The 60,948-nt window shown below is 39.2% G+C and overlaps 2 protein-coding genes across 5 annotated transcripts; one reads left to right on the top strand and one right to left on the bottom strand.

The window, feature by feature from the left end:
- Positions 1–17,429: 17,429 nt before the first annotated feature.
- On the bottom strand, positions 17,430–43,277 carry Alg3 (Alg3, alpha-1,3- mannosyltransferase). 3 transcript variants are annotated; one of them, XM_067774641.1, is made up of 3 exons: positions 42,855–43,277; positions 18,418–18,756; positions 17,430–18,363 (listed from the first exon to the last, which is right to left on the bottom strand). In XM_067774641.1, exons 1-3 carry the CDS (start codon positions 43,141–43,143, stop codon positions 17,501–17,503), a joined length of 1,491 nt encoding a protein of 496 aa, XP_067630742.1. In that variant the 5' UTR covers positions 43,144–43,277; the 3' UTR covers positions 17,430–17,500. The 3 variants fall into 3 exon arrangements, with proteins under 3 accessions (XP_067630742.1, XP_067630741.1, XP_067630743.1); XM_067774640.1 differs by having other exon boundaries at positions 17,430–18,756; positions 42,855–43,276; XM_067774642.1 differs by lacking the exon at positions 42,855–43,277 and adding an exon at positions 38,310–38,426 and having other exon boundaries at positions 17,430–18,756.
- On the top strand, positions 38,522–40,247 carry LOC137244906 (protein tumorous imaginal discs, mitochondrial). Of its 2 annotated transcripts, none has more exons than XM_067774643.1 (2): positions 38,522–39,972; positions 40,043–40,247. In XM_067774643.1, exons 1-2 carry the CDS (start codon positions 38,597–38,599, stop codon positions 40,098–40,100), a joined length of 1,434 nt encoding a protein of 477 aa, XP_067630744.1. In that variant the 5' UTR covers positions 38,522–38,596; the 3' UTR covers positions 40,101–40,247. The 2 variants fall into 2 exon arrangements, with proteins under 2 accessions (XP_067630744.1, XP_067630745.1); XM_067774644.1 differs by having other exon boundaries at positions 38,524–39,972; positions 40,048–40,247.
- Positions 43,278–60,948: the final 17,671 nt, after the last annotated feature.

Raw genomic sequence — 60,948 nt, 5'->3', positions numbered from 1 at the left:
ATTTGGGCGATTTGTGATAAAATACTTCTTTTTGTTATTTTCTTCGGCATTCCCAAATTAATTTTAAACTGGAACTCATCTCCCATAGTGGTGATATTTTTGGTAATACTGTCGCAATTCGATAGCCATTTCCTCAAATGAAAACCAAATAACTGAAGATGCTTGCTGATTTCTTTCTGGATCATAATACATTGATTAACCGTGTCTCCACCAGTCATTAGATCATCCATATAAAAATCTTCCCTTATGATTTTTTGTAGCCGATTGTTTTCACTTGAGCATTTGTTGGCAATTTCAAATAATGCACGCACTGCTAAATATGGTGCTGAAGCGGTACCATATGTCACTGTTGTCAACTCGTATTCCTCTATATTATTTGAAGGATGTTCCCGCCACAAAATTCGATGATACACTTGATCTTTCTCCGAAATTTTTATTTGCCGGAACATTTTTTCAACATCTGCTGTGATTACCACTTTCCATAGTCTCCACTTGAGGATGATATCAAACACATCCCTTTGAAGTTTCGGTCCTGTTAACATGATATGGTTTAGGCATTTTCCTTTTGAAGTTTTGGCTGACGCATCGAAAACAACACGAAGTTTTGTAGTTAATTTATCCTCGCGAATAACAGCATGGTGTGGCAAATAATACTTCTCATTTACCTTCTAGTTTCTTTTATCATGTGCCCAAGGTTTTGGTATTCGTGAATGAACTCCTTGTAATCATTGCAAAGCTTTTCACTCTTTTTGAATTTAGCTTCCATGGATAGCAACCGAGCAACTGCCTGTTTACGAGAGTCACCCTGCTCCATGTCATCTTTAAATGGAATTTCCACAATGAATCGCCCATCTTCATCTTGTGTAGTGGTTTCCTCAAACTTTTTCAAACACATTTCGTCTTCCACTTTAGCTTCTTCATCCTGTTCTTCCTCTAGCTCCCAAAATCTCTCAAGGTTGGTTACTGCCGATGTGACTTTGCTTGGTTTCTTTTGCTTAATTATTCCAGACAAAATCCAGCCAAACCTCGTAGCTTGTGCAAGAACTCCATTGTGTTTTTTTATGCCTTTTTCTATTATTCTGCCAAATATATCACCACCAATCACCATGTCAATTCTATCAGCTTTGTTTAATAATGGGTCAGCAGGAGTGTAGTTTTCCCATTTTTTAAAGTTGAACCTGAAGGATTGATCAGGTTGCGCAGTTGTAAGGGTTGATAAAACTATGGCATCCACTTCTTCGACGTGCTGGCTCAGAAAACGTGGTGTAATTTGCACTTTAACTTTAAACTTCGATTCACCAACCACAACATCTCCTAGACCATGAAGCTTTGTCATCACTTTTTTCTTTGGTACACCTAATATCTGTGCTGCCTCTTCGGAAATTGATGTTATTTGTGACCCTTGATCAATAAGAGCCCTTAATAATATGTGCTCACCATTCGCAGCTTTTGCTCTCACTTGGGCTCTGGCCAGAATTACCGTTGTTAGACCTGCTTTTGTGGACATTGCTGCCTTCTTTTGAACGCTATCGAAATGAAGGAGCTCATGATGACTGCTGAAGTTGCATATTTTACACTTCATATTACTAGCACAAGTTTCTCCTAATTTGTGAAGCAGACATCTGTAGCAGATTTTATTGTCTTTGGCATATTTATGCCTTTCATCCGTTGATATGCTCTTGAAACTTCTGCATTCGGTTATGATATGATTTGGTATTTTGCAGTAAGTACACTCCTAAATGGTTTCCTCGCGTTGGTTGACGTGTGATTTGCTTTAAATATTTGCTGCTTTCGGATTTTGTAACCTTGCTCCTTTTCGGCTACAGCTTTCAATGTCTGGAAGTGTTGATCCAGAAAATCTCTAATATCAGATAATGTCTGCACCTCTCTTGTCTTTTTAACCGTTTGTTCATATAATTTGAGTCCATCTTTGTCCAATTTGCGAACTATGACTCGAGCAATAAATGGATCTGCGTTTTCAATTTGTATTCCTAGTGACTGTATTGCGTTAAGGCACTCATTTGTAGTATCGAGCAATTGCCTTACGCTTTCAGCATTGTCACTATTTATGGGCGGCTGATCCATTATCATATCCCACTGTGTTGTAAATAAAATACGTTTATTATCGTATCTTTGTTTAAGCAGACTCCACGCTGCTTCATAATTTTCGGTTGATATTTGCAGGTGTTGTATTAACCTTGCAGCTTCACTCTTTAAACAAAGGCGAAGGCGTAGCATTTTTTCTGAGCTTGATAATTGCTCATTTTTATGGACCATATCCTGGGACACATTGTAGAAATTGGCCCATTCTTTTATCTCGCCATAAAATATTGGAATTTTTAATTTTCTAATTCCAAATTAGGGCGATAATTTATTTTTGGCTCTTCTTTCACTAGACATCTTTCCAAATGCCCCAGATTTTCAAAATATTCTGCAACTACCTTGGCATAGGCATCTTCTATTTCAGCATTGTAGTATTTTGAAAAATCATTTGTGTACGCATTTTTGATGTCGATATATAAACTTTCTAAATATTTTATTTGATTATTACCGATCGTGCTCTCGAAGCGCATATCAGTCATTTTGTTTGTTATTGTTTGAATTTTCTTCATGAAAATTCAATTTTTGGGTCATTTTTACCCATGCTTGTAGTTTGTGCTGCTGTTGTTGATGTTTGTGGCATGCGGTTATCTACTAAAGAAGTATGCAATCTTCTTGGTTGAAATGACACTTCATCACTAAGGGATTGTTTGAACCCTTGAACTACTTCGTCAATTTGCATTCTTATGGCACTGTATTTATCTTGCGTGATATAATCCTCATTGCAAACGCCATCCGCCAAATTTTCTCGTTGTTGGCGTCCAATTCTTTTTGGAGCTTTTCTATTGCTTTTATCACCTCCTCGGCCTTCGACCTAGTTACTTTTTTTCCTGCAACATTATTGTACATCTGCAGTACTTTTTCACTTATGTCCATCTGGGATTCAAGGACTTTTCCTCTGTTTATTCCCATATTGCTTTTTTTTTTATTTATTTTTCACTATTCAAAAATAAACACTGAGCACTATTTAAAACACTTCACTTTTTATTTTGACTTGTTTTTCTCCAAAGGAATCGTTGGAGGAAATTGGTTTGGTAGCCCGGTTGACCTTGCTGTGCCTCGACTCACAGCTGATGTATTCCTTGGATTGATTACAAATCACTTTAATTTCGTATAATTTTTTATATTATACAGCTTATTTCCACATTCGTTGGAGCTCAATTTGGCGGCTCGTATGGACCAAATGTTGAGGGGTAAATAAAAGCAATGTTGTCGTTTGAGAATATTTTTTAATTCTGACTTGTAAAGTTATTTACAATAGAAAATCTTAAAAATATGTTCCTAAAACTAATTATATGTGTATGTGTGATTGTTTATATGTATGATGATAGAGATTCATTTATTATTTGATTAATGCTAGCCTCTTGATTTTTATAATCGTGATGTAGCATTTACAAGTAGGCAAACATTTTAAAACTAAGATAAGAAACGTATCTTGTGTTTGGTTATAAATGTCAGACAGTAAAATGATTTAGGTATATTTGTATATGTATGTAAACATATGTAATTTTTATGTGTTGTGAACGAAGTGATCGTTTGCTAAATATTGTAACGATTTTGCTGCAAATCCTCTTATTTGCAATCCTCTGCTAAGTTCGAATCACTAAATTGTTGAATAAATAACTCCAATATTGAATAATGGGAAAATGGCCTTTATTAAAGTACTTCACAATAACACTTATACTTTGCTACTCGCTGGCTTAATAACCAAACTGATTGATAACTCAAATGAAACTCTACTATTGGCCGCCAGATCGCCTGCTTAATCAAACTGATTGATAGCTCAACTCAAACTGAATTACTTCTTACTCGCCTGCCCCGCTTTTATAGTTTACGCTGCAAACTTCTAAGCTCTTCGATTTCCAGAAGTTACTAGTTAGTTCGGCTACAAAATCGCCAGCCACAACTACGTGCACAAATTATTCCTCTCTCTTGTGACAACTCAGATAAGATATATGCATGTGTTTGTGCATTTCCGCTCCGCTGCTCGTATACGTACATATGTGTAGACGCAATTATTTATTCGTTTATGTAGATACATAGTGATTGAATTATATATGTGAATGTTTGTAGTTTACAGTCTCTCGCGCATACATAGGCGTATAAGTAAATGCATATGTGTGTGACATCTTTCGGCTGCCTTATATATGTGTATACATGATTTGATTATTGACGTAAATATTGCTTATCGTGGCCTTGGCATCGCCTTAGTGATGGTATAACTTATTGATGTTAATATCCGTGACACTGCCCTCCACCTAAATCTGATCGTCCCGGTCAGACAAATCTCTCGATCTAAACGCTGCTAATCTCTCCAAATGAACCACTTTCATTTTGGTTCGTGGTTTGGTAGTGGTTTGTATGCGGTACATGGTATCACTGATCTTCTTCACAACTTTGTACGGGCCTTCCCAACTGCACCGAAATTGGGCTGGAACACCTTTCCGCCGGTGAGGGTTGTTTAACAGTACCAAATCTCCATTCCGGAAACCTTCCGAATTATTTTCCCTGTCGTACCTGTGTTCCATCTTACTACTCATTATTCTGGATCGTTCTCTCGCACTCTGTTGCTTGGCCAATGAAGAACTACTTTGTAGAGCTTGTTCTTGACGGATTGTCTTCACATACTCAGTATCGTTCCGACGTTTTCCAACAAAAGTGCGCGCTGGCTTGAAACCATCCTTGCATTCTTTCTGAAAAATTCTTTCAGTCATTTTAGTGCGTCCATTAGGCTTTGTTGATGCCGGTCTTTTCCTCGCAGGTACTTTTAATTTCGCTTTATTTGGCACATTCGATCCATCAACCTTTGCTCGATCTACTTTCCTTGACTTTCGTGGTCTCTGCCGAATCTCCTCCACCAGCACTCGCTTACTGCTGAACCCTTTTTCCAAACTGAAGTTAAGTGGCACATCTTGGTTCTCATAATGCATCACCCTTCTCTGCATATCGATCTTGATGTCATGGTCAACCAAGAAATCCACTCCCAACATAACTTCATCAACGATCTCCGCCACAACGAATTTGTGTAGAACCATGACCTTCCCAATTAGGACTTCACATATTACTTCTCCCTGGACTTGGTTATATTCGCCTGTGACCGTACGCAACCTCGCTCCAGGTTATGACTTTACTCTCTTGTAGACCAAATCAGATCGAATCAAGGAATGAGATGCGCCCGTATCTACAGTCAGTACACGCTCCTTGCCATCCACATTCCCTCTGACGGTAAGACTGCTTGATTTCCTTCCAATTTGCGGCACAGATATCACAGGACATTCAATAGCCGGGGCAAATTTTCGTTCTTTATCTCTTACTCGCTCTTGCTCATCTCCTCCAGCTTTGCGTTTACGGCCACCCACATTGTTGGAACTATTAGGACCAAGATCGCAATGACGTGCAATGTGACCGGACTTCCCGCATTTGAAGCATTTGGTAACTTTTTCACTCCGCTTTTGCGATCCTTTCAGCACCTCCAATATTGCGTCTACCCACTCTGGCCTTTCTACTTCCACACGGCGTGCTTTGAAAACTGGCTTACACAGAAGCGACGCTGTTTCCTGAATCAGAGCTTGTGACACCGTTTCTGCGAATGTTGGCTTTGGGTTTGCGTATGTAGCTCGCTTAGTATCTACGTCTCGTATGCCATTTATAAAACTCTGGATTTTTACCCTCTCGGTGTATTCCACGGGTGCGTCCGCATTTGCGAGATGAGCCAACCTTTCAACATCTGAAGCAAACTCCTGCAAAGTCTCGTTAGCTTTTTGGTAGCGGTTTTGCAATTCTATTTGAAATATCTGTTTTCTGTGTTCGCTTCCGTATCGCCGTTCTACAGCAGCCATCAATGCGTCATAACTGTTCCGCTCTCCTTCGGGAATCGTCTGTAGGATTTCCGCTGCTGGCCCCTTCAATGCCACGAACAGTGCAGCAACTTTATCTTCCGCATTCCAGTTGTTCACTGCTGCGGTCTTCTCAAACTGTAGCTTGAAGACCTGGAAAGGAACAGAACCGTCAAAAGATGATGTTTTTACCTTTGGATTACTAGTTGAAACTGCTGGGCGATTTAGTTGCAACTGCTCGATACGTCCTCTCAAAGCATCCACCTCGGCCTCGATTTTTTCTTCAAACTGTAAAATTTTTGTATCTTGCGCCTCCAACTTCGAGGAAATACGTCCTTCTTGCTCTTCCAGTTGAGCAGAGATCTGCGATGATATCTGTGCTGAAATTTGAGCCGACATTTCGGATATCCGTGCCTCTTGTGCTTCCATCTTCGATGTAATCTGTGTCGACATTTCTGACATACGCGTTTCTTGTGCTTCTATCTTCGGTGTTATTCGCGCCTCTTGGGATTCCATCTGTGATGACATATACGTTTTCTGTTCTTCTAGTTGTGATGACATGTTGGTGGATATTTGTGATGACATTTCTGTTATACGTGCCTCTTGCGCTTCCAGTTGGGATGCCAATTGCGACGACATTGATGCTACTGTCGATGTTTGTGCAGATATTGCAGCCAATATCCTGTTCAAGTCTGTGCTCGTAACTGTCTGCGATGTTTCGTTTTTCTCTTCAATTTTTGTTGTCTCGTCGACATCAAGATGAAAGACATACTCTTCCACGTTAATTCCTTCTGCTTCCATTGCCTCTCGTAGCCGTCCCTGAAGTTCGAGTTTAACGCCGCTTGTATTCAATCCACGGCTCTCCAACTCCTTCTTCAGTTGCTGGATCTTCAATTCACTGAACTTTGCCATATCCTTGTTGTCTTCTGGAATTTATTCAACAATTCCTCTTCTGACACCAATTGTAACGATTTTGCTGCAAATCCTCTTATTTGCAATCCTCTGCTAAGTTCAAATCACTAAACTGTTGAATAAATAACTCCAATATTGAATAATGGAAAAATGGCCTTTATTAAAGTACTTCACAATAACACTTATACTTTGCTACTCGCTGGCTTAATAACCAAACTGATTGATAACTCAAATGAAACTCTACTATTGGCCGCCAGATCGCGTGCTTAATCAAACTGATTGATAGCTCAACTCAAACTGAATTACTTCTTACTCGCCTGCCCCGCTTTTATAGTTTACGCTGCATACTTCTAGGCTCTTCGATTTCCAGAAGTTACTAGTTAGTTCGGCTACAAAATCGCCAGCCACAACTACGTGCACAAATTATTCCTCTCTCTTGTGACAACTCAGATAAGATATATGCATGTGTTTGTGCATTGCCGCTCCGCTGCTCGTATACGTACATATGTGTAGACGCAATTATTTATTCCTTTATGTAGATACATAATGATTGAATTATTTATGTGAATGTTTGTAGTTTACAGTCTCTCGCGCATACATAGGCGTATAAGTAAATGCATCTGTGTGTGACATCTTTCGGCTGCCTTATATATGTGTATACATGATTTGATTATTGACGTAAATATTGCTTATCGTGGCCTTGGCATCGCCTTAGTGATGGTATAACTTAGTGATGTTAATATCCGTGACAATATGTATGTACATGTGTTTGTTGGAAATATCAGTTTACGTGTCAATATTACTTCTCAAAAATATCTACGGATTATATTACTAATATTTGTTCACATGTGTATATGCATGTTCAATTTTTATTTGAACACGCATGAAAACTTTAAGTGTAATTTTTGTGTGGAAATGAGTTTTCAATCAGTAAATATTTTGAAAGTGCTTGAGCTTTTTTTATGATCTGGATAAAATAAATAAATGTAAGGCACGATAACCTCCGAAAAGGTTTTAGGACGAGCTTCTCTTCCAATTTCTGTTGTCATCCATTTAACTTTACCTACAAATTGGCGGTGCGGGACCTATTTGTTTTATACCGAGTCCGAACGGTACCTGCAAGGCAGATGAGTTTTCATTGAGAGCTTTTCATGGCAGAAATTCGGTGTGCTTGCCAAACACTGCCGAGGGGCGACCCCGCTTAAAAAAATGTTCTTCTAATTGAAAAAACTTGTTTCCAAACTTTTGATATTGCTTTGCCCGGGGCGTGAACGCAGGATCTGCGGTGCGGTAGGGGGAGTATGCTACCATCACACCACGGCAACCGCTCTTGTGATCAGGATACCGCCCTTGGAGAAAATGGCCTTAAGCCTAGCGTTACGGATCGCAAGTGCATTGGAGTATAGGCCCGGCACATGAGACTTTTGATGCTGCATTGTGAGTTGACAGAAGAGTAGGTTGCATGTGCTTGCATGTGGAGCGGTAAATAGCACACCACCAGCGCCATCTGACATTCAAAAGTAGGTAACTTTTAACTTTTGTTGCAATCAAAGTATAAGAATTTGACATTTGTTTTGATATGAGTACACCCAGACTTTGCAAGTTAAACCATTTCTCTCAATCGCTGTTACTTTGCCAACGTTTGTCGCAACTAAAACCTGCATTTTAAAAAATGAATATGAGACAAAACATGTCAGCAAATTTTTTTATTTCTTGTTTTATTTTACAGAAATTTTAAATAATGAATGATAGATGTCTTTTTTAATTCCAATAAATAAAAAACAAGGCGAATTCAGTAGCAGGTGTTGTTATCCCAACAGCTGATTGCTTCTTCTTGATTATTTTCCATACAACGCCTTTCGCCATTTCGGGATAATTTCAAGGCACTCCCGTCTTTAAAAAAAATATGCTCAGTAGATCCGTCTTAAATATTTGCTATCCGTGAGCCAAGTTTCATGGAAATTAGTTCTAGTGTGATTGAGTAACAAAGGAGACATCTAGTCATCTCCACATCGAAACATCCAGATATCCAAACATCGCAACTTTCACATTTACAATATTGATAGGATTAACTATACATATAGATTTTTGTCTATGTAATTTTGGAAAAGTAGTAAATTTTCGGGGTAGTTACGGGATCATTCCGAGATTTTTACCAGGCCTCATTTCAGACCTTTCCTCGGGTTGTTTCGGTCCGGATCATTTCGGGATAATTTACGGAATTATCATATCGAGATAAATTCGGGACTATTCGGGATCCTTTCCGGATTCTGTTCGAAATCGCTTCGTGGCTTTTTTAAGATTATCAGGACAGTTTCTGGTTTTTTTAAAAGACTCTTTTGGGACAGTTTAGGCATTGTGATAGGATATTTTCGGACCAGTTTCGAAAAAAAACAGTTTTGAGGTTAACTACAGCATTTTTGCGAGACTATCCCGGATCACTTTAGGACTTTTTTTGGATTAGGGACCGGCAAATGAAAATATGCTCATGAAATGCTAACAGTTCTTTCATTGCTTTGTACACAATGGTTACTTTGTTTATACTTTTGTTTTTATTAGCATGAAAAAAAGTACATATTTATGTATACCAATGATAGATAAGGAAATTTTATCAATTTATTCGTTGTTTTCCGTATGATCGAACTTTTCTGTAGAGCCCCGACATCAAGTTTTGTACAACGGCTTTGTCCACAACGACATGCCAGCATTCACATATAACTTGCTAAATAAGCACCTTTCTGCCAAACTGTTCTACCAAATTATAGTTGTCTTCTCCATACTTCGAGCAGTAGAACTGGATACCTGACAACGTTCCCAGGTCCAGTGGCCACCTCTTGCCTTGTCCTGCACTAAGCTAAGGTGGCTGATTGAAGCACAAACTTGTTATTCGGGCAGTGTCATAGGATAATCCTGTGAGTTTCGCCAACTTTTCATAGCTATTGGGATTATTCCTCCAAATTCACAAACAACTTTTACGTGGCTCTTGTTTCGTATTAAGTTTTCTCGTTAAAAGCTTCAGAAGCTTATATACATACGTACATATATATTGTTACGAATTTAGTGAAATTCCGTTTATTTGAAACCTTCTGCTAACGTTCGAATCGCTAAACTGTTGAATAAATAACTCCAATATTCAATAATGCAAAATGGTATTTATTATCTATACTACTTTGAAAGTACTTCACAATAACACTTATACTTCACAACCAATAGCGTGCTTAAATCAAAACTAATTACTGACTACTCAGCTTGCTCTGCTTTTATACTCTCTGTTGCCTTGTCCGCATATTTCTCCAAATGTCTAGACGTTTCTCCTTCTTGAATCTCCTACTTGGTTGCCAGCTATATGCGTGTGTATTTGTAGTTTATAGCCTCTCGCATAGCCATATGCGTGTGTATATGTGAGTACTACTTCGGCTGATGATTACATGTGTTTATGAGTATCTCCCCGTTGCCTTGTATGTATGTTTGTAGATGATGATTGATTTGTTTACGTACCAGGGCTGCCACAATTGGTACTTTCAAAACGATTTGGTCCGTTGTTTTTGATTTCGGTACTTTTTTTTTACTTATATTTTTATATACTGCTTTTGTAAAGGCTCCATTACTGATACTTAGCATAGACTTGACTTGACTTGGCGTAAACTTGGCAACTTAGCCACGATTATACTCCACTTAGCGCATACAATCTGGCATCATAATCAGGTTTGAAATTTACTTTTAAATAACTGTCAATTTGTATGACAAAATGTCAAAATGACATGGAAACAAACAAATGGCATTTCAAAATGTAAACGTCACTTAGAACTTACATAGAAAATCAAAATTCAACAGACTTCTAAGTCAAGTTAAGTGTTGCCAAGTTTTGAGTAATCAGTAACATGCACTGTTCATTTAACAGAACTGTAAGTGACAGTTCTCAAGTCAAGTCAAGTCTATGCTAAGTATCAGTAATGGAGCCTTTAGTCAATTAGAAGTACTGAGATGTAACACATTTAAATCGACAACACTCTCAATGTTATCGCAAAGCCCTTGATGTTCGAAAACATCGACTCTCAGTGCGAACTGCGCATTACAATTGTTTTTCACTACGCAATAAATAAGCATTTGTAGAAATCAGCCAGCATTTCATAGAGATATAGTGATGGATAAGTAGGAACGCTTAACTAATTTAAAGTGCAATAAGTTGATTAAATGTGTGGCTTGTTTGCAGGTTCGTTATTAAAAGACAAGGGGTTGAGGGGTCGACTGCTAATAAGCTACCAAAAATATCAAGAGAGGTGTCAAACGACGCGTCTTGACATCAGTATTAATAATCCGATGGCGGAAAATAAAAATTTTAACGCGTTCAAAAGATATTAACGAAAAACCGAAGGTAATAGTCTACTTGAGGGGTCGACTGCTAATACGCTACCAAAAATATCGAGTGTGGTGTCAAACGACGCGTATTGTCATCAGTATTAATAATCCGAAGGCGGAAAATAAAAATATTAACTCGTTCAAAAGATATTAACGAAAAACCGAAAAAAGACCCGCGGGTACCTCCGAAACCGGGGGTCGGATCCATAGTATTTTTGCGCAGAACACCATTCTGAGTTGGCGGCCTTCGGCCGCGCTTATAAAAAATAACCCTGGGCTACGCCATGCCAAGTCCGGGTGGTATAACCGTGGCTACCGCCACGGTGATGAACTATTTGTTTGGGGGTACAAACACAACAACAACCACATGGAAATCGCCAACTTCAACTGCAAATATCTCCGGACAGAGATACAATTTTTCTTTTCCGCCTTCGGATTATTGTTCTCGAGATTAATACGCGTCTTTTGACACTTCACTCGATATTTTTGGTAGGGTATTAGCAGTCGACCCCACAACTAGACTATTACCAAACCGAAAAAAGACCCACGGGTACCTCCGAAACCGGGGTCGGATCCATAGTATTTTTACGCAGAACACCTTTCTGCGTTGGCGGCCTTCGGCCGCGCTTATAAAAAATAACCCTGGGCTACGCCATGCCAAGTCCGGGTGTGTGGTATAACCGTGGCTACCGCCACGGTGATGCACAACAACAACCACATGGAAATCGCCAACTTCAACTGCAAATATCTCCGGAAAGAGACAAATTTTCCGCCTTCGGATTATTGTTCTCGAGATTAATACGCGTCTTTTGACACCTCACTAGATATTTTTGGTAGCGTATTAGCAGTCGACCCCTCAACTAGACTATTACCTAATGTGTTGTTATGTCTTATATGTCTATGTATGTTTTATGTCTTATGTCGACGGCGACGGCGACGGCGACCGCAGTACTTTACATTAATGGCAAAATAAAATTAAAACAAAACATCCCACCCCCGGTGGATCCGCAGGAGGATTCACTAATCGTCGAATAATCGGTTTTCCTTGTTAAGCTCCTTTTGCGCTCCTACGAAATTGGTGCCATTATCGCTTCGAATCTTAATTGGCCCTCTACGACGATTGACGAAATTCCGAAAGCAGATGATAAAGGCGTCAGTTGATAAATCTGTGGCAATTTCTAAGTGAACTGCCACCGTTTCTCTCGTCTTCTACCGATAGCAACAAAAAATGGACCACAATAGTCAACCCCGGTATATGAAAATGGCCTGACATATGGCGTAAGGCGATCTTGTGGTAACTGACCCATTAGTGGCACTACAGGATTAGCTGTGTTGGCGATGCAAACTGCGCACTTTCTTTTTACCGACTTTAACAAGGTACGTATGCGAGGTACCCAGAACTTTTGGCGTATTTCGTTTATTGTTAAGTTATCGTTTTGATGATGCAGCTTACGGTGATATTGTTGGACGATCAAACGCGTTATATAGTGATTGTAAGGTAGAATTATTGGACGTCGTGCAGTTATCGGCAAGCAGTATGCAGCGTCGATTCTTCCGTTGACTTTTATCAAATCATCGTCGTCTAAGAACGGAGTTAGTTGGTGTAAACATGATGATTTTGGTACGCATTTTTCCATTTTCAGAGCTTCGATTTCGGCAGCGAATGACTCTGCTTGAACTCTATGAAGGATAGTTGTTTCGGCGTTTCCAATTTCTATGGCATTCAGCTCACCTCTATGACGTATACCTGACTTAGTGTTGTGTACAAAACGCAAAATCCAGGCGAAAATTCTGATGACCTTTGAATATGACGACGTCAGTTGTGGTTCTTCTTGTGGCCACAGTTCTTTGTCCTTATACAAAAACGATGGTCCCTGCAACCACCTTGACAATAAAATATATTCAAATTTTGTACGAGCTCTCGTTGCTTCGTCTGCCACGTTCAGTGATGATGGTATCCACCGCCATTGGTTCACGGTTGTTATGCTCAAAATCTCTGATATACGACATGCGACGAATTGTTTAAAGTTTCTGTTAATCGAGCGAATCCAAGAAATTACAGTTTTTGAATCGCTCCAAAATGTTGTCCTGTGTATGTGGAAATCGTGGCATCGTTCCATCGACTCCTTCAGACGGCAGCCCAGTACAGCAGCTTGCAGTTCCAAACGCGGTATTGTCATACCCTTAAGCGGTGTACATCTAGACTTGGCACATATTAAAGTTACATCGATTTTACTCATCTTTTTAATTCGTAGATAGGCAACGGCAGCGTATGCAGATTCGCTTGCGTCAACAAAAACATGCAATTGTATATCGTCAGCAACCGATAAAATCGTGGAATAACAACGTGGCACCGAAAAATCTTTTACGGACTGAAAACTACTCCACCACAATTTCCATTGGTCTGCCAAGTCGTGTGGTACCGTTTCGTTCCATTGCACCTGTAAGCGCCATAATGACTGCATTAATATTTTCAAATATATAGTGACATTTGCTAAAAGACCAAATGGGTCATAAATTGACATGGATATACCCAATAACTCTCGCTTAGTTGGCATTCGTAAGCCGTTCAAAACATCACGGGCAATCTTGTGGAACTGAAAATCAAATTCGAGCACATCATTCGTAGTATTCCAATACATACCGAGGACCTTTTCCGTTGTTGTTTGGCGATCCATTGTGACAATTTGCGAATTGGTTACTACATTTTTACCGTTCAGTTCATTTTGTACATCTTTGTTGTTACATAAGAAATTTCTTAGCTTGAATCCGGCAGCGGCATTGATCTTGATGGCTTCGCCAGTTACTATCGGTGTTTCGTCGGCGCTGTTAAAACTTACTACCAAGTCGTCAACGTACGTACTGGCAATCACAGCATGACTACCCCTGGGCATTATGGGTTCATACTTACGGGCGTTAACATTTTTTATGTGCTCAGCGCAACACGGCGAACAAATTGCTCCGAATATCATCGAGGACATTAAGTACGTCTGGATCGGCTTATCTGGTTTACCGTCTCTCCACAAAAACCTTTGAGAATCTTGATCTGCCTCCCTGATTCTCACCTGTGAAAACATCTCTTCAATGTCTCCGGCTACTGCTACGATACCTTGACGAAATTTGTGGATAATGGCTATTAATGGCTGTGCTTGTTCAGGACCTTTAAGTAAAGAGGAATTTAAAGAACATGAGTTAGAAATGGCGGCTGCATCGAACACGATGCGTAGTTTTTCTGGCTTCGAAGGGTTGACAACCCCAAAGTGCGGAAGGTACCATGTCGTTGGTCGTACATAGGCAGCCTGTTCTGGCGTTAGCAATTTTGCGTATCCCCGGTCAATGTACTTGCCTATTTCCATTCTGTATTTTTTGGCATAAATAGGGTATTTCTGCATACGCGTCTCGACGTTTAGTAGACGTTGCTTCGCCATGGCATAGCTCGACGGAAGTACCATAGAATCCTGTCGCCAAAGCAACCCTACCTCATACCGCTGACCGAGATCCTTTGTAGTTTCCGTGAGTATTTTACGGGCGCGTTGATTCGCATCAGACTCTAAGACGACTTCTGCATTTCGTACTCCAAAACTTTCGATCGAAAAATACTCCTCCAGCAATTTGTTTAGACCTTTGCAAGATTCACCTCTACGTATATTTAGCACCCGAGGCATGGCGATACTTTCGTGACTGTGAGGCCCGTATACTACCCAGCCTAACTTTGTCGCTGCTGCTATTGGTTGCTCACCTCCAGCTTCGACGATTTTTCCTGGCAAGTACAAGTGGGCATTATCAAGACCGAGTAGCAAAATGGGTTTGACGTCATTATAACTCTGTACTGGCAAATTCTTTAAATGATCAAATTGTTCTTTGTTTAATGACTGCGTCGGCAAATTGAGACCCTTGATGGTATGAACATTTTTCAGTGGATATACGTGACAGTTGTCGACAGTTTCAATTTCACTTGATACTCGTTTAGAGTTTTCCGTTGTTTGACTATCACCGTACCACTGTAGGGTGAGAGGCGTAACATGCCCCCGAAGCCCTAACTGTGCGGCGACATCGTCTTCGAGGAGCGAAACCGACGACCCTTCGTCGATCATGGCATGCGTGGTGATCTTACCTAAGAGGCCTGCCAAAATAACGGGAACAACTTTAAAGAGGTTAGCTACCTGCTCTTCGCAACAATTTAAAAGGCGTTCTCGATCGGCCGGCAATGTGGACTGTGATGCAATTTCCTTATGTAACAATTGGTGATGCATACGCTTGCAATTGTTTAGCGCACATGGCTTACGGTGACGACAATTCAATAGACTGTGACCTTTCACCAAACATCCGAAGCATAACCGCTGCTGCTTGACAAGTGACCATCTGGCGTCTATCTCCATTGATTGAAATTTCCGGCAATCGGTTAATAAGTGAGTTTGGCTGCAACATAGACATTTTGGTTGTTCTTCACTTGTACGCAAAACTCGGCGAACTGAACCCCCACTTAGACCATGCTGACGATTAGCATTCGTACTATAGCGCGGCGGTGGCAATATTTCCTGGCTGTAACGCAGAGAGCTCTCGTTGACTCCATGCATAATTGCTATAACTTTCGCCAGTCTGAAAAGGTAACCACAGTTGGGAATGAAGAAATGTTAGAAGCATACTTACTCCACTCGAATTGCTTTGATGCTGGAAGTTTCGTTATCAGCTGGTCCAGTAAAGTGGGGTTCATGAGGTGGTGTTCACACTTGGCTGATTTCAAATACGCTGAGACGTTTCGCACACGGTTTGCAAATTCAAGTACTTGGTCGAGGTGATTGTCGTGTATTATGGGAAACTGTTGCACCTTCTGTAGTTGGGATCGTATGAGTAAATCTTGTCGGCCGAAATTGAACTCCAATTTTTTTATTATTTTTGGCACGTCGTCTGGGTAGATCAGCATTGATGTCACTGCGCGCTTTGCATTGCCTTGGAGCGTTTTCTGAAGGCGCATGAGATTCTGCCTATTATTGTATGAAAATTCAGCAGTGATGTCCACGAAATTCGCCAGAAATAACGGCCAATCCTCCGGGTTTCCATCGAACGTAGGTAGCGGGTACAGTTTGGTGGCATGTCCTTCCATTAGTAGCATTGCATTTGCTGCTGGCGATGGTTGTAGTTGTGCTGGTGGTGGCGCTGCTTGTGATGATGGAGCAGGCGCACCCAAGATTGGTGCTAAACTAGTAGGCGCGGTAGTATTGGCATCTGTTTCAATCCGTTCTCGCAGTTGCTGCAGCTCAACTTGGCTACGGCTTGTTTCGTTACTAAGCTCTCGCACACAGTCTCGAAGCGATGCAATACTTGCTACTAACGAAGCCAGTGTTTCGCCGGTACCATCCCAATGCTTGCTGGGCTGCGTTATGCTCTCCTATATTTACCGCTGTAGTATCTCCGTCCATTTCTTCGTCACTATCATTACTTTGGGTGGTGGTATTTTTACCTTTTTGACGAGTATTCATATTGATGCTGCTGAAACTTGTGGCTGGAAGGCGCTTGAAAATTGTCTCTCGAAGATTTGTTTTATATAATCGCTTGGGAATTTCACATTAAACGCATATGTGTACACACCAGAGGGATGCCTGACAAAAAAGGGCCACAGTAACGATATAACAAAAAACAAATAGTTGGCGATACCGTGTTAATAATGATGTGATGCTCTTAGACTTTGACGACGACAATTCTATGGTTGACGATGGCTGGAGCACAAGGACATTAGTGAAACTTTATGTCGACGGCGACGGCAGTACTTTACATTAATGGCAAAATAAAATTAGAACAAAACTGAGTTTAATTTATGACATTTAATTTATTTCATTTAAATTATACAAGTCAATAATTATTTCACTGCTTTGACATAGTGGCGTGTTCACTAATGTGTGTCCTTGCAGCCTCCAACGTTGCGACCGAAAGTACGAGAATAAAAATTTTCTCAGTCAAATTCTGCCTATTTAAATCGAAAGTTGATTAGGTGATTTTCAAAGTCCCGCTATGCGATGTTGGAAAAGAACAGCACAGCTTATACTATACATACAGGCAGTACAATAAAAGAAACATAAAAAAACAGGCAAACATAAAAAACATAAAAAGGCAGGCAAACCCAGTAGGCACATATATTGGCAAATGTACCCAGTCATACGTTTGTAAGTCATTTTGTAACGACATCTTACTTAAAAACGAGTTAAATAAAAACAATACTAGTAATTGTTTTTTCTTATACAATTTATGTTTATTGCTGAATGAGCACAAAATTTAGTCTTACAAGTACAAACATGTTATTTAAGCTTAAGTGATTGAACTGCTGCGCTTTGCGATGTTGTTTTGAAAATATTTCTGCCCACGCCGAATAAAAGTACTAAATGGCATAAATGTAATAATCCACTAGAAATACTTGTACTTGGATATGTATTCCAACAAAATTCAGTTAAACCAAGCAGTAAAAATCGCATTCCCAAGCTGTAATCTGTTGACCATGTAAGATAAGGTAACGAATGAAAGTACCAAACATAGAACTGATAGTGCAAGGAACGAGCGCAAATCAAACCAATAAAATTACATAAAAAGAATGGCAAAATCGCAAGTTGTGTACACTTTTCGAAATGTATTGATACAGGTTTATCATCTTCTGTAGGCGATACATCTTGAATTCTAGCTGTTTTATTCCCAGCAGTTTTTTGTAGACCCTTTTCAAATAATTTTAGAAAAGCCTGTTGTTCGGGTGTTAAGTCCTCTTCTTTATTATGTAATTTTTTCTGTACATTTGTCTTTGATTCTTTCCTCTTTTCATTTGGTTTGCGTTGCATACCAAGATTTTTTAAATTAATTTGTGGCTGTAGCTGGTCTTGTAATCCACGCAAACGTACGTAGTTCTGAAAAAATATATATGTAGGCTTCGCGAACAAACCCAGTAAAAGTAGGTGTGCCATGAGTAGGGAGACGTGAAACATTTTGTTTTCAAATAATGTGCGATGCAAGAATCTGTAATTAACGGTCCATTTGTGTTCGAAAATGCGTCCAAAGTTAAAGCTTCCTTTTAAGTATTCTAAAGGGTGTACAAGTAAAAATGGTGCACCCAACAGTAATTGAAAACAACCACAAATCGCTAACTGTATCGTAGTCTGCGCATAACCCAGATTCACTATATAAAACAGTAGTAAAGCTGGTGCAAATAATAATATATTCATTTTTATACCAACTGCTAGGCTAAAACATAAACTACCGATGGTCCAGTGACGATCCAAAAACAAATTGAGAGCGGCGTATAAGAATAGTATAGCAACAGGATCATTAAATAGTCGTAAAACATATATCGAGTGTATACGATAGGATGTAAATGCACTTATAACCAAAACATATGGTGGAACTTTCCGACTTTTACTATACAAACGCAGTACAAGCCACATTTGTAATAAATATATAAACGCAAAGATATATTGCGCTAAACGTATATTTTGTCCATGTGATGTGATATAGTAGAACGCCGAATAAATGTATACAAAAGCTGCTGGATATACTAATGGGCCGGTGTCACCTACGAACAAAATGATTTTAATTTTTATTTAATATCGCGATTAAAAATAATATATTTATAACCATAATAAATATGTAATTAATGAAACATCAGAATGACTACTTATATATTTAACTAATATGTAAATTGACTGGCAAGAGTCGATAAACTTCGACGAGTCGCCGGAGCTTGAACTTCCATTCTTTTGGTGTTAGTGGCTGCTACTTTTACTTACTGACAATTGTGCTGATGTTCTGTTGCAGTTTCCACTATTTTGGTGGCAGGATCAATAGCAAAGAGGATAGAAATAATAAGAGATGTTAGTCCGTACTTTTTGCGATATTCATTTGTAATGTACCACTTGCGGGGTAATTTTAAATTGCTTCTACACACTCCTGAGGTATTTTTGTTTGTTTTAAGGGATTGTATCCATTAAATAATTCATCTCCTTTCCAACAATCACAATATATATTAAAATAAACTTCTTAAAAATGTTTAGAAGGTAATTTTCTTATACCCGCCAAGTAGTTGCATTACAAATGAATATCGGAAAATTTACGAACTGACGTCTCGGTAATCGGGTTTGATTTAAACACGCTATTGGTTGTGAGGTACTACTCTCAAAGTACTCCAAATAAAGTCCAGTTTGCAAAACTGAATTAATTTAATGATTTAATGAACAGTTTAGCGATTCAAACGTTATCAGAAGGTGTAAAAATATTAGAAATCCCCAGAATTCGTTACACTATCCTCTTTGTCAATAGTCAACGCAAACAATTAACAATTTCGAGTTGTCATATCTGCAAAAACATGCCTGGAAGATTTTGGGTAGTATTACGAATCTGATGTGCTCCGGTACAGGATCTTTCCGGTACTAGCCAGACTCCAGTGGGAATAATTTTTTTTGGTCCCTGAAACCTTTGGGCGGTGAATTTAGGTCTCCTCTTACGATCACCATTTCATGAACTATCGTGCCGTCTATGTTGTTGTTTTTGTAGCGAAAAATACACTCCCTGTCAGCTATTATTTGACAGGTAGGTGTGGCAATGGAGGAAAGAAAGATTTTTCACTTGTATGAATTCACAATGATTCCTACATTGCCATGCGTACCTGTCAAATAATAGCTGACAGGGAGAGTGGTTGTCGCGAATGGACAGAGAATGGAAGATAGGTTTGTTTTTTTTTGCTCCTGGTTATTAAATTGAACTGCCATGAATTGCCAATTTGTGTCTCAAATCAGAGTTTCTTTTAAATGTGGCGGGCGAGCAACTAACATCAAATTGATTTGGTGGCGTGGCAAACCCTTCGATTGTGTTTACGCCTTGAAATGTTTCTCAGCAAAAAAAGTTATCTGCCTTATCAGATGCACATGGAGTGGATCTAAAACATGTAGGATGACCAATTAATGTTCCCATTAGCACGCCACATTCTGGAAGAAAAGTGGGCTCTATCTCCCCGGATATTTATCGCAAAAAAATATAATTTTTATTTTCGGTTTACCATACATATTTCTTGCTCTTTTCATGACGGAAGGTTTCAAGACCTGGCAGATTCCTGTAGGAACGAAAATGGCGACCTGGTAACTGACGTACAGAGTGTGAAGGAAGACGTACCTGATACTCCGATGATGAAAAACACGCTCCGGCATCCAACTATGGCGAAGTGAGAATAGCAATATTCCGGCTAAAAAAACACATGGTGCCAGGTAATGACGGGATACCCGCCGGGCTGCCCAAACTTGGAGACGAAGGGTTGGTATAAGATAAAGAAGCAAAAAAGTGGGTCTTGCGGTAAATGAGGACAAGACGAAGTACTTGCTGTCATCGTGGCCTTTGTTGCCACGTCACTGTTGACGGATATACATTCGAGACTGTGGAGCATTTCGTCTATTTGGGAAGCAGCATTATAAGCAAAAACAATGTCGGCCTAGAAATCAAACGGAGAATAACTCTTGCCAACAAGTGCTTCTTTAGACACCTGAAAAGTAAAATCCTCTCTCGACGAAGGAAAATCTCGCTCTACAAGTCACTCTTCATATCTGTCCTGATGTATGGCTCGGAATAATGGAAGGTGTAGAGAGAAGATGACATGGCTATTGGCGTATTCGAGAGAAATGTTCTCCGGAAGATTTGTAGTCCTGTCCGTGATGTCGACGGCGAGTATCGAAGGAGGTATAATGCTATAATAATATATGAGATTTTCGCAGATATGGCGATAGTGCAGCGAATAAAAACAGAAAACTTCGCTAGCTAGGTCATCTTATGCGGATGGACGAATACGCTCCAACCAAGAAAGAAAGTAACCGCAGTTTGTAAGCAAAGGAAAGAGAAGACCTTCACTGAGTTGGGAGAGACAGTTGGATTTGACTTCGCTGGTGCTTCCAAGTGGCGACTGTTATTGCAAAGCAGGATCAGCTGACCTCACTGACTCAACGTACTTCATTTTTATATAAAACTTCAAGAAGTGCTGTATTGCTGCGCAATAATACATACTAGTATCGCCCGTGGTCGAAATTCGACCAACTTGTATTTTTTTCAACTCACTCTATGCTTCCAGTGTTGGGGTAGTGCAATAATGCGTTAATAGTTGAGCAGTGAGTGGAAATATAGCAAACTGATCTATCTTACTTAAAGTTCTCATTAAAATTTTGAATTTGACCTAAGACGTTATAATCTTTGATTGTATTTCCTTAAATTTTCTACATTCTTTTCAAATGTAATTATAAGTTTTGGTGTAGAGCTCCTTAAAAAAATATAACAAATATGTAAAATGAAATGAAATTTACATAGAATTGTGGTGAAATTACTTGAAATTGAATTGAAAATTTGCTTTTTATACACCACCCGGGAGATACGCCGTTGGCGCGCTAGCGAAGTTAGTTTTGGGTGCTCGGTTCCCCAGTAGGCTTATATCACCAATATAAACTACATATACATATATCGCCCATTTACTTCAATAGCGTCATAATTCAAAAAACACGAATTTTTAGTTAAGAACGAAGAAATGTGCTAAAGGAATTTAACCTATTTCACACCACCTGTTAGGTATGCTATCGGCGCTTTACTATTACATATGTATTTATAATTAATTAAATAAAATTATAATTTGCCATTAATTGTTATAAATTAATTTAGTTAGTTTCAACAAAAGTTAACTCATTATTTGTGATTTTCTTGAAAACAACTAAAATAAAAAAAACAAATAATCTGTTAAATAAAGACTTATGTATTTACATGTAAGTAAAATTTGCCACAAAAAATGGGCCGTTCAAAAATTAATTCTATTTAAGGTTTTTTGGTACGCTACAAATTATTTTGGAACAGTTTTTTAGGATTTTGGTAGAGGCTATTATAGGTAAGTGGCAACATTGGGCACCATATTTGTATGTACGTGAAACATTTGTGCTTTCGAATTTAGCAGGGAATCATAAAGGTTTAGGTCTTTGAAATTCGCATTAGAACACTTTGATAATTGTTCCCAAAGATGGCGCGCTTGTGCACGAAAATTAATTTCGATATTTGTATGAATTGTTCGAATTTAAAAAAAACTTTTTCTATTAATTATAAACAAATAGAGTAATATTTGTTAACAAAAATAGGCCTATGCACTGCGGCTGATCAATACGAATCGATTCATATAACTTTTATATGATTTTACGTATGCTAAGTATGCGAAACAGCCTATCAATTGATTGAATGGAAATTTTGTTAGCGTATTAGTATATAGATAGTGAGTGAAATTCTGCCTATGCAATACGACCGCCATGATGCCGGTTGCCGTTTTCACCTAAAATCAAGGGACGTTTTTTTTTTCGTTTAATATACAACGTGAAATTTTCCGATTCAGTCAAGTTGCATTTAAATAATAATAAACTAAGTTGAAATAAACGAATATATAATAAAGTAAAATAAGAAATAAAATAAAGTAGCACAAAAGACAATATAAAAAATTTAATGTTATATTTTTGTAAATTTTTTGTTTTTTGTTCAGTATAAGACGTACTTTATTTAAAATGAGGATTAAATCTGCAAATGAAAAAGCATTTTCGGGCAAATTTGCCATTAATTGTTATAAATGAATTTAGTTAGTTTCAACAAAAGTTAACTCATTATTTGTGATTTCATGTTTTCTTGAAAACAACTAAAATAAAAAACAAATAATCTGTTAAATAAAGACTTATGTATTTACGTGTAAGTAAAATTTGCCACAAAAAATGGGCCGTTCAAAAATTAATTCTATGCACTGCGGCTGATCAATACGAATCGATTCATATAACTTTTATATGATTCTACGTATGCTAAGTATGCGAAACAGCCTATCAATTGATTGTATGGAAATTTTGTTAGCGTATTAATATATAGATAGTGGGTAAAATACTGCCTATGCAATACGGCCGCCATGATGCCGGTTGCCGTTTTCACCTAAAATCAAGGGACTTTTTTTTTCGTTTAATATACAACGTGAAATTTTCCGATTCAGTCAAGTTGCATTTAAATAATAATAAAGTAAAATAAGAAATAAAATAAATTAGTATAAAAGACAATATAAAAAATTTCATGTTATATTTTTGTAAATTTTTTGTTCAGTATAAGACGTACTTTATTTAAAATGAGGTTTAATCTGCAAATGCAAAAACATTTTCGGGCAAATTTGCCATTAATTGTTATAAATGAATTTAGTTAGTTTTAACAAAAGTTAACTCATTATTTGTGATTTCATGTTTTCTTGAAAAAAACTAAAATAAAAAAACAAATAATTTGTTAAATAAAGACTTATGTATTTACGTGTAAGTAAAATTTGCCACAAAAAAAGTTGCATTTAAATAATAATAAACTAAGTTGAAATAAACGAATATATAATAAAGTAAAATAAGAAATAAAATAAATTGGCATAAAAGACAATATAAAAAATTTAATGTTATATTTTTGTAAATTTTTTGTTTTTTGTTCAGTATAAGACGTACTTTATTTAAAATGAGGATTAAATCTGCAAATGAAAAAGCATTTTCGGGCAAATTTGCCATTAATTGTTGTAAATGAATTTAGTTAGTTTCAACAAAAGTTAACTCATTATTTGTGATTTCATGTTTTCTTGAAAACAACTAAAATAAAAAACAAATAATCTGTTAAATAAAGACTTATGTATTTACGTGTAGGTAAAATTTGCCACAAAAAATGGGCCGGTCAAAAATTTATTCTATTTAAGGTCTTTTGGTACGCTACAAATTATTTTGGAACAGTTTTTTAGGATTATGGTAGAGGCTAGCATTGGGCACCATATTTGTATGTACGTGAAACATTTGTGCTATCGAATTTAGCAGGGAATCATAAAGGTTTAGGTCTTTGAAATTCGCATTAGAAAACTTAGATAATTGTTCCCAAAGATGGCGCGCTTGTGCACGAAAATTAATTTCGATATTTGTATGAATTGTTCGAATTTACAAAAAACTTTTTCTATTAATTATAAACAAATAGAGTAATATTTGTTAACAAAAATAGGCCTATGCACTGCGGCTGATCAATACGAATCGATTCATATAACTTTTATATGATTTTACGTATGCTAAGTATGCGAAACAGCCTGTCAATTGATTGTATGGAAATTTTGTTAGCGTATTAATATATAGATACATATTCTGAACTAATTTTTCTTCGAGTTACGGCTCCCGAAACATCGAAAATTGCTTAGTCATAATAGGGGCGGTGCCAGGCCCATTTTTTAAAATTTGAAGTTTTTCCTATTTATTGTTATAAATCCACTTGGGAAATTAAATACCATTGATATAAAGCTCTTTTTGCAAAGATATAGTTATTATTCGTCCACGACCCTTTTAAAAATCTTTTATATAAAACTGGGAGTTCAAAGCAATCCTTTCAGTAAAGGCAACCTCTCTGCCGAATTTGTTACGATAGGTTTAACGATTTTTGATTAATAATATTTGTAAAATTGATTTTATCACAAGCGCGCGATGCCACGCCCATTTTAATTTTTTTTTCAAATTTTTATCAAAAGTCTCAACATCAGTCCATACGTCAAATTTCAACATTCTAGGTGTATTATTTACTAAATAATCAGGTTTTTTGTGTTTTTCAAAATGTTATATATATAAAAAGTGGGCGTGGTTATCATCCAATTTCGCTCATTTTCAATATCAATCTATTCTGGGTCCAGATAAGCTCGTGTACCAAATTTGGTGAAGATATCTCAATATTTACTCAAGTTATCGTGTTAACGGACAGACGGACGGACGGACATGGCTCAATCAAATTTTTTTTCGATACTGATGATTTTGATATATGGAAGTCTATATATATCTCGATTCCAACCAACCGTTATCCAAGCGAAGTTATAATACCTGGGTATAAAAAGAAAGTCGAAGACAAAAATTGTAAAGCGTCTGCCCAACAAGATGGGCCAATGTCATGAAGTGGTATCCACTTACACACTATCCACACTAACAGCCAGCAATATTCGAAGCCTTTGAAGAGAGAGCAGAAGGGAAAAACGACAAAACTTCAGCACAAGCTTCTCAGTTTAAAGCTGCTATTTCTAGCGTGCAATTCCAAACGTTGCTGTTGTTGTTGTAGCGATAATAGCCCCGAAGGCCTTGGGGAGTGTTATCGATGTTGATGGTCCTTTGCCGGATGTAGATCCGGTACGTTCCGGTAACAAGCACAATAAAAGTACTAGCCCTACCATCTCGGGAAACGATTTGTTATGACCACATGAAAATTTCTAGGCCATACCGTCTAGAGATATACGCCGCCGATTTTGATCGTTTTTCGCACGCCGCCGCCGAATGTCGAAAATATCGGCGCGGCGGTGGCGGCGTCCGGCGCGTTACTATATTTTCTACTCGTTTAAGACTGTTTAGGCCATTTATTGCTCATGTCGAAAATTGGGCGGATATGGTCGAAAGGAGTATCAAGGGATGCGCATCACTGCCAGTTATAAGAAACTAATTGCGAAATTTAACTCTTTCTAACTGTTCAATAGTTATTTAAAAAAAAAACATGCGCTTTCGATATCACTTTAACACGGACTTCGCATCACCCAATTCACCAAGTTATTAAAACAAAACACTAAAAGAAAAGGTATATAATAAATTTATATGCTCACTTTGCATATTTTTTTTTTCAAAAGATTCAAAAAATAATGAACAATGAATTCAAATAAAATGACCCAAGGTGAACATGTTTTCAAATTGTCCTTCAGTTGTTAAAAGAAAGCAAATTACCCAAAAAAGGTGCCGATTTTAAAAAAAATTTATATTGCGATTGGCTGAAAGTATAAGCGAAATCAGTGATGCAAAATCCTTAGTAGGATTCAGGAATTTAAACACTCCTTTGAATGATTCCCACCTTACACTTACGTTGAAGATTTATGTACGTATGAGGGTTTGAAAAATGACTTTGGGTTTACATTCAAACATCTGTTGTTTATTTGCGAAACTATACAATAGCATCTGAAATGTTAATTTTGATTTTCACACTTCATCTTTCAATACCCAAGTCTCCCGTTTTGACATTTCCTAAAGTTGGCGGCCCTATCCAAAACTAGTACCTTGGAGTGAATCACATTGGTTATAGCCTGTCAACCAAGTTTAAATATCACCTACCTGTTACGGCTCCTTTTACAAATGTGAATACGTAGGACCATATAGTTACCAGGTGAGGCTTTGTCCTTCGCGAGAACATTCAAAGTGGTGAAGCGAAAGCTTTCCCAAGACAGTCGAACTAATGACCGTGTATGCTACTACCCCAAATCGTGGACAGTCGAACTAGTCTGAAAATTTAAGCTACGCGGCCATGAACAATGAGCTCTTATATCATAAAGCCGGAAAACAGCAGTTAACATCCTTCAACTTAAAAACGGTCGACTTTCATTCTAAAATATCGTTTTGATTTAACGAAGACTATTGAAATCAATGTTGTGAACACAAACGTATGCAAACTTTGCTCTACATTTTAAAAATTGTATCCAGAGTCCTTGTAAAATTTTATGTAGATGCGCCGAGGATTATACGATTTTCACCCGTGAGTTACGCAATGACATCCACTTAGACTGCTTATGATTTCGATGGCGGCATCCTTGGCCAAATAATCACTCCCTAACGTTTCAAGGTGTTTCTCTGGTGTAGCTCGGCAGCATATCGCGACAAAAATATTCGTTAGAAAGTCTTCGGAGCTACACCTAGAGCTTCTAGGAAACTTACGTCGACGAAGTTACATATGATTTCGAAGTCGCAGCCCTATAGCTTCTGTGATGGCATTTGGTGTGAGGATCAGGAGGCGTAGTAGCCACTGGTGGTCGGGATTGCTACTGTTCGCACATCGGGAATTGTAGCTCTTAATCATCGAGGATTTTAGCTCGAAAAAACTGGATTCGCCCTGTGCCACGAGAGTCATGAGTATTAATAGACCATTAATAGCAACCGTAAGTCGCCTTCGTGCATGATCGCCAAACAGCCACAAATGATTTAAAGAAATTGTGTTCGCGGCGATTGTTAGGAGTTACCCCAGGTAAAACTTTTGCACGAGATATACAGACAAAAGTGTGACCATTTTATGTATCTCTATTTCTCTTCAGCAGACGCAGCAGTACCAACTCCAAAGACCGGGGTTAGATTCGAAGTCTGTCTGGAGTAGGTGAACGAGGGACAATCCTTCCGCAAAGAGCTACACCTGAAAATTTTTGAACGGTATGCGAGATCTTGAGGCAAAACCTCCGGATCTTTCCGAAATAGACCAGCACGTTGATTTCCTTAGATAGATACAAACAAAACCTTTCTTAAATATTATTTTTTTAAATAGAAAAAATCAAGCTCTTTAAACTAAGAACACAGGCGTATGCCGTCGCGCCACCCACGCCGCCGCCGCCGATAAAGTGATCGGCGTAAACCTCTAATACCGCCCTCCCACCCCCATTGATCCATCAGGAGTTCGGGGTCGCCAGAGCCTCGGCTGTTAATGAAACTGGATTTGCCACGGCTAGGTGAGGTTGATTTGGATAAGCTATGTAATGCGCTGGCAACCCCTGGAGAGAGTTGCGCTACACAAGAAACCACGCATCAATAAACATCTATTAAATATATGCAACGTTGATACTGAGAGCGTCGAAGATTATTATAGGATCACATTCTATATTCCATTCCTTGATGCATTCATAACTCATATCAAGAGCCGTTACATGAAACACCAAGTAATTTGCGAAAATTTCGGTGTTTTGTTCCCCAAAAGTGAATACAACGCTGAAAAATGCAATAAACTGCATGAATTTTATGAAAGTGTTGTGAATTGTTCCAAAACCGAGTTTGCATTGAAAGTCAAGTCGATGGTCAGAATTTTAGAAACGTGTTTGGTGCACGTGAGGTGGGTACAAGTTTGATGATTACCTACAAAATTGTTATGCTCTATTTCTTATTTATCTTATTTTTTCAGATGATGAATCCAAATGCTTTGGAACATGTAAGTAAGATATTGCGCATATTAGCCGTTCTACCAGTTTCGACAGCAACACCAGAACGCATATTTTCTGCCTCAAAAGGTTAAAATCATACTTGCGGAGTACAATCAGTCAAGAACGTTTGAATGGACTCGCTTCATTGAATATCCATATTGATACACCACTTTCTGTAAACGAAGTACTAGAAGAGGTTTTCAAAAAACCTAGGCGATTGTTGGGAAATAGTTATGGGGAAAATTAGTTTCTTTATGCTGTATGTGTTTAAAGCTTGAATATACAGCCATATTTTACTGACCGATTTTGGCTACGAACCAATTTACATATCATAAAATAGGTACGAAAAATACCTCACATCTACACCATCTTCTTCAATTTTGTAATTATCAAGCTTGAGATGCCCATTTTACAAGCTGAAGCAAATTTAAAGTATTTTTCGTTTGGTTACCAGCTATATGCGTGTGTATGTGTGAGAACCAACTTCGGCTGATGACTACATTTGTGTGCGTGAGTTATTCTTCGTCGTTTTTTATGTACGTGTGTATATGATTAAATTCATGTGTTCATGTACACAAGAGTGGCAGCTTGCTTTATTGTTGTGTCTTTATTTACTAACAGCCACAATATTGTGGCGAATTTTAGCATCACTACGTTATTAGTAAATAAAGGCACAACAACAATAAAGCCAGCTGACAATCTGGTGTACATGAACAAATCAATCATCATTTACACACATACATACAAGGCAACGAAGAGATAACTCACACACAGATGTAGTCATCAGCAGAAGTTGTTACTCACACATACACAAGCACATATGTAGCTCAATTACCAAGCAGGAGATACAGCAGTTCTAGAAGGCGAAACGTATAGACTTTAGTAGAAATATGCGAATGAAGCAACGGAGAGTATGAAAGCAGCGCAGGCTGAGGAATGACTAATCAATTTGATTTAAAGACGCTATCAGTTGCGTATAATGGTACTACTCCCAAAGTAGTCTGATAAAGACCATTTTGCAATACAGAATATTGTATAAGGAAAATAATCATAAGTTATAATGTAGTTTATGTGCGTGGAGCTTTAGCTGTATTTGACAGGCGCGGGCAGTTGGCAACGCGCATGTCAAATACAGCTGCGGCCCACGTCACGCAATTGAAAAGTAGGATACAGAAAAATAATATAAATTTGCCAAGTTGGCACGAAGGACGTGCTTTATATTTCGAAATACAAGTAATTTGTTTGAGAGAAAAATTTAAATAAAGTTTTAAATGGGTGTTTGGCGGATCAGACCGCCCGCAGTTCTGTGTAAACATAAAATGGCCACAATATGGAGGAGGCGCCCTCCAGGATAATTATTATCAAAGAAGGTAACGCCACATGGCGTACCAGAAGAGGCCGATTGCCAGGTAAATTGGAAGGTTAGCAGCGGACAACCAAAGTTGTCCAATAATTGGAATGATTTATTCAACAGTTTAGCGATTCGAACGTTAGCAGAAGGTTTCAAATAAGCGGAATTTCCCTAAATTCGTTACAATTGGTGTCAGAAGAGGAATTGTTGAATAAATTCCGAAGATTTCGAATACAACTTGGACATGGCAAAGTTAAGTGAATTAAAGATCCAACAGCTGAAAAATGAGTTGGAGAACCGTGGGTTGACTACAACCGGTAATAAAATAGAACTTCAAGCACGACTACGAGAGGTTATGGAGTCGGAAGGAATTAATGTGGACGAGTATGTATTTCATCCTGATGGGGACGAGACATTAACAAAATTGGAAGAGAAGAACGGAAGTCCGAGTACAGGCAAAAGCGGCGAGAATATTGCGCTATTGGCTTTGTTATCACAGATATCGACAAAAGTGGAAACCCGGGGAACACGTATAACAGAAAGTATAGCATCTCAACTAGAATCACAGGAGACTGGCATAACATCGAACATGGAAGCGCAGCAGGCACGCATTTCACAAATGTCGTCGCAAATGTCATCGCAACTGGAATCGCACGAGACACGTATAACATCTCAACTGGAAGAACAGCAGACATATATGGCATCACAATTGGAAGAACAGAAGACCGATATGACATCTCAGTTGGCTGAGCAGTTGAAAGCACAGGAGGCTCGCATATCCTCGCAGCTGGAGGTGCAGGAGATAAGGGTATTACCGAAGCTGGAGGCACAGGATACAAAAATTATACAACTCGAGGACAAAATCGATGCCCAGATTGAAACGTTAAGAGGTCGTATACAGGAGCTGCAACCAAATCGCCCTAATCGCCTAAATGACTGTTTCAACAAGCAATCCGAAGGTAAAAACTCCATCTTTTGACGGGCCCGTTCCTTTCCAGGTATTTAAGCTTCAATTTGAGAAGACGTCAGCAGTGAACAACTGGATTTCTGAAGATAAGGTTACTGCACTGTTCGTGGCATTGAAAGGGCCTACAGCAGTAAACGAGTGCTGGTGGAAGAGTCAGCAAACACCACCAAAATCAGAAGCAGTAACCTGGGCTAAGGTTGATGGAGATTGTGGGACAAACAAATTGGGGTTTATCGAGGCAGCAAACAAATCAACAGCGAATGTACTTGTAGGAAAAACCTTGGCTATGACAAAACAAGATGGACGTATCCCGGTAAGAGTACTCAACAAGTTGAAGTCACCACTCAAATTGACCAGAGGAACTATATTGGGAAGATGCCAAGAGGCTGAATTAGTAATCAATTGTGAACAACTCCAGGGGGTCAGAATATACCCGCGGTAGGTATGCCTGTCGTAAGAGCCGACTAAAATACCAGATTCAAGGGGCTGTGTAGCGCAACCCTTCAGGTTGCCAGCGCAATATACAACTTCTCCAAACCCAATTGTCAACCTCACCGATCCGCGGCGAATCCTTTTTCTCTAACAGACGAGGCTCTGTTCCATGGGAAGCTTGGGGGTGGGGAGGGAGTAATGGCCATACAAATCGTTCCCGAGATGGTCGGGCTAGCACCTTAATGGTGCTGTGTTACCGGAGCGTACCGGATCTGTATCCGGCAAGGGACCATCACATCAATAACACTCCCCAAAGCCTTCGGGGAGCAACCTTATCGCTACAACAACAACAATCTTTCAAACGACATCACGGCCTGGACGGAGGGGCTAGAAGAAGCCTATCAAAATAAGGCAAAACAACTTCTCCCAAAGTATGCAAACATATTTGACCAGGACGGTTCCAAACCAGGCCGCACCAATGTTGTAAAACATCAAATTGACACTGGATGCGAGGCCGATCCGTCAAGCTCCTCGTAATGTTCCAGTGGCGAAATGGGAAGTTGTGAGTCAAATCATAGAATGAGCGACAGAACCATCAGCTAGTACATGGAGCTCACCGGTGGTACTTGTAAAGAAGAAGGATGGAAAAACGAGGTTTTGCGTGAACTACCGGAAGTTGAACGACGTCACGAAAAATGATAGCTACCTATTGCCGAGAATTGACGACACTCTGGACTTGCTATCTGATACAATATGGTTTTCGACGCTGGACTTAAAAAGTGGGTACTGGCCAGTGGAGGTGAAGGAGGAAGACAAGAAAAAAACAACCTTCAGTGTCGGAAATGGTCTCTGGTAGTTTACAGTAATGCCCTTTGGACTATGTAATGCACCAGCTACTTTTGAGAGACTCACGGATCAGGTACTGAAAGGACTACATTAGAAAACATGCTTAGTGCACCTAGACGACATCATCGTATTGGGAAAGAACTTTGAAGAACATCTGAAGTACGTGGAGGTTTTCCAAAGAAGGTCTGAAACTTAGTCCCAAAAAGTGTTCTCTGTTCAAGAAGCAAGTTAGTTTCTTGGGTCATAAAGTAACGATGGAGGGTATCTGCACCGCGAATGAAAAGATAGAAGCAGTAAAGGATTGACCAAGGCCACAGAATCTGCATGAGTTAAGAAGTTTTCTTGGGCTGTGCAAATATTACCGCCGATTTGTACCAAATTTTGCCAGCGTAGCCTATAGCCTCCATGAGCCTACAAGAAAAAATAAAGGTTTTGAATGGAAGAAGGAGCAAGAAGTGGCTTTCCAAACATTGAAAGAGCGTTGGTACACTGTCCCAATGTTGGCATATCCCATTCCAGGAGCAACGCTTATTCTAGATACAGATAGGAGCGGATATGCTATAAGAGGCGTTTTTTTCACAACTGGTCGATGGACAGGAGAAGGTAGTTGCATATTACAGCCGTTCAATTGGAAAACCAGAGAGGATTTATTGCGTTACACGGAGAGAGCTGTTGGCATTGGTAGAGTGCATTAAACATCTCCACAAATACCTCTACGGGCAGCAATTCCGCGTCAGGACAGATCATGCAGCGTTGAAATGGCTCCTGCAATTCCGTAATCCAGAAGGTTAATTGGCACGGTGGATCGAGCGACTACAAAGCTATGACTTTTCCATTGAACATCGGAAAGGGAGTACCCATGGGAATGCCGATGCAATGTCACGAAGACCATGTAGTTTGGAATGCAAACACTGTTCGAAAGCTGAGGCTAAGGAAGACATCATAGATGTCCGGCTTATGACTATAACGTGTTCAGTTGAATGGGACAAGGAACCACTAAGGAAGTGTCAGCTAGAAGATACAGATCTGTCACATGTTATGCAAGGGCTCGACCGAAACGAAAGACCTAATAGAGAGATGTCAGCAGAGAGTCCTATTGCGAAGTCATATTGGGCACAGTGGAACAGTTTAGAATTGATATCCGGTTGCTCTTATCGAGTATGGGAGAGTGAATATGGTCAATGTAAAATGAAACTGATAGTTGTTCCCAGGAAAACGATGCCTGACGTTTTCAACGAGCTACATAATGGTCCAAGTGGAGGTCATCTTGGAATCACGAAGACGCTCGAGAAAATTAAACAGAGATTCCATTGGGTTGGTTGCCATTAGTCGGGCACTGAGTGGATTGCCAATTGCGTTGTTTGCAGCAGAGCGAAAGCGCCCAAAACCCGAAGTCATGGTCGGATGAAGCAATATAACACAGGTGCACCATTTGAAAGGACCGCTATGGATGTCGCAGGTCCATTTCCTGCTAGCAACCGCGGAAACAAATATGTACTGGTGGTTATGGATTATTTCACCAAATGGCCACAGGTATACCCAATCCCAAATCAAGAAGCGGAAACAGTAGCAGAAGTGTTTATAAATAATTGTGTTGCAAAGGTATGGTGTACCAATGGAGTAACATTCTGACCAAGGGAGAAATTTTGAATCAGCTATGTTCCAAGAAATGTGTAAGACATTGGACATTCGAAAAACACGGACAACTGCACTGCATCCTCAGACCGATATTCTTGATGGCTTACCGATCGGCAGTGAATGAGACAACGGGCCAAACTCCCGCAAAGGTAATTTTTGGCAATGGCCTTCGACTGCCAGCTGATTTGAAGTTTGGGATAAATGCCGATGCAGAGAGAAATGCCAAGAAATACTCTGGTGTCTTGGAAGAAGAGATGAGAGAAATACGCGATCTTGTAAGGCAACGAACAAAGATTATGAGTGACAAGATGAAAGCCAGATACGATAAAGCAATTAATTCGGAAGGTTTTCGGGAAGGAGATTTGGTGCTGTTATACAACCCACAACGGAAAAAAGGTTTGTCCCAGAAATTGCAGTTTAATTGGGAAGCACCATACAAAGTTGTAAAACGGATCAACGATGCCGCATACAAACCATTGGCATTTAGGTCAGATTGTCCGATCGGGACGATCCGACTTAGGAGGAGGGCAGTGTGGCGAATTTTAGCATCACTAGGTTATTAGTAAATAAAGGCACAACAACAATAAAGCAAGCTGTCACTCTGGTGTACATGAACAAATCAATCATTTACACACATACATACAAGGCAACGAAGAGATACCTCCCACACAGATGTAGTTATCAGCCCAAGTTGTTACTCACACATACACACGCATATTTGTAGCTCAATTACCAAGCAGGAGATACAGCAGTTCTAGAAGGCGAAACGTCTAGACCTTAGTAGAAATATGCAGACGAGCCAACAGAGAGTATAAAAGCAGCACAAACTGAGGCATGATTAATCAGTCTGATTCAAACACGCTAACAGTTGCGAAGTGAAGTATAATTGTGAAGTATAATTGTGAAGTATAATTGTACTACTCCCAAAGTAGGCTAATAAAGGCCATTTTGCAATACAGAATCTATATATATAAAAAGAAGTGTAAATTTTGATTGTCACTCCATAACTCGAGAACGGATAGAAAGATTGCCATGAAATTTTTAGGATAACTTAAGAGGAACCCGGAGAGTGCTTGTGAAAAGTTTTGTTTTTTTTCGGGAAGTGGACCAGGGACCGATTTATTCTAAACTGTCGTATATATGGCTCGATTTGCCTGAAATTTGGTATGTAGGTAGCGTTATATCTAGAATAAAATGTCGGATAACTTTTCTTCCGGGAAGTGGACCAGGATACATATCGGTGACTAGGGTCTCGAGATATAGGCCAGAACGTGGACCTGGGCACCCCTAGAATATGTGTGTATTTTGGATATCAAATGAAAGCTGTTGCTGAGAGCTTTTAAGTAATTTTCATTGTGATATTCGATTTAGTCGCATCAACCTGGCAAAACTGATAAATATGCATGCGAAGCCTAAATAAAGACATGAATTAATAATACCTACATACCTATTTACATACGTTCTATTCAATTTGCCTGAATTTGGTATATAAATTTGCCTATATTAGTATTTCCGATGCTTTTTTCCGGGAAGTAGACCAGAGACGGACTGGGACTGAGACTGAGACTCGGAGTGGGACTGGGACTGAGACTCGGAATGGGACTGGAACAAAATACATACCACCCTCTGGGACTGGCAATAAGATATGAAGAATGAGAAAAACTTGAGAGAAGATAAAAGAGAGAAGGAGACTGAGAAAGAGATAGAATGAGACGAAGATGGAGATAGATGAAGCGAAAAATACGGAGGGAGGAGTGAATACAAAGATTAGGAAAAATTGTAGAGGGGCGAGGGAGAGTTAGACGGAAAAAGCTTATTAAAATGTATGCAGATATACAAATTTAGGGCAGAACAACGTCTGTCGGGTCTGCTAGTATTGTATAAGGAAAATAATCATAAGTTATAATGTAGTTTATTTGCGTGGAGCTTTAGCTGTATTTGACAGGCGCGGGCAGTTGGCAACGCGCATGTCAAATACAGCTGCGGCCCACGTCACGCAATTCAAAAGTAGGATACAGAACAAGTAAGGAAAACTAAGTTCGGGTATAACCGAACATTACATACTCAGCTGAGTTTTGGAGACAAAATAAGGGAAAATCACCATTTAGCAAAATGAACCTAGGGTAACCCTGGAATGTGTTTGTATGACATGTGTATCAAATGAAAGGTGTTAATGATTATTTAAAACGTAGTGGGCCTTACTTCTATAGGTGGACGCCTTTTCGAGATATCGCAATAAGGGTGGACCAGGGGTGACTCTAGAATGTGTTTGTACGATATGGGTATCAAATTAAAATTATTAATGAGGGTTTTAAAAGGGAGTAGCCCTTAGTTGTATATGTGAAGGCGTTTTCGAGATATCGACCAAAATGTGGGCCAGGGTGGCCCAGAACATCTTCTGTCGGGTACCGCTAATTTATGTATATATGTCATACCACGAACAGTATTCCTGCCAACATTCCAAGGGCTTTTGATTTCGCCCTGCAGAACTTTTTCATTTTCTTCTACATAATATGGTAGGTGTCACACCCATTTTACAAAGTTGTTTCTAAAGTTATATTTTGCGTCAAAAAACCAATCCAATTACCATGTTTCATCTCGTTTTTCATATTTGGTACAGAATTATGGCATTTTTTTCATTTTTGTAATTTTGGATATCGGAAAAGTGGGCGTGGTCATAGTCGGATTTCGGCCATATTTTATACCAAGATAAAGTGACTTCAGATAAGTACGTGAACTAAGTTTAGTTAAGATATATCGTTTTTTGCGCAAGTTATCGTGTTAACGGCCGAGCGGAAGGACAGACGATCGACTGTGTATAAAAACTGTGCGTTGCTTCAAACCGATTTCGCCCATTTTCACAGAAAACAGTTATCATCATAGAATCTATGTCCCTACCAAATTTCACAAGGATTGGTAAATTTTTGTTCGACTTATGGCATTAAGAGTATTCTAGACGAATAAATGAAAAAGGGCGGAGTTACGCCCATTTTGAAATTTTCTTTTATCTTTGTATTTTGTTGCACCATATCATTACTGGAGTCGAATGTTGACATAGTTTACTTTTATACTGTAAAGATATTAAATTTCGAAATAGTAAAAGACTTCGTTTATTTGGGAACCAGCATCAACACTAGCAACAACATCAGCACTGAAATCGAGCGAAGAATCAATCTTGCCAATAAATGCTACTTTGGACTAGGTAGGCAATTGAAAAGTAAAGTCCTCTCTCGGCGAACGAAAATCATACTCTACAAGTCACTTATCGTACCCGTCCTGCTATATGGGGCAGAAGCATTGACCATGACAACAGCAGATGAAGCGGCTTTGGGAGTGTTCGAGAAAAGTTCTTCGAAAGATTTATGGACCTCTACGCGTTGGCGATGGCGAGTACCGAAGAAGATTTAATGATGAGCTGTACGAGCTATACGCAGACATCAACATAGTCCAGCGAATTAAAACGCAGCGGCTGCGCTGGCTAGGCCATGTTATGCGAATGAAAGATGATGCTCCGGCCAAGAAAGTGTTTCTATCGGAACCCGCCTATGGAAGCAGAGGTAGAGGGCGGCCCCCACTCCGTTGGAATGACCAGGTGGAAAACGATTTAAACTCCCTTGGTGTGACCAAATGGCGCCGGTTGGCGGAGCGAAGGAGCGACTGGCGCGCCTTGTTGGACGGCCATAACCGTTTAGACGGTTAAGCGCCAATTAAGTAAGTAAGTAAGTATTAAATTTTTTGTTAAAATTTGACTTAAAAAAAATTTTTTTTAAAGTGGGCGTGTTCGTCATCCGATTTCGCTAATTTTTATTTAGCACACATATAGTAATAGGAGTAACGTGCCTACCAAATTTCATCATGATATCTTCAACGACTGCCAAATAACAGCTTGCAAAACTTTTAAATTACCTTCTTTTAAAAGTGGGCGGTGCCAGCCCATTGTCCAAAATTTTTCTAATTTTCTATTTTGCGTCATAAGGTCAACGCACCTACCAAGGGTAATAGTCTAGTTAAGGGGTCGACTGCTAATACGCTACCAAAAATATCGAGAGAGGTGTCAAAAGACGCGTATTAATCTCGAGAACAGTAATCCGACGGCGGAAAAGAAACATTTTAACTATGTCCGGTGAAATTTGCAGTTGAAGTTGGCGATTTTCATGTGGTTGTTGTTTGTACCCACAAAAAAAATTGTGCATCACCGTGGCGGTAGCCACGGTTATACCACACACCCGGACTTGGCACTGCGTAGCCCAGAGTTATTTTTTATAAGCGCGGCCGAAGGCCGCCTATGCAGAAAAGTGTTCTACCCAGAATTACCGTTGGAATCAGCATAAAAATCTCTACAAAGTCCGATTTTTTTTTTTTTTTTTTTGACAAATGTATGTGTTCTGCACTTGTTCCAATTAAATACATTAATTTCAAATTATTCAGAGAATTACAAAACAAAATACATTGATAGTGTATGTTTGTTTGCATTTATGTCGACGTGCCACCACCTTATAATGTTCTACCAAGATAAAAAGATATTGTTGCGGAGCTGGCAACACTATTCACCACCTTCATTTGTTTTCGTTTGTTTAATTGCAACAACGAAAAAAGCGACAATAGTACCGACGTGTTTTCCGCGAATAACTTTTAAACGAGATACAAAATATAGTTTCTGCTTTCGGATTCCGAATCTTGACGCAAATACGCGTCTTTTGATATCGCTATCGACATGTGCGAACCGAATTTTAAGTGCAGGACCTAAGTTGAAATTTTACTAAATTTGGAAATTAAAAAGCGTATATTTCATAAATTTTTAGGACCCCCTCTGCCCCTACAAATCAACAAAAGTTTGAAAATCGTGGCACCTTATATAAAATCCAACCCCTATTACCCTACCAAGTTTCATCGCTTTATCCGTCATTGATAATGAATTATCGCACTTTTTCGGTTTTTCGAAATTTAGAACAGCGATTAAACATGTGCTGTTTACTATTATGAACTTTTTTTCAGACATTCGCCACTTGTATGAATTCACAATGAGAAAGATTTTTCACTTGTATCCGTATCTGTTTCATGTACCTTTGGAACACGAGGAATGTGAACGACTGCTGTGAATTGATAATACATGCTTAAAGAAGAAGAATTTTTGAGTGAAGCATGGTCGCAGTTATTACCGCATAGGAATGTCTCTGGCCGAAGGAGTTATTGTGAAAATGTTTTTATCATCAAAATCACTCAATCTGCTAGCTGTTCGTCTAACATCAAATCGGATTATCAATTGTCGTACGACAGAATGTCTGGCATTGCAACCGGTGACACAAAGACGTTTTCTATGCGCCTGGAATGGACGTAGTGGTAAAACATCAAACTTGATTTTAACGACGAGGCCACCAGTGCAGAAGCAAAGGTCTCATATACACTTAACAAATGTGTTTAATGCCAAGGACTACTATCAAATATTGGGTGTAGCTAAGAATGCGAATGCCAAAGATATTAAGAAAGCCTATTACCAATTGGCTAAGAAATATCATCCTGATACAAATAAAAACGATCCGGATGCAGGTAAAAAGTTTCAAGAAGTTTCCGAAGCATATGAAGTGTTGAGTGATGACACTAAAAGACGCGAATATGATACATATGGGCAAACAACTGAGAATATGGGACGTGCTGGCTTTGGTGGGCAGGGCCCCCAAGGATTTTCACAAAATTGGCAATTTCGTTCCACAATTGATCCCGAAGAACTATTTCGTAAAATATTTGGAGAAGCTAACTTCAGAAGCAACAGTTTTGATGATTTTGCAGATTCCAAATTTGGTTTTGGTGCCGCACAAGAAATTATTATGGATTTGACATTTGCTCAAGCAGCAAGAGGTGTTAACAAAGATGTCAATGTAAATGTTGTTGATACATGTCTAAAATGTAATGGATCAAAATGTGAGCCCGGCACAAAACCTGGACGCTGTCAATATTGTAATGGCACTGGTATGGAAACTATTTCTACTGGACCATTTGTTATGCGTTCCACATGTCGCTATTGTCAAGGCACCCGTCAATACATTAAATATCCATGTTCTGAGTGTGAGGGCAAAGGACAAACAGTGCAACGTAAAAAAGTTACTGTACCTGTACCGGCGGGTATCGAAAATGGTCAAACAGTGCGTATGCAAGTTGGACGAAAAGAGCTTTTCGTAACTTTCCGCGTGGAGCCTAGTAAATATTTTAAACGGGAAGGTGCTGATGTGCATACAGAAGCCGCCATTTCAATATCACAAGCAGTTTTTGGTGGAACTATACGTGTTCAAGGAGTTTATGAGGATCAATGGATTAGTATACAACCGGGCACATCCTCACATCACAAAGTGTTTTTGCGTGGCAAAGGATTGAAACGTGTTAATGCAAATGGACATGGTGATCATTATATAAACATAAAAATTGAGGTGCCTAAAAATTTAACATCTGAACAAAAATCTTTGTTGCGAGCTTATGCGGAGTTAGAAACGGATACACCAGGACAGATCAACGGTATTACCAGACGAAAAGATGACACCAAGAAAGCTACGTAATTACACATAAAACAAATTTGTTGTACATACTGATAAGTTATTTACCAAATTTTTTTGTTGTTACAGAACAGCGGACACCCCGAAAACGTTCCTATCGAAAATTAAGTCGTTATTTAACAGATAATCGATAGAGCAGTAAAATTTAGAGATCTATGTGTGTTTTTGGGTAGGGCTTAATGATGTAACGTTAATTGCTTTATTATTTTAATTAGTTTTATGCACGATGATAACGAAATAAAAAAAATTAGTTGTAACCAATGAATTAAGATAAGACACTTTACTACTTAGAAGATTGTACCATCAGCTTTTTTCGTCTGAGTGGACAGCCTGGTTAACGGTTCAAAAATAGTCTAGCACACAGAAAATGTTTCAGGTTGCCCTCCGTATTACAATTCTACAGAGGACCGTCTACAAATAACATTATTCATCTATGCACAGCTTGCAAGTTTATTAACTTTTTTGTGAGTTCTTTTATTAAAACTCAGTTTGAAGGGACAGGGTTGGTTAGGTTGTTGTTGTTGTAGCAGTGCTTCGCCCCACTTAATAGGTGCGACCGATCACAAAATGTCCTTCCGCAAGTTTTGGGTACTGTTCTTTGAGTACTGGATTCACCGGGCAATTCCTGGCATAAAGGTCCGACGCTTGTTTGTGGAATTCACTGTGGACCCGCTTGTGTTTTTTTGCTTCATACGGCTGAGTTCTCAGATGCCGTATTTCCTCATAATGCTTACGGAGATGACTCCTTATGCCCCTAGGCGGTGTTGAATCATCAATCAGATGTCTGTCGGGGACCCCAGCGGGTTAGGGGATCAGAATATACCCGTGGTAGGTATGCCTGCCGTAAGAGGCGACTAAAATACCAGATTCAAGGGGCTGTGTAGCGCAACCCTTCAGGTTGCCAGCGCAATATATAGCTTCTCCAAACCCAATTGTTAACCTCACCTATCCGCGGCGAATCCTGTCTCACTAACAGACGAAGCTCTGGCGACCCCAAGATCCTCATGGAACTTGGGGTGGGGAGGGGGGAATGGCCTGAAGGTTTAATGTGGCCACATAAATCGTTCCCGAGATGGTCGGGCTAGCACCTTAATGGTGCTGTGGTACCGGAGCGTACCGGATCTGTATCCGGAAAAGGACCATTACATCGATAACACTCCCCAAAGCCTTCGGGGAGTAACCTTTCGCTTCAACAACAACAACAACATGTCTGTTGTGATGCCCAGGTTTCTAGGTCTCTCATTTCTCTCCCTGATGGGGAGTATTCCCGCCTCATTATGTAGATGGTGTTCTGGGGATATAAGAAGACAGCCGGATTTGAGGATTTTATTACGGTACTGGATTTTCGGTATAATTGCGGCTGCATGCTCACCAAAATGTAGATCCTGATCAAACGTCACACCCAAAATTTTGGGATGTAGGACAGTCGGTAGCGTAGTGCCATCGACGTGGATGTTCAAAATGGCCGTCCATGTTGTAAATAAGGTCGCGGAGGATTTAGTCGGTGATAATTCCAGGTTTCGCGAGGCGAAAAAACTGGAGAGATCAGGGAAGTAGCCGTTTATTCTGTTGCAAAGCTCATCGATCTGTTGGCCTGGGCCTGTGGCCATTATTGTGCAGGCGTAGGAAATGATAGTGACTCCTTCTGGTGGAGAAGGTGGCTTCGATATGTAGAAATTAAACAAGAGTAGGGATAGGGCACCACCATGTGGCACCCCTTGTTTAACTCTTCTTGGCTTAGATGATTCGTTTCTAAATTGTACCGATGGCTGCCGACCACCCAGATAATTTGCGGCCACCTTTTAAGACATGGGGGAAGGGTAGACCATTCCAGGTCTTGCAGTAACGTGCCATGGTTGACCGTATCAAAAGCTTTTGATAGGCGTAGCGCAACGAGTACTGTTCTATGGTGGGGGTTTTGATTTAAACCGCAATTTATCTGGGTGCTAATGGCATTTAGCGCGGTGGTGGTGCTTTGGAGTTTTCTGAAGCCATGCTGATGACAGGCTAGCAAATTTACTTTGAAGTAAGGGAGGAAAATGGCTTCAAGCGTCTTGGCTACTGACGATAGGAGAGATATCGGGCCATATGACTCGCCTATGTTAGCTGGTTTCCCAGGCTTTAGTAGCGGGACCACCTTGGCCATTCTATTAGAAAAGTTTTACATGAAAGTCAAGCGAATACACAATCCCCAAATTCAAATTTATATAATTTATCGGTAACGTTTTACAAGACGGTGCACCGCCTAATTTTTACCAAAAATTATTACAGGTGGTATCAAAAGACGCGTCTCGACCTCCGTTTTAAGAATCCGGAGGCGAAAATCGAAATTTTTATTTCTGTCAAAAGATATAAGAAAAAAATCGGTTCAAATTTTCATGTGGTTGTTTTTTGCCACATTTCATGTACATATACACACACTAATGCAGAAATCTGTTCAGCGCGCATTTAGTTTTGATCTCCAAACCGGCGTTGGACCCACCCAGGGTAATTTTTTATAAACGCGGCCGAAGGCCGTCAACGCGCAGAAAGGTGTTCTATGCAAAAAGCTATGGATCGGGACCCATATTTCGGACCCTCTCGGGGTCAATTTACGTTTTGTAAATAACTTTCGACAGAAATAAAATTTTTGATTTCCGCTTTCGGATTCTTAAAACGGAGGTCGAGACGTGTCTTTTGATACCACCTTTGATAATTTTTGATACAAATTAGGTGGTGCACCGTCTTGTAACACGTTACCAATTTATCTACCGGTGCCTTGACACACACCAACAAACTAAGTGCCATGCTAAGTATAATTTGTTGAGGGCCTTAATGGAAAGTAAAAATAGAATACAATGCCAACAATTAAGCACAGTAACATCTATTATTAAACACTTACCTTTCAGATGAGCATAGTTTAATGTTCCATTTAGAAATCCCTCGCATTCCTGCATATAAGCAATCCAATCTATTTCGGTGTAAGGTACTCGCCATATCACAAAAATGTTTAATAATAGTTCTGCTAGTAAAATAAGTAGCGTTACGACAGGTAATGCCGCGGGGTCAAAGACAAGATATTTTACATACTCGAAGTTCAAGTACTTTTTTATTAAACGTTTGAGTGTTGGCCGATTGTTTACATATTTGTTATTACCCACTGTATGGGTCTTGAACTTTGATGGCGGCATTTGGTTCAATTAAATTACAAAAAAAAAAAAAAAAACATGATTACCTTTAGGAGGTATTCAGTATGTTCTTTAAAGGGTGAGCAGCCATCCGCGAACAATCGGAACTGCCCGAAAACTTAGTGTTTGCTTGCCCACAGCTGTCAGCAAGTTCACCCTTGTGCTACGAACAGAACATACAAATTATCATATGGTTCAAAAGCTCACACTATTATGCGGCAGTTACCCACCGACGTGTGCCGTACGTAAGAACGTTTGTCGTACGAAGCACGTTTGACCGTACGAAGCACGTTTGACGTGTGCGTCTGTGTACATGTACATAACATATTTGTGTGTGTATTGTTTATAGATAAGCACTGTTGCCATTGACCATTTTGCATGTATGCTTATGGAAACATCAACTTTTTCCAATTTAATTTTTGGTATTGTAAAAGGCCGGAATACATATTAAATAAGTATAAATAGATTAAATATTTATAATCAGCACTTTTACATAGTTATTTCGAATTATTTTCACAATTTTTCAAACTTTAATTAGGCGTTTTTGCATAAAATTGCAAACGGTCAAAAATTAGCGCACAAAAATTTACTAGGCAACTCTGTCTAGTGAGAGAGCGATCAGCTGACACGTTCTTACGGAAAAAATCAAAATTGTTTTGATTTCTACGTTCCGGGCTACGTACGTACGGGCGTTGTACGTCGGTGAGTTTTCGTTTACATTGCACACTCATAAGATAGGTCGTGTCAGCTGACACGTTTTTGGTACGTACGTTCGTGAGTAACTGCCGCATTATAATCGCACTGCGGTTTTCTGTCAACATATTGGAACCCAGGCATGCTTAACCAACGAACCGATATCATTTCGTTACGATAATTAACGTTAATAAACGAAACAAAGAAATTTCGTTTCGTTTATTAACGTTAAGAACGTCAAATTAAAGAAATGATTTTGTTTCGTTTTCTGCCATTTCAAAACGAAATCAAATAGTTTATTTTTTTATTTTTTTGTATGATTTAATCTGGGATTGCCCGTATTGCTTTTTTAAATGTATGAAAACATTTATTTGAAGCAATTTTTTAATTTTATAATTTATTTAATAATTTTGGAAAAATTTAAACAACGTGACATCAGACCGGACAAGGCGACAGCTGTTTCGATTATACCATGTAAATCTCTTCAAAGCCTTTTCTCCCGTAAGTGGGAGTCGAACCCGCACTCCTACGATAGTTGAAATGGTTATAAACGCATTCAGCTACGCCATGCCTTAGTTGTTGTAAAGTTTTTCCCAATTGCCTTCTTTTTGCATATTTTAATCTTTTATACATTGCATACTTCGTATGCCATTATGTGTTAAAGCTATGCTTGGTACGGCGGTTTTTCAATGAAACTTTGGTTTTTTGCTATTTTTGTTCTATTTATAGAACTACAACGAATTAACCAATTTTGCCTGTTTTTTTTTTTTTGTATGATTTAATCGGGGATTGCCCGTATGCTTTTTTAAATGTATGAAAACATTTATTTGAAGCAATTTTTTAATTTTATAATTTGGGAATAATTTAAACAACGTGACATCAGGGCGGACAAGGCCACAGCTGTTTCGATTATACCTTGTAAATCTCTTCAAAGCCTTTTCTCCCGGGAGTGGAAGTCGAACCCGCACTCATACGATATTTGAAATGATTATAAACGCATTCAGCTACGTCATGCCTTAGTTGTTGTAAAGTTTTTCCCAATTGCCTTCGTTTTGTATATTTTAATCTTTTATACATTGCATACTTCGTATGCCATTATGTGTTAAAGCTATGCTTGGTACGGCGGTTTTCAAAGAAACTTTGGTTTTGTTGCTATTTTTATTCTATTTATAGAACTACAACGAATTAACCAATTTTGTCTGTTTTTTTTTTTGTATGATTTAATCGGGGATTGCCCGTATTGCTTTTTTAAATGTATGATTTATTTAGTTATGTTGATTATTAATTTCAAGCTATGCTGGCGAAGCTGATAGTCATTAAAGGTGAAAGCACTAGCCAAGCTGATTGCAGCTTTTCTCATGAATTTTGACAGTACGAACATTTCTCAGAGTATTTTTGACATTACCACCAACGAATTACACAAACAAATTACATGGAGTTTGTGTGCATGTCCGCTCGCTGTTACCACCTTACGGCTTCACCATGGCTATAGCATTACATACAATTTATCTTGATAATTTCTTTATCGATATTTCGAAGTGTTTCTACGGAACCGGGAAATTTTTTGTTAAACGTTTAGCTTAACGTTAAGGAGCATCCCTGGTGGAACCAATACTATCAGCTGATTAGTACTTTTTTTTAAATGATTAGATACCTCAACTTCCGGTGCAGCACGATTTTGACATTAGTCCATCGATTAACGAACACAAATGTCGCGTTCCAATGAAACCTGATCCAGATACCGATAAAAATTAAACATGCAAACCCTGCAAAAATTGTTGGATTGCGTGTTCCATTTTCTTCCTGCTGGAGTACTCTAACAATACTCATTTGCAATGCGTTTGCGGACCACCATTAGCCGATCATTGCTCGTTTTTTAACGACCGTGATCACGCACGATGACGATCGAACAGAGTTGCCAAAAGTAAAATATTGCATGCAAATAACTGATAATATAACTTTACTATGTCAACTCTGATAAAATGCAACTGCGCACTGGTTTTATGTATACATCCTATAGTATGGAGAAATATTAGTCACTTCGGTTTGTAACGTCGTCGTGTCAAGTTCGTTTTTCCCCACAACTCAACCGTGTGCAAAAAAAAGGACGCTATTCATGCGGTTGAGAATAAAATGGAGGATAGTGCGGGAATCGAAATGACAAAACTTAAATTCAAAATTATCGTACTTGGAGTAAACCATTAAATCAGAATATATCTAAATATCAGTTCGCGTAATCATTTCATCGCGAAGAAAAATATGTAAATTGTGCAAAAATATTCAAGTGATATCGGGCAAAAAAATTCAAATGAGTAAATAAACCTCATGGGAAGTGCAACCTTCGTTTTATACGCTTTTCAGTGGCAAACACGGACAATTGCTATCGGGCAATTATCCAATATAAGAAATTCAATCATTATTATAATGTTAAAATAATAAATTTAAAACAATGTAAATTTAAACGTACATAAAACTATCTCTTTATGTACATACAAACCGATTTGGAAAATATGTAATGTCACCGAGGACAAACGGAACATATAACTGTACAGCAAAAAAAACAAACATAAATGTGCAGTGATGTACATATAATCAATCCACATAAACGTGTTATAACATAAAACCAATTACGACGAAAAGTTTCTTACTAAAATAAAACAACTTAAAGTTGAAGATTGAAAATACAAAAGGGTGGACTAGTTGCGACGACACATATGTGCGTTACAACCAAAAAGTTATATAGTATCAAATTTGACTATAAATCTGAAAAAAAAAAAAATAGAATACATAATGTCCCCGAGGACAAACGGAACTTTAAAAAAATTTTTTAACCAAATACATAAATGTACAGTCATGTACATATAATCATAGTTCACTTAAACTGGCTACAGTATAAAATCAACTACGATGTATATCTTTATTAAAATAAAAGCAACATAAAAATATTAAAGACAAATTACCGGATTATACATACCGCCACCGTGGATCAACGGAACAAATACATATATGTAATAATGAATCATACAACCATAAAGTGGACAAAAATACCAACTCATATTGAAAAGAAACAAAAATTGAAATTATGGTGATTTTGAAGATATGAAAAAATATCAACAAATTAAAGACCTTTACCAAATTAAATTGGACATAAATACAAATTTAATAAATACATATAACAGCACCGATGATATATAACGGGATAGAAAATATCCTCATTTTTAATATACAGTCATGGACACATGAATAGATATGATACCTTATATGACGAATATAAATTTACAAAAATAAGTTTAAGGAATTACTGGCAAAAAAAGCGTAAAATAATAACTATAGCAAGCGCATTGCAGTGTAAATATTAGTAAATAAGCATAGCATAATAACTATAACAAGCGCATTATAATACCTTGTCTAACCTGATTTCAACTTTACAATTAAACAAATTTCTACGATTGGAAGGAAAACTTTATGATTAAAATATTAATAATCTACATAAAAGAAACAAGTCACCACTTGGAATTACCCAAAAAGTTGAATTATTTTTTTAATTTAACATGACACATGATGATTGCTATTACAATGGGAGGATGTCTGAAGCCACTGGCTTGGGCATGATGGGGGTACCACTGGCTGGATGGGAGTGTAATTATGATACATACATAAAAATATAATTCACGATGAATTGCAAATTTTGAAAAAGCACATGGCAACAAGCCATATATTTAGCAATTACAAGGAGAAAATTTGTGCTACGGGTTTTTACTTTGCGACATATGTTAGCTGCTTATGCACGTCTAAATGTTGCAAGTATATTACCCTTATACGTTTGTTAACCTGGCGATTTAAGAGGCAATTTAAAGGTCCTCTTGCCATTTATTGGAATTGAAAAATTCAATTCCCAAAACAGAAAAAAAAGAAGAGAAATATTAGTTTCTTTATTCACGCAAATGCTAAATAACATAAAAATGTTCATTTACTTTCATTTTAAATTAAATTCACTCCGATAATTCTTTCCAACACAATTCCTCTTTAGTACTTTGGCATATGATCCTCTGTGGGTGCTCATGGAGTACTACAGTGAAAGTACTTTGGAAAGTACTCTCACGTATGTACTATATGGAATACTCACAAACAAAGCGAGAGTGGGATCACCTACTCCTCTCCTTGGACATCGCAATGGTAATTGGAGCACATTTTTGTATGAATACAGATTAGTTTTGGAACACTCCTATACTCCTAAAGGAGTATTCCTTAAACTATTTATTGAGTACTCTCGTTTTTTTGAAGGGAACGCAACAACGCATGATCCCTCTGATATCCATCTGGTGGTCAATTCACGTTCTATGAAGTGATGAAGTGAAAAAAATATTCATGTTCGCTGAGAAATTAATTTTTTCATTTATCGCATCACTTTTTCATATTAGGCGATTCGTTGTTGTTGTTGTTGTTGTAGCAATGTTTCGCCCCACCTAATAGCTGCGACCGATCACAAATTGTCATCAATATCCTCTAACGGGAGTCCAAGGAAACTTGCTGTTTCGACAGGGGGGACCATAATGAAAGGGGTGTTAGAGGCGTTGGTTCCACATTACAATTAAAGAGATGGTTGGTGTCATGTGGGGGCACATTGCAAGCGGGGCATACATTTTGCATGTCGGGGTTGATTCTGGATATGTAAGAGTTTAACCTGATACAGTATCCAGAACGAATCTGGCTCAGAGTGACTCGCGTTTCCTTCGGGAGTATCCGTTCCTCTTCCGCAAGTTTTGGGTACTGTTCCCCGAGTACTGGATTCACCGGGCAATTCCCGACATAAAGGTCCAACGCCTGTTTGTGGAGTTCACCAAGGACCTGCGTGTGTTTTTTTGCTTCATACGGCTGAGTTCTCAGGTGCTGTATTTCCTCAAAATGCTTACGGAGATGACTCCTTAACTCCCTAGGCGGTGCTGGCTCATCAATCAGATGTCTGTTGGGATGCCCAGGTTTCTGGGCATTCAACAGGAGCTGTTTGGCTGTTTCGTTTCTCTCCCTGATGGGGAGTATTATCGCCTCATTATGTAGATGGTGTTCTGGGGACATAAGAAGACAGCCCGTGGCGGTTCTGAACGCAGTATTTTGGCAGGCCTGTAGCTTCTTCCAGTGGCTAGTTTTAAGGCTTGGCGACCATGTAGGGGACGCGTAGCACGCAAACGGCTGGCCAATTGCTTTGTATGTGGTAATGAGCGTTTTTTGTCTTTTCCCCAAGTAGGGCACAGGGGGGAGGCTTCGACAGGTTAAGAGAAAATGATTTTTTTTAGAGAAACTAGAATGAGAAATAGATAACTCCTTTCATAATTACTGATGCCATGTATGTTTATGACACTTCGGATTTGTGGTTAATATTCCACATGCTTTTTTTTCTAAGTTATACAGACCAATTCTAAATATTCTCGCGGAATTTTGTTCTCGCGAATTTTTTTATTCCCGCGGAAAAATTCCTCCAATTCTGTTCTCCTAGGGAGAACAATAATTGGGGAATAGAAATTTCGAATTTTCGAAGTCAGCTGTTTTGTCAATTGAAATTTCGTTGCACATTTCTTATTTTGTTTAAAAAATTGAAAAGTTTAATTATTGTTGCAAATTAAGAAATAAAATATAAACAATTAATGAATTGGTGCCACAGCAACATTAACAGCGGAACATAAGAAGAAGACGGCCGCATAACACAAATCTGCCGGAATTGCCTGCTTTCTTTCAGCAAAGCAATTTTCGGCGGCCAAGTTGAGTTGAATTCGTCCTTCGTCATATACCAAAATCTATTTAAGCCTTATTAAAAAAATCCTTGCGCAATTTCTGGATGGCTGCATCAAATATGTATACCAAGAGCTCTACCGTTGCTATATTTTTCGACTTAAAATAAAGAATATTGTGGTTGTAGTTGTTGCTGTATTAACAGTGAGAATATTGTGGTAGAATGTACATACATATTTTAGCACAAATTTGTACAAATAAGTGTTCTTTCTTAAAAGAACCAATTTCCTTTAACTATTTTGATGCATTCCCTTTAATTTAACAAGTGAAAAAACTCCTATGAAATGGCAGAGAAATCTCCCTCTCCCTCACATTCATAATACCTACTTTTCTCCCATAACCAGTGTCCGCTTTTTCGAACATTGTTCAGAATAGGAGGAAAGGGAGAAGTGAAAAACTCACAAGGAACTTTTATTTAGAATACGAGGAATGGGAGAAGGGAAAAAACTCGCACGGAATTTTTGTTTAGAATTGGGCTGATAATCAAATAACCAAAAACAAGAAATATGACGAAACCTCCCTTTTTCGGGGAGGCTTCGTCAGTCATCTGGGTGGCTTCGACATTGGGTGGGAGGTTTCGACATTTATCAAATATAGCAATTTAACCAGCAAAATAAAAAACTCCAAATACGATTTTTAATTCATATTTTTTTTTTTTTTTAATGGACGTTGTGGCAGCGCGCTGCCCTCAAGTGGCCCAATGAAACCAGGCTAATCCTGTTCACGCGATCGATTTATATATATATATAATAACTTTTTTTTTATTTTGCCGAGTCTTTGATGGGCAGCGGTTTGTCAAGCGTCACGATCTGAGACTGCTCAGCTACAGAAGAAATTTCATCAGCCAAGCGTAATACTTAAAGAGAACAGAAGCAAACGTATTATACATTAATTTAGAGAGGTGAGAACAATCTTTTTTATAGAAAAAAGGGAGTCCGAGCTATCAAATGTGTTTGAGTGAGAGTTATAATCTTGGCATAAACGCCGAAAAGGTTCATTTTGTTCGAAATTCGTTCTACATTGTTTCAGCAGAAGAGGTTTGAAGTGTCTCGATGTCCGAGAGGGAACGCAAAAGTTCACTTCATTCAGAAGGAATGGGCTCGAAATTGATCCATTTAAAAGTTTTGTCATAAATATTACACCAAGCATTTCCCTTCGACTAGCAAGAGTTGGAAGATGGATAAGCTTTAATCGATTAGTATAAGGTGGAAGATTAGTTAAAGAGTCCCATTGGAAATTTCTTAAGGCAAATAGTAAAAATTGTTTTTGTATTGATTCGAGACTGTCTGCATGGACTTGATAACGCGGATTCCAAATTATCGAGCCGTATTCTAATATTGGCCTAACTAATGTTGTAAAAAGTGCTTTAGTTATGTAAGGGTCGTTAAATTCTGTTGACCACCGTTTAACAAATGCAAAAACACCTTTGCCTTTATTCACTGTAGCATTAATATGAAGATTGAAACTAAGTTTGGAATCCATCATGACTCCCAAGTCAATAAAATTATTTACAGTTTCTAGACTATAGTTGTTAATTGTATATGAAGCTGGTGGCGAAACTCTCCGAGAAAAACACATGAATTTACATTTTTTGAGATTGAGCGGCATATAATTTACATTGCACCAGGTAACCAAGTGATTTAAATCCATTTGAAGCAAGGAATGTTCCTCAACCGAGGCACATGATTTGAAAAGTTTTACATCGTCTGCGTACATCAAGATTTTTGAGTATTTAATTGTACCAGATATATCGTTTATGAACAACAAGAACAGAATCGGACCAAGATGGCTGCCCTGAGGAACACCAGAAGAAACATTGATGACCCCAGAAAGTGTATTTTTAAAGATTACTTTTTGCGTACGATAACCAAGATACGAAGAAATCCAACATATAAGACGGGGTTGAAAACCGAGTTGACTGAGCTTATGAATAAGTAATGAGTGTGATACTTTGTCGAAAGCTTTACTGAAATCGGTGTAAATTACATCAGTGTGAAGGCCTTTTCTAAATCCATTAGAAACGTGGGTGGTAAATTCTAGTAAATTGGTGATAGCTGATTTGCCCTTGCAGAACCCATGCTGCGAGCTTGCAATTATGGGGGAAATAGAGAATGTTAGGTGGTAGGTAACAATAGCCTCAAATAACTTTGGGATAGCGGATAACTTTGCTATGCCCCGGTAGTTTTCTATTGAAGACCTGCTTCCATTTTTATGAAGCGGAATAAGAAAAGATTCCTTCCATATTGTTGGGAAAACGCCATAAATTAAAGATAAATTAAATAAATCTGTTAGCGGCTGATAGATGTTTGCAGCACATTTTTTAAGAAAGTGTGTCGGGATCCTGTCGGGGCCGTATGAATATGATACTTTTAAAGTTTTTAAATAAGATAATACATCTTCTGAAGATATAAATGGAGCTCTGATTGAATAACATGAATCAATATGGTAATAATGGTAATGGTAATAAATAAAGTATAACTGCACTTTTAACGAACATCTAAATTTGAAAAATCAAAGTTAAAAATAAACTTGCTTTGCGCACGTGAAGTTCCTGGTGGATGTTCAGTTGTGGGCAATATACTTATTATATCCTGCCTTGAAACCAAGTGTCTGTCTTCTACAATCGGTCCATAGAAATATTGGGTTTTATTTTGATGTCTGAGGAATTTCGCGACGCACGTCAAATTTTCAACTTCCACGACTACACCAGTGTAAAAGAAATTTGTTTTGTCAGTGAACATAATAACAAAAACAAAAACGAATCGTCTAGCCAAGTCATACGTCAATCCATGATGAAGATTTGAACATTTCTTGAAGTAACCGTTAAGTCTTTTTCCTGGGCAGCTGTAAGTACTTGATTAGAAGAAAACTTCGACTGTAAATCTTTAACAGTTCCCATATTTGTTTGCTCTTTTGAAATTCGAGATATTAGTGTTGTCCGCTTCAACTTATATTTCCGAGCAGCGCTTGATGGGGTTTCTTTTTTTTGTTTTATCTCCTCGATGGCTTTTTTCATTTTGTCTTCGTTGATGATCTTTTCAGGGAACTTTCTTTTGTAGATATTTGGCATCTTGATGGCTGTAAAATATTACTTCCCAAGTAAAAACTTTGTCGAAGCCTCCCAAAACATATTGTCGAACCCTCCCCCATGCACTTATTTCAGATTTTTCGCTCCAAAAAATATACATCTTAGTTTCATTCATTCGCACATAAAATATAGATTGGAAAGCCTACTTACACATATATTTAATATACATCCTAGTGTTATTGAAAAAGTCTTTAAAAGCAATAAATCTTAATTTTATTGCAATATTAATGGGCAGAAAACTCATGTTATATATTCTATATTGTACACTTTACACGCGAATACTTACCAGCAATTTTTACATCAACACTTTTCAAAAATAAAAAATCTCGTCTGCATACTATCGCCGTTGAACAAGCACTGAATAGCTTTCATGACAGCGTCACACTCAATTTGGTTACTGTTTATTGGTGGAATAAGAACAATGGCAGTAATAACGGCGGCCAAATTTGAAAAAGTCGAAGCTTCCCTCATGTCGAAGCCTCCCCCTTCTACCCTACTGCCAGCAAAGGATTTGAGGATTTTTTACGGCTCTGGATTTTCGGAACAATTGCGGCTGCGTGCTCACCAAAACGTAGATCCTGATCAAACGTCACACCCAAGATTTTGAGGTGTAGGACAGTCGGTAGCGTAGTGCCATCGACGCGGATGTTCAAAATGGTCGACATTTGGAACGTCCAAGTTGATAATGCCAGGTTTCGCGAGGCGAAAAAACTGGAGAGATCAGGGAGGTAGCCGTTTATTTTGTTGCAAAGATCATCGATCTTTGGGCCCGGGCCAGTGGCCATTATTATGCAGTCATCGGCGTAAGAAACGATAGTAACTCCTTCTGGTGGCGAAGGTAGTTTTGATATGTAAAAATTAAACCAAAGTGGGGATAGGACACCACCCTGAGGCACCCCTTGTTTAATTCTTCTTGGCTTTGATATTTCGTTTCTGAATTGCACCGATGCCTGCCGAGCACCCAGATAATTTGCGGTCCACCTTTTAAGACATGAGGGAAGGGTAGACCCTTCCAAGTCTTGCAGTAACGTGCCATGGTTGACCGTATCAAAAGCTTTTGATAGGTCTAGCGCTACGAGTACTGTTCTATGGTGGGGCTTCTGATTTAAACCTCAATTTATCTGGGTACTAATGGCAATTAGCGCAGTGGTGGTGCTATGGAGTTTTCTAAAGCCATGCTGATGACAGGCTAGCTGCAAATTTGCTTTGAAGTGGGGGAGCAAAATGGCTTCAAGCGTCTTAGCTACTGGCGATAGGAGAGATATCGGGTGATATGACTCTCCGATGTTAGCTGGTTTCCCAGGCCTTAGTAGCGGCACCACCTTGGCCATTTGCATTTTTCGGGTATGACAAAGGTGGAAAGAGACAGGTTGAAGACATGTGCTAAATATTTGAAACCCTCTTTCCCTAGGCTTTTAAGCATCGGCATGGCTATGTCGTCTGGGCCCACTGCTTTGGATGGTTTAACATGACCGATGGCATCCTCATTGGTGACGCGCTGAACTTATGTTTACGTGCGTGTCTGTTGGCCCCCCGTCTATTTTTGTCGACCGTAGAATGCATTATGTATTGTCGGCAGAAAGCGCTCGCGCATTTTTTCGCATCCGACAGCACTTTGTCGCTTCCTACCATACGTGTGGGGGCGTCTCCGTTTATAGTGCAGAACGTCGTTTCTTCTATTTGATCCCGTAACATCTCACCCCTACTGTTCACCCGCAAGTTTGAATGCCATAGATCGTGATGGGCATTGAAATCGCCTAAGATAATGCGATTGTTTCCAGTGAGTACGCCGCTGATATCAGGGCGGTATCCACTGGGGCAACAGGTGACAGGGGGGATGTAGATGTTGATGATTTCTAGATTTGCATCGCCTGACCGGACAGATAATCCTTGACGTTCTAAGACACTGTCCCTGCGGTCGATGTCGGGATCAAATATATGATATTGCACAGTGTGGTGTATGATAAACGCGAGGCCGCCTCCATTTCCGCTCTCGCGATTCGTTGTTGCAATACTCGTTGTGAAAATCTAATAACGAGCACTGTGGTGAGTAAAAAAATGATATTTGCTGTCAAAAATTTAATTAAGGTAGTAAATATTTTCAACTTTTCAATAAGAAAATGCCCAATATTCGCCTTTTGATTTCTTTGAATTCTCATCTCCCTCTCTGCATTGCATGCCATCAGAATGTGTCTCATCTTTGCGATCATAGAATTGACAGAGGCTACTAGACGATATACCTAGTTTACCCATGTGGCTCTTTAGCGTGCAGTGAGTATGCCTGTTAAAATTCTAAGGCTGCTTTTTGGCAGCTTAATCATGGCTTTATGTCGCTTATCCTCCTATCCTGGACTTTCGCGCCAGTGTTGTTCTCTGAGGCACGCTTCTTTTTGCCTGAACTCGTCCTTATTGTGTGTGACACTATCGATATGATGGGCTCGGGTCCTATTGTCTTTTTCACCGCCGCCAACCTGGCAAGCTCGGTACCATCCACTCCTCTGTGTCCAGTTACCCAGGCTAAAAGGATGGTGTATTTGGCCCACTCTCTACGCACTCAAGGACTCTTGATGATTTAATCTGAACTGAAGATAGTGCCTTGAGCGCAACCTGACTGTCGCTGAGTATAGCGATTCGCTCGTTTGCTCTCTGCACACCGGCTCATGGCGAAAACTTCGGCTTGGAAGATGCTCGGACATTTTTCGATTGGTAGACATATTTTGGTTGGGGCCGGAAATCTCTGCTCCTATGCCCTCCGGTGTCTTCGAGCCATCGGTGTACCATATTATAGTGTATTCCTGGTGAAGCGCTTGAATTCTGGAGGTGTCCTATGTACACTTGTTCCCCAGCTCTATTTTGAAGCGCTTCTCAAACTTGATTAGCTTCCTCGTCTCATCACTGGGAAGTTAGATGAGTGGAATCTGCTCCTTCAGCTTCTCCATTTCCGTGACAGTATCACTTTGCCTCTTCCGCATCCCTATTTAGCTATGTTTACTAAAGTACTCCTGGCTGACTGCTCAATTATTATGTGTAGAGGCGTTAACTTAAGCAGCACCTCTATTGCCGGTGTCGGCCATGTTCGCATAGCTCCCGTAATGCAGACACATGCCAAGCATTGAAGCTTCATGAGTGACTTTTGTACGGTCACCATGGTTGTCCTTGATGCCCACGCAACTGCTTCATACACTATGATAAGTCTCACTATAGTAGTGTACATCAGTCCTAGGATCTTTGGGCTGCATACCCAGGATCTCCCTGCAATCCGTCTGCACACCAATGGCTGTCTTGACAGGGTTGATACTTAGCTCCACCTCAGTACACGATTCTTTCGTTACCCTCAATGCCCTTTGAATTATGCCGCAAAGGGTGCTTTCAAATCTGCTTCCCACAATTATAACAATATCATCCGCGTAGCCCTCACATCGGATTCAGTTCTCTGGCTCCACAGCATGGGTGACAGGACGCCCTCTTGTGGACATCCCTTCGTTTTCTTGATCTCTACTGTACCGTCCCCACTCGAGGGTTCGGCAATCCTCGTATGCAGTAGGGCGTTTATGCACTACGGATTGGACGTCGTATCTATCTTCTCTCGAGTGCCCGATTCACACTCGCGTGGGCCGTGTTGTCGAATGCCCCCTCTATGTCCAAAAATGCGCATAGCGCAACCTCTCCACATTCGAACGCACTTTGGATTTCTGACAGCTGATACAATGCAGTTTCTGTCGACCTGCCTGTCCTATATGCATGCTGATCTCGATTTAGTGGTGATCTATCGAGAGTCTTTGATCTAATCTCGTGGTCTACAATCTTCTCCATTGCTTTTAGAGCAAAGGATGTCAGATGCTGTAGTGATCAGCCAACTTAAATTTGCGGCTTACATTTATCTCTTGACGAAAGGCCCCCCCACCAACCTTTCCGTCCATATTCGACCCAAGTAAACCAGTCCCCTTCCACGGATGAGTCCTCTCCCGGGGAATGGCTGGGGTGAAGGTTGCACAGGGAGCAGTTATCGGCATACAATAGTCCGTCCTGTCAGGGATAAAGTCGAAGGATAGAGTGTCTAAAGTCAGAAAGCCCATAGCCCATATCAGTGGATCCTCTGGTAAATAATAAACAACTTTTTAAACAATGTTGGCAATTAGTGCGTCTAATTTATTATTTGTTTCTTTTTGGGCATTGAGCATCTCTTTAGCCTCATTCTTATGGCTTTTCCTCTTCTCCATCTTTTTGTATCCCTCCCTCTAATTCTCCTTCCCCTCGGTCTTCCCCTCTCCGCCTTTCCTCTCATCTCCCTTTATTTTCCCCTTTTCCTTTTCCGTTCCGTTTTTCTTCTCCTTTCCTTCCCTTCTTTTCATTTCCTTTTTCCTTCCCCTTTTCCTTTTCGATCTCGTTTCATTCCCCTTTTTCTTCCCCTTCTCTTTTTTCCTTTCCTCTCTTTTACATCTGCGCCCCCTCTCCTCTTCCATCATTTTATCCCTCCCCGTCTCAGCCTCTCTCGTTCGTCCTCCCGATCTCTTACTCTTTTCCATTTCCTTTTCCCTATACTTTTTAATTTTCGTTTCCGTTCCTTTTTCCTTCTCCTATGCCTTCTTCCTGTCCCAGTTCCTATGCTTTTTCTACCCTTATCTGTATTCTTGCGTCTGTTCTTATTCGTCGGATAGGGACCATTCCCAAGAAGTGGGTTTACCTCAAAGGGTATGCATCACTACTATATATATATTGTGCTAGCCTTTACCCGGGCTTTGTCAGCAAGGAGGAAATAAAATAGATGGACTATTCACGTTAAACTGCTTATCAAGTTATTTGTTTTAAAAAAAATTATATGTCTAATATATTTAATTCTTGTAATAGAGTAAAAAAAATAAATAAATGAGCTGATAACCTGATAGGACCCCAACTGATCGAAATTATCCAGAAAAAGCCACGGAATGACCCGAAGGTATCGCGGACGGATCCCGAAACCCGGAAGGGTCTCCAAATGGTCCCAAAAAAGTCCCGAAATGACATGGACGCGATTCTAGACTTATCGATAGAACCACACAGAACTGATCCCTGAAGGGTACCCAAATGATCCCGAAATCGTCTCGAGAAAGTTCCGAAATGACCCTGACGGGCTCCCGGATGGACCCCAAGCACCATCCGGGAAAGGTCCCTAAATGATCCCTAAATGTCCCGAAATTACACCGACGTGATCCCGGACGGATCCCGAAAACCATCCAGAAATGATCCCCTAAGGGTCCCAAAATGACCCCGACGGGATCCCAGAAGGGTCCCAAAATGATCTCGAAATAGTCCCGAAAAAGTTTCGAAATCACCCTGGCCGGATCCCGAAAATCATCAAAAAATTATTCCAGAAGAGTCCCAAAATAGTCCCGAAATGCACCTGAACGGATCCCGAAAACCATCCAGAAATGATGCCAGAAGGGTCCGCAAATGGTCCCGAATTAGCCCAAAAATTTTCAGAAATGACCATGAGGGGATCCCGGACGGATCCCCAAAACTATCCAGAAATGATGCCTGAAGGATACCGAGAATGTCACAAAAACACCCCGACGGGATCCCAAATGGATCCCGAAAACCATTCAAAAATGATCCCGGAGGAATCCCCAAATAACCCTGACATAGTCCCGAAAAAGTCCCAAAATAACCCCGACGGAATCCCGGACGTATCCGGAAAATCATCCAGACGGGATAAAAAGTATCCTATGTCCGTCTTCTGGTTCTAAGCTACCTCTCGCATCAACCTTCAGCCAAATCGGTTCACCCGTTCTTGAGTTATAGTGTAACTAACGCCACTTTCTTTTATATATATAGATTTTTCACGGTAAATTCAACGGTGATAAAATATTCGTTAAATGAAAAAAATTTTGATTTGCGAAATGCGTATATTGTGACACACGCCTAAAAAGCAATAAAAAGATTACTTCGAACTTCATGAAGCACCTGCGTATAAAACACCCGGAAAATCCTGGGATTAAGCACTCAAACCGTACAGCAACTTCATTGGATGCGAAAAGCTTTGACGAAAAAGTGATGAGCTACATATATCATTGAAACGGCATCACCACACTCCACCGGGGAGAGTGGAATCTTTCCGAAAAATGTTTGAAGGAACGTCGCTAAAGGTGATGAGTCGTCCAAAATTAATGTCCAAACTAGACGAACGATTTACAAAAATTTTTGGTATAATAAAAGAGATCGTATCGACAAATAAGTACTTTTATACGACGGCCAATATATGGTCTACAAAGCACAAAAGTTTCTTCAGGTACACTTGCCATTGGTTGGATGACAAATTTAACAGGAATTCGGTAGCACTAGCGTGCAAAAGGTTTTCTGGGGTGCACAACGACATACGCGTACATGAAATGATAGCAGATATAAATAGTAATTTCGGTGTGGTATCATCAAAAATTGTGGGGACCGTCACAGACAATGGGCCGAATTTTGTAAAGGCTTTCAAACAGTTCGGCATGCGTATCTTGGACGATTTGGAGATGAATCTGATAATGACATAGACGGTAGTACTGATAATTCGTCAATAGAAAATATTGTAGCCTTACCGAAACATATAAGGTGTGCCAGTCACACACTGAACATAATTACCACTACTAATTTTACTAAACTCTATTTGAGGAGCGTGCAGGTACAAATGATTCAAAGATATAGTTTTAAATCGTTTTTAAATTTAAGTTTTCATTGAAAGATTTTCAGAAAATGCAGTATCTTGAGGAAAAAATCGAACTGTCCTAAGACATCAGAAATAATAGTGGAAACATTAGGATTGTCTCTAGTTACACCTGTGGTAACACGCTGGAACTCAACATACGATGCTGTATGCAGGCCTTTAGATCACAAAAATAAATTAAAGGAGCTTTTTGAGAAGCTATATATAGGAAAAAAGACAGTTTGCTACAGATGTATCGTATTTGGAAGAATATGAAGAAGTAATGTCTACTTTCGCTGAAATAATAGATTTTTTACAAAGAGAAGATAATATTTTTACACCTTCTACTAACGTTCGTATCGCTAAACTGTTGAATAAAACACTCCAACATTCTGTATGGCAAAATTGTCTTTATTAGTCTACTTAACAATTATACTGCACTTCACAACTAATAGCGTGTTCAAAACAAACTGATTGCTCATACCTCAGCTTGTGCTGTTTTTATACTCTTCTGTCTCCTCGTTCGCATATTTCTAGGCGTTTCTCCTTCTAGAATTTACTAGCTGAAGATTGCATACTTTGGTGAGTATCTCAGAAATATGCATGTGAATTAGTAGTTTATAGTCTCACTCATAGGCATATGCGTGTGTATATGTGAGTATTACTCTGCTGATGATTGCATACTTTTGTGAGTATCTCAGATATATGTGAGTATCTCTCCGGTGCTTGCATGTCCACACATATGGGACATAATGATTGATTTGTTTATGTACATACAAATGACTGCTTAGTATCGGCTTAGAGATGATAGTATCCCTTATATATATATATGTAAGGCGCGATAACCTCCGAAGAGATCTAAGGCCGAGCTTCTCTTCCAATTTGCATCGTGCTCCTCTTGATTTTCCCTACAAATTGGCCGGACGGGACCTACATGTTTTATGCCGACTCCGAACGGCATCTGCAAGGCAGATGAGTTTTCACAGAGAGCTTTTCATGGCAGAAATACATTCGGAGCGCTTGCCAAACACTACCGAGGGGCGACCCCGCTTAGAAAAATTTTCATCTAATTGAAAAACCTTATTTCTAAAATTTTTGATATTGCTTTGCCCGGGGTTTGAACGCAGGGCATACGGTGTGGTACGCGGAGCACGCTACCATCACACCACGGTGGCCGCCAGTAATATCCCTTAGTGTTGCTAATATTCGTCACAATATGTTATATGGTTAACTTCTTCCTTCGCCTGTGACACTTTGTGTAAAATTGAAAAAAATCAACTTAGGCAAAAACCTCATTTATTTAAAGGAAGTGGCTAAAAAGTTGGAGCACGAATTAACTTTACGATTTGAATCATCCTTTAAGCTATCTGAAGAAAATTATGACGCCGTTGTTGCAGCTTTTTTATGCCCTAGTATAAAGCTCATATGGTTTAAAGCCGTACAAGCTATATCAAGTACTACATTGTCCACCGCAGATATGTACAAAATTGTTATCACTGAAGGAACGCGTCACGCAAGAACACACATGGAGATCGAATTTGGAAATCCCAGGCCGACCGATGCACAAAGAAATGAT

The sequence above is a fragment of the Eurosta solidaginis genome, chromosome 3, assembly GCF_040869045.1.
Source record: "Eurosta solidaginis isolate ZX-2024a chromosome 3, ASM4086904v1, whole genome shotgun sequence".
Taxonomy (NCBI): domain Eukaryota; kingdom Metazoa; phylum Arthropoda; class Insecta; order Diptera; family Tephritidae; genus Eurosta; species Eurosta solidaginis.
This window is presented reverse-complemented; position numbering and strand designations above follow the sequence as displayed.

What these genes read in the sequence shown, in the direction of transcription:
- LOC137244906 (XM_067774643.1), top strand. Translation starts at nt 38,597, where the DNA reads ATGTCTCTGGCCGAAGGAGTTATTGTGAAAATGTTTTTATCATCAAAA. An exon ending in GATGACACCAAGAAAGCTAC is followed by an intron (nt 39,973 to 40,042) that starts GTAATTACACAT and finishes TTGTTGTTACAG; the next exon opens with AACAGCGGACACCCCGAAAA.
- Alg3 (XM_067774640.1), bottom strand. Translation starts at nt 43,143, where the DNA reads ATGCCGCCATCAAAGTTCAAGACCCATACAGTGGGTAATAACAAATAT. An exon ending in AAACTATGCTCATCTGAAAG is followed by an intron (nt 18,757 to 42,854) that starts GTAAGTGTTTAA and finishes TTTTGTTCGTAG; the next exon opens with GTGACACCGGCCCATTAGTA.